Consider the following 72089-nt stretch of genomic DNA (forward strand, 5'->3'; position numbering starts at 1 on the left):
ACAGATGTTGCCCCAAAGACGATTTTCCTCTACCTAACATCGACATGTTAGTAGATCCAACCAGTGGACACGACATGTTCTCCTTCATGGATGGATATAGCAGCTACAATCAGATAAGGATGTATGAACATGACACGAGTAAGACAGCTCTTCGAACTCCTCTCGGAAATTTTTATTATATTGTAAAGCCATTTGGTTAATGCTGGTGCAACGTATAAACGTGCTATGACGACAATCTTCCACGACATGGTTGAAGACTACGTGGATGATATAGTAGTCAAATCAAAAGCTCGGGTGGCCCATACAGGAGTCTTAAGATAAGTGTTCGAAAGGTGACTGCTGAGGGAATAAAAGTGGACCCATCCAAGACCCAAGTTATCCTCACGATGCTGCCTCCGCGAACTGTGAAGGAACTCGAAAGCTTCATGGGCAAGGTGAACTACAATTTTATACCTGGTTTAGCCCAGCTTGTTGCTTCATTCACCCCTTGCTGAAGAAATGAGCAAGTTTCGCCTGGATCGCACTACAATAGGAAGTGTTTCGGAAGATTCAACGAATATTTTCATCTCCAAATCATCATAAAGGGTTCACCTATTATGTCACCCCGGACGAGAGCGAGCCGAGACATCTTCAGATTACTGGATCCGACACCTCAAGGGAGCAGCCTCAAGAAGATAGCGATGTCCACATCATCATGTCGAGAAAGAATCCGCAGCTTGGGCATATCACTCTGTCAGACTTAAGAGGAATGCTTCAGCGAAACAGCGAACATCCAAATGATTATTGCAAGAGGTCCCGAATTCAGGCACTGGAGGGTCACGATCCAAATGTGACTGAAAAACAAGTGGTGTAATTGTGCATCAATAGGATGGTACCTGTCTATCGTGATTTGTCGAAGAACCTGCACTTTTAGACATCCTCTGAACTCCGTGAAGCTTCTAAACGCTCAGTTGCGACAGCACCTTCCCTGCTAGAAAGAACAAGCCTTCCAGTAATGAAGAGCCTCATGATGTTCGTGGAAGCATACATCTCACCAACAGGCGATACAACCTTCATCCTTCTGTAAGCAGTTTCGCTGAAGCAGCAAGAGGAAAACCACCGAGATACAACATCCTGCGCGTCCAAAATCGCCAAACTCCAACTCCAGTACCACATGCACGACTGCCACAATGATGAAACAACGTCCAAGATATTCCATCAACAGCAGAAACATCAATGAGAGACGCTTTCAGAATTTCGTCTCCCGTAAAAGAAGTAGTTGCGTTACCAAAGGAGATTGCACCTGTGACTTAAGAGGTACATACAGATTCTCCATGAAAATAGCTTCATCATATTTGCAGAACCTATTATTTAATTCATTCCATGAAGGAACTTCCCTACTCCTCAAAGACACGATCCAAAGATGATAATGGCAAAGGAGTGTGACTGGGACTACTTAGCACTGCCCATATCAAAGATGGTGAATTTAGAGAGATGCAAGCACGCTATCATTATGATTCAAAGATGTCCAAAGACGAGGATATACTTAAGAGAGCAGACGTATTTTCAAAGACCAGTGATGTTCCTGGACGTCTATGAAACGCAATGCAGATGTAAATACGGCCTCATGAACCCAGCGTGACAACGTCTATCAAGTCGAAGGCTCAGTAGATACTCGTGGGCAGGGGACTGTCTCCTTATTTTTTTCATTCCATGAGGCAACATCAAGGAAGCTATCGGTTTCATCATTATCTTTTCCCTCTAATAACGAGACAAGCTCTATCACTATATGAAGACTGCCAATCCCGAGCTTCACCACAGCAACAACCACTACGGACAGAGGTAATCTGAACTTCTGCATATTTTATTTTCCCATGGAGAAGTAATAGAGTCACGGAGGAGAGATGGCGATATCTTTATTATGGTAAACCCACCGACCATACAAGATAGAACCATATAAATCACTCTTGGGGACTGAGGCTCATCATGAAATTCCTGCGCTGTCAGTCAAGGACTTCTTCAACACAAAAGAGGTGGTCAATCAAGAAGCATGTAATTTGCAAGGGGAAGTCAAACTGAAGAAGAAGCCGCTTCAACACTCTCTCCAGAAGAAGCCGCTTCAATGGTCTCTCATGAAGAAGCCACTTCAACGCTCTCTCAGGAAGAAGGCGCTTCAACACTCTCTCCAGGAGCCTCGAAGTTCGATCCAGAAGATACATCAACGTTCTCTTTGGGAGCTTCTTCAACATCTTTTTCAGAAATCGCTTCAGCAACCTTTTAAGGATATTACTCATGATAGGGCTCTTCCTCATCAGAGTCGAGGATTACGACCTCGTCATGAATAGTTTGAGAATTCGACCAACCATATGCCTAATCTACCTGGGAACAACCGACATCATGCTAGGGTAACGCTCACCTGGACGCCTCTTGAACGTGACATGCTCCAAGGACAGGACGACCCATCTCTCCTGGTAACATCTAACTTTGTCTCATAAGTTTTATCTTTATTTGTCACCATCTAATGCCTACCCCACAATAGTGCAACTATTGCGTGCTAGGAAGGGGACTTAATATTGATGGTGGATTTTAGTTCAGGGATAAAATTGTAAAACCAAATTTAATGCGCTGACATCCTGCAAAGGGTAAAGCCATTTGATAAGTGATGAGTGCAACAAACCTCTTCACTTTGTTTATTCGAAGCAATTCAATAAATATACAAAATTCACCCAGAATGGTGCGTGCAACAGCAATCCCAAATATTCTGTGAATTTTATTAGCATTATTAATTAATGCATAATTTGCCTAGTATTTCCCGTGCTATGTTCTCAGCCAAACTCTCTTTATTGACATGACATGACGATTGAGTGTTTACTCTCAGAAGAGTAGCATGAATCTTCGTGCCAATATTGAGACATGCATGAAATACCCACACAGGCTGCGTCACTCTCTGACAAAGAGAATTTCAAATCGACGCGTTTTTGATTAAAGACAGCTCGATCGAACGTATTTAATTTTCTTAAGGAAAATCTGGACTTTCCATATCAGTCTCAGAAACGATCGTGGCAACGCAAGCAGGCCGCGCAATTTAACAAGCCTAGCCAAACCCTGGTAAAAATAGGAAATTTTTTTGATGACCACCGATGGGCCCACTTATGCCCTAGCCGGTCGAAAACACCATACCATATTCCCCAGCGCCGTCAAACGCCAACCGAAAGAAGGGTGTCCGCGCTGTTTTGGGAGAGGCTCGAACGAGCAAGACTGTTCAGGGCAGTCTTAAAGCCATCGCAATTGTCCAACTTAGCCAGCATGGTTAAACGGATTAGATCATCCCATGAATGATCAGGGAAGCGCTAACGCACACGTTGGTGGTCCCACTTCTCCTTCACCCGATCGGTTTTCTCACGGCGTGGCCATGGAGCAATGAAACGATTTCTCAAACCATTGCAAAGTGTGATGCTTCTAAGGGTTGCGGAATTCCACTGGTGTCTTAAATCGATCACAACCATTCAACTTAGCCAGCCTATTTGGGTGGCTTAGATCGCATTTAGGACCATCAGGAAGGTGCACATGTGTTCACCGTCAGTCCAAAATGAGCCCCACGTGATCGATCTCCCCAAAGTAGGTCACGGCTTTCCAAACCGTTTGGCCAAAGTCACGTGTGCGTGACTGATTCAAAACCCTAATAAGGGTTTGCGGCAATGCACATCTGTCGTAGTTCGATCATGACCATCCATCTTCGCCAGTCTAAACGGAGGGTGCAGATATAGACTCAAGAGGTCCCAAGGATGTCAACGTGATCACTGTAGGCCCACCTTTGCGTGTGACCGTCCGGCCTATGCAGACTAGGGCCCGGCGCCTCTTAGCGCACGCCCAAAAGGTGGCATGCCACACGGCTTTTAAACCTTTGCGGCAATGTATTTCTATCGAAAATCGATCACGACCAATCATCTTTGCCGGTCAAATTGAGTGGCCTATATCGAATTTTTGTGGGACCGAGAGATATATGCATGCACGCGGGCGGACCGTCTCCACGCATGCTTGGTCGGTCCCACCAAAATTAGCGCCCATGCTTAGATTCGGTCAAGCCAGAGAGGGGATGTTGTGCACCTCTAAATCCATCAACGGCAGCAAATATGTTCCGTAAATCATCTCGTCCGTACAACTTTGCCAGCTTGGTCGGACGGCTTGGATTAAAAATTAGGCGATCAATGAAGCGCCTCAATGATCACCGTCAGCCACTCTATCACAGTGAGCGATCAGACCAGATGTGGCCAGCCCATGCGGCTTCCAGACGATCACTCGAAGATGGTTGGACGTGCTGCCATTTTAAGACGCTTAATCCGCGACTTATTCAATCAAGCATTAAAACAGCGATGCTTTACGCATATCGATTGTTTTGAGCTGCTTGCTTTAAAATGATGCATTACATGCATCGAATATACACGATATTTCATGAATATCAATTCCATAAATAACTCAGTTATTTAACTTAATCGCACCGTATGTTATTTCCTGCGGCGGATCCCACGAACTGACCCACTCATTCGAGACATCAAACATGTCACAAACTGGGGGATACATACTGGGGTATTGGTATGGCGGTTTACAGCGTGCGGCGTGCAAGGCGTCCATTACGAGAACGTGTCAGGAGGCATGGACGGTTAACGATGATGAGAGAAGTGGGAAAAGGCGTGATTATGTGACAATCACCTACACGACCCCACTACTCCATTACTCAACTTCCTCCACTTCCTACGAGATGAGGGTTGCGCTCAAATGACTTGTATAAATAGGTTCTTCAACCTATTTTCAAACGACACAGAAAAACCAAGTGTTGTCACAGTATCCAGAAAACACCTACAACTGATAGGTTTCATTGTGCAAGTCAGTTCATCATTATGATACAAGTCATAAGCAACCAACACCTTCACAATCTCAACACCTTATTCGCTTCCCTCCCTAAGATCAATCCCATCTCCTTCACTTTGTGACCGAAGCAAGTCTGGAACGACCATTTCTTGGTTTAGGCTAGAATTGTATAGATTGATCTCTCGAATCAAAAGCACTCTCGTGTAGTGCATTTGTTTAGGGTTTAGATTCTTTTCTCATCTATACACCCAAATTTACCAAAAATAGTAGAAACAGTTTTCACCCATAAACATCTTCCAAACAAATTTAAAATTACACCAATAAATCTAAAAACATGAAGATGAAAACGTTGGACATAGCTATGTGTAGTCACAATAACAGCTATTCCAAACTCTAGTTATTCTTCTAACAAAAAGAAAATAGAAGATTTACTAGGCAATAAGATCATATTTTACTCATTGTCTTCCTCATCGGAAATACTCCAAGATGCTTGAATTTTTCTCAACTCTTCCTTGAGAGCGGGAAACTTAGTTGCAACCAATGACAATTTTCTTGCACACACTTCACCCTTGAATCGACCTTACACACGCCCTTGTGGATTTTTTGAAGAAGGCTCAAGGTGGTAGGGTCACAATCATTAAGTGAAGCATCTCTTTGTCTTTTGCACACATTCTCCCTTATGCGTCTGAAGGTACAGGGACGAACCGGTTTAGGAACCCCCAGAGAGTTGTCAATTGGATAAAAACCACGATCACGACAAATTTGACCAATCAAGCAAGGGTAACCTAACATCTTGATAGGCGAAGTCATCGAAATCATTTGAAAGATGATAAAACCACAAATATCGAGACTTTCAACACCTGATTCAAGGAAATAGACCAATTCCGCAAACTCATGACTCCACCAAGAATTCTCAATTGTGGAGGGACAAAGATTTGAGATACCAAGTTTTCCAAATGCCATCAACGCAATACTAAGATCATTGGTAGGAAACTCTCCTTGATTCCAAGCTACCTTCTTGCCACAAAGCCCAAGAGAGATTTCATCACATGATGGTCGTTCATCACTTGGTCTAGGAAGACGCACGTTTCCCAACGGAATGTTGGTAATCTTTAATTCTCTATCAACAAGAAATATTTTTCTATTTATCATGGATTTGAATTCCATCTTATTAAGATCAACATCATGAATGTTGGCATAGAAAATTCTTGTGAGAGAATCAAATCCTTGACCATGACCATCAAAGATATTTCCAAGCTTGAATTTTGTGAAGCAAGCTAAATCCTCTTCATGCCCACTAGAGAGATCCAGTTTCTTTTCTAGGATAAAACTTTTAGATGAAATCTTTTCAAAAATTCTAGCACAAGAATCATCCACAAACCTAATCCTAAGAGAGTTTTGGTCACAAGGAGAATCCATGCTAGAGGTATTTGAGTTTTTGGAGCTTCTTTTTGAGCCCTTAGAATTCATCATGAGATATAAGAAATTGAAAGGAACAAGAGGAATTTACTTACTTGGAGTGAATCTTGAACACCCTTTCTTTCAATTTCTTCAAGAAGGCTTCAATGGAGGAAGCACACAAAACCCTAGAGGTTCACGTACGCGGACGTGTGATGAAGAAGAGGGTGCGCGAACTTCTTCTTTATAAGACCAAAAATGGGCTTGGACCCGTTTGTGAACCACGACCCACACAAGGAAGATGTGATTTTCTCAGCCGTTTGCACATCAAAGGTTATGCATCCAGTGACAACACACTTTTGTGAGAGACGATGGATGTTGTAGAAAGCTTTATTTGGTATTCTAAGAGAGAATAACAAAATTGTACACAACTCAAACATTTCTTGCCCCATTCCAAGATATATACAAATGGGGTAGTGCCAGGCTTGTTACCAAGAGGCATAATGTGCATAGGAATTCTCATGCAACATTTCTGGTTGATATGTGTGAACAATCCCCGTGATATAATCAATGTAATGATGATAATCAGTGCAGTCAGAGCTTCTTATCCTTCGTTTGATCTGGGTAGAAGGAAAATTCTTCCGATTCCCAGGCTGTACAATATTATTCGAAGGTTTAACATGTACAAAACCTTTTTTGGAAGGATTCTTAGACTTAACGGAATTAAGTTTTTCTAAGAGATTAAAAACACCTTCGAACGCTCTAAATAGATCTTTATCAATTGATCCATTAAGATAGTATTCCTCAAAGAGATCAAGAGTTAACTTGTTGAGGGTCCATACCCTTGAGCGTGACAAACGTTTCCTCAATTTTTCCTTCTTTTTATTTTTTTCTTTAGATTGGTTCTCATCATCTAAATTTTCCCTTTTAGATGAGATGGGATTATCATGTGAACCCGGAGGTTTTAACCATAATAATTCTTGAGCAATCTTTAAGGATTTCTGGCGTGCGTTACAAATGCCAAGAGCAAGTTTTCCAAAGAAATTTCCCATGGGACAATTTTTAAGGAACGAACAAACACAAACTTATCAGGTTTGGAGTGTTTGCCTGCTCTAATACCAATTGAAAAAGCGGGGGTATAACAACCGCACCCAATATTTCTCTTAGCAATATGTGTGTACAAACTCCAATATACTTTCTAGAGAATCAACTAGACAGTCAGACTCAATCTAGATAAAAAGCATATTAAAGAGTTTATATCTCAATCTCTCGATTTGATATATACTCAAGCAAATAGAAATCTGTGAGTCTTTATCAAATACTAGAGAGATAACTTGGATGGTCAATATCCAAGTGTCAATCAATTTAAATTAACAACCAAAAGGTCGGATATTCTAATTAATTTAAAAACACACAACCTGTGATATTTAAATTATATAACAACATATAATGCGGAAAAGAAATAACACAGACACCAGAATTTTGTTAACGAGGAAACCGCAAATGCAGAAAAACCCCGGGACCTAGTCCAGATTGAACACACACTGTATTAAGTCGCTACAGACACTAGCCTACTCCAAATTAACTTCGGTCTGGACTGTAGTTGAACCCCAATCAATCTCACATTGATCCAAGGTACAGTTATGCTCTTACGTCCCTGATCCCTGTTGGATGCTACGTACTTGATTCCCTTAGATGATCTCACCCACAACTAAGAGTTGCTACGACCCAAAGTCGAAGAATTTAATAAACAAATTTGGATCACGCAGAAAAGTCTACGGTAATAGATAAATCCGTCTCCCACGAATATACCTACGAGTTTTGTTCCGTCTTTTGATAAATCAAGGTGAACCGGAATAGAGGTGTATAACATGCCGGCCCGGCGCAGCCTGGCAAACGAAATCGCGTGCTTCACGTGCCATGTGCCGTGTTGGGATGTGCCAACGATTTAAACGTGTTGTGTCGCGTTGTGCTTTACTAGCCAAAAGCTAGGCACATCACAGCCCACGGGCACAGCACGTAATGTGTTGTGCCGTGCTGTGTCGTGCTGGCACACGTGTTATAAACAATTTGAGATCACTTAATGGTATACATTAAGTCGGACATTATCACGATATCTAAATAGACAACATATAATTTGAAATTATGTCATGTGAATTAATGTCTAGTCAAGTATATAGGTAATGACATTATAACAACGATACTGAAATATATTTTCCAAATATTTAGGTATTATATGTGTTGTTATAAAATAAGCCAGCATAAAATGTCAAGAACTAGCTAAAATTTGTAAAATATACACGAAATGTGATGTATTATACCTTGTTATATTATGTATTTGTGCATGCTATGACGTGCTTTCATAACGTGTTGTGCTGGGCTGGGCCAAGTGCTTATCCGTGCCGCGCGCTGTGCTGTGCTACTGTGCCGATTAGGATAACCCAGCACAGCCCACGAAACTAACTGTTGGGTCGTGCTGGGCTAAATCACGTGCTGGGCTGGGCTGGGCTCCGATTTTAGCGCGTTGGGCTAGGCTGTGCTCGTGCTGGCACAACTCAATTTACACCTCTAAACAGGAACCAATTGATAAACCAGACTTATATTCCCGAAGAAATAACCTAGTATTATCAATCACCTCACAATAATCCTAATCGACACAGCGAAAAAAGATATTGTGGAATCACAAACGATGAGACGAAGTGTTTGTGATTTCTTTTATATCTTGCCTATCGTAGATATCAATCTCAAGCCAATTATTACAATTGTACTCGTACGATAGAAACAGCAAGATCAGATCACACAACTACGAGAAAGTAGTATCGGTCTGGCTTCACAATCCCAATGAAGTCTTTAAGTCGTTAACCTGGTTTAGAAGAAGAAACCAAAGGTTAAAGGAGAATCGACTCTAGCTTAGCACAACTAGTATCACACAGAAGGTGTGGGGATTAGGTTTCCCAGTTGATAGAGCTCTCCCTTAGTCTTTCAAATCAGGGTTTGCAATCAATGTTAGCTTGGTAACAAAGCATTCAATATTCACCGTTAGATGAAAACCTGATTTAGATTCAAGCTAATATCGTTCAACCGTTAGATCGAAAACTAGCTTGTTACACAAAAATGAAATGCACGTTTCTAGGCTTGTGTAACCGTACCCAAACTTGTACATTTGTTGGTTCAACAATAGTCAACCAAATGGTTAGCCATATAATCACTTTCATATCAACCATATTCTTCTTCACCATAACTAGTCCAAATGACTCAAATGAAATAGTTAGAGAGTTGTTCAATTGCTTAGATCTTATGTAACTACACAAGACACAATCGAAGCAAAAACAGTTTGATTCACTCGAATCGGTTCATGAACTTTATAGCCACAGTTTTCCTTAGTTTATATAAACATGAGTTCAAGAACAACCGATTTTAGATATAACCTACTCAAGTTCTCGGACTTAAGCTCACGGAAGGAGTTCACAAACTCCTGCAGAAATTATCGGGTCGAGAACTTCCGCCAGTTCGCGGACTTGGCTCACGCCACATTCAGTTTCTCTTGATCAACAAAGTTCGCAAACTTTGGTTCAAGGAATAAGGACTTATACATATATGTGTTTCCACGACAATGCTTATATCCTACCAATGGTTATGTAATCTAAACTCTCATTTCAATCATTGAAACATTCTTAGAGGACGTTATATAGCCGTTATTCACAGACCATTTTTCGTCAGAGAAATTTCCAAAGTGATTGAAACATAACATGACATTCGCCACTAGGTAAAGATGAATTTGGATAAAGCGAAAGCTTACCAACACATTTATTTCGAGAAATAGATAGGCGAGATAAACTCGGCTCGAAATAGAAAATGTGTATAATCTAAGTCTATATAGCAAAACGACTTTTGTCTCAAGATAGGAGATAAATATACTTTTGAGTGATAGATAAGTTCAAGTCTCCACATACCTTTTAGTCGATGAAGATCCACCGGTTCCTTGAGTAGTCCTTCGTCTTGTATGATGATTGCCATGGAGTTCTTGAGCTCAACTACACTTTCTATCCTAGTCCGAGACCTTAGCTATAGTAGACTAGAAATCAAGACTTATAGTTTTGATCACTAACATTGACAAACATGCTTGAGATAGCAACGCATGCGAGTTCGACCGAGTAATGCTCTAACAATGCCGACGATAACTTGGATATCCAACTTCTTCCAAAAACATATGATTATGTACCTTTGGTTAACTTTTAGTATACTTTTCTTTGCTTTAATAGGGAGTTTTTTTTTCTGGAATCCCTACACGGTACATTTTTTAATGTTTAAAAAAGAACTGGGTAAGTTTTTTCATCTAAGGGTTTAACACAAATAAATTTGTGAATCTGTTCCTCTTTTCTTGAATTATGTCATCTCCTTGGTATTTGATCATTGCAACAAAATAGTATACTACTATAAATCCAAACCCACGGGCTAATTAGCGGGCAATCACAAACTGTAAGAAAAAGGTTTTTCAACAACTTCTGGAACTTATGTTTGAAATAAGTTTTATGTAGACTAAAATGTAATGCCCACTATGGTGTCCATAAAAACACGAAAAATAGTCCAAGAAAAATGGTCTTTACTGAAAATATTATTTTGTAAGTCATATTGTTTGATAATCAGAAAATATGTGTTTGAATTGGTTTTAAATTTAGGCTCAGTATTCGAAGACAGACATATAACAACTGGTCCATTTAGAATACAACAAAAAATCTATGTTCCCTGTCATTGAAAAGGTGAACAAGACCGTGGTTGTTACATTTAACGAAATTAAATTGCAAATCTGGAGATATGATTTCTCAAAAGTGATATTAGATCATTGACTTGCAGTTCACAGTGTCTTCTTAATCTCTTACATGCACACATACCTCTGTGATCCATATGTGGCCTACGGCCGGGGCTCAACCTTTTTCGATTTTTTTTTGTTTTTTGGTCGGCTGGTCAGTATGCTCCCATAAAGTTTTAGTCATTAACAAAACTATTATATTAGAACGGTCAAACATCGATCATATAAGTTAGTCGGGGCCTGCGACCCTAGTGTATTATTGGTCTGGTAAAATTAGTCGGGCCCTACAACCCCTGCCGTGGCCCCCGTAAAGATGTCCTAGTGTTTTATTGGTCAGGTCAAATTAGCCGAGGCCTACAGCCTACGGTCCGGGAGTTGAGCCTGTAGATAGTCGGGCATGCGACCCCGGTGTTTTGTTGGTTGGATCAATTTAGTTAGGAAGGTGGATTGGAAATCTAGGGGCTTAGCCCATAAATGTTTTGATGGTTAAGTCAGTCGGGGCTTACGGCCCCGGCCATTGATTTGTCTGAGGTCAATCGTAGTCTCCACATTAAAATTATTCATGAGTCCATAAGTTAGCTGAGACCTATACCCAGTGTTTTGTTATCCGAGTTAGCCGTGGATTACAAAATCTATGATCAAACGTAATCCCCACATTAAAATTAGTCGTAATTAGGTTGAAATTCAAAGGGTTGAGCCTATAAGTTTGTCGGGGCCTATGGCCCGTTATTTTTGTTGATCATGTCAAATTAGTCGGGGCCTACAGCCCCCGTCATGGCTCCTTAAGCAAGTCCTGGTATTTTGTTGACCGTGTCCCTATCATTGCCCCTTAAATTTCTTTGGAAATTAATATTTGGCTTAAAAGTTAACCAGTTTTTAATTAAGAAATTAAATTAGATTAGAATAAGTAATCTAATTATATTAGGGTACTTAATCACAACAAACATAAGATTAACGGTGCTTAGGATTAATGTACTTTTACAAAAAAAAAAAAAAAATATGCGCACCAAATATGAGCTTTCGCCTTTATGGCTTAATTACCTTACAATTTATCCAAGAAAAGCCCAATAGTATCCTATTTAACCGGCGGAGAACACACCAAATGAACTAATTGGGATGTTTGCTGGGCGCGAAAAAAATATCTCTCCATACGTTTCTTGATTTTCTCCATTCGCTTGAAGCTGGAAAAACGAACTTTAATTTGTCTTCCCCTGCTAGATGTTCTCAATTATTGCGGTTGCATACATTGATTAACGTAGTTGAGGGGGCCTAAGTGTTTGACGTAGATGCTTTGAAACATCGGGTTCAACCTCAGGAATATTAGTGTCTTCATAAATCTCATTATCACAATCACTAACCAGATCATTAAGATTGGCATCGACACTATTCCTCAACATTGTTTCTCTGAAGATATCTACAAACGTTCTGTAGCAAACTTTTCATATTATTTGTTTGAGAGAATACCCCCTTGCTCCATGTTCAAACATAGAATTCATAGAAAAGTACGACATCGTTATATTTCTACTTTGCCTCTTAAGGCATAAAGTAAAAACCCTGAAATAAATCAACAGAGAATTAGAACAGAGGAGCAAGGAAGAACACCGGAAGAAAAACAAAGAAGAAAAAAAAAACAGGAAAGCAAAATTCTAGGTTGTTGCGTGAGAGAGGAGTACTCGTTGGAGGGAAGGAATTTATCAATAATCTCCACTTATAACAGAGAAGTAAGGAATAAGATCTAAAAAAAACCATACGTAATTGAGGGAAATCTAGACTTTGTTCCATAAATACATCTTTTTAGGGTTAGCGTTAGGAAACAAATATATAGAGGGAAACACAACTACATCAGGAAACCAACGGACCAATCGACGGAAGGATCTATCTAAAGACAAACACCACGTCTTTTAAATTCAGTTAACTAAATGCTTATGCTTCTGATATAAGGTTTTTTTTAAGAATCATGTTAACTAACTTTATTTAATTAGGAAACCAGTAATAAAGAAGAGAATTCAAGTAAGGAAAACCTTTGTCGGGAGCTTGACCAAATCAAGAAATCCATGGCATCCGACGCACGAAAATATCCCTCGTCCAACTCTCGATCCGAGCCGTGGGATGACGAAATCGATGGTCGGATATATCCGGATAGATAGACAACACTTCTTTTTATAATATAGATGTACATACATACATACATACATAACAAAATCTCAACTAACCATATTACATGATCTCTAACTCTAAATGGTAGTCATGGCTAATAACATCCTGCACACACGACTTGGTGTAATAACTCTCTTCATCAGACCCTCTAAAAGCCTAATTGTGTGATGTTGATCGAAAATTCAAGGCGAGTATTTCTTTATTACCTAATTTTGTTTGTCGAGTGAAATGCGTAAATGTAATAATAAAAAAAAAGTGAAATTAATATAGCTCATGATGGGGTGAAAATAAACATAAACTAGGTATGTAATTGACTCCTTGGTTGTTAGGTTTCTTCTCTAATGGACCAAAAAACGAGTTGTAATGTAAAATTAACAATTCTAGATGTATCCAGGTTGCCAATTATGATGTTCCAAATAGAGTAATTAAGCAAAAATCTATGATGTTTTTGGCCAAGTACAAAAACAAATAAATATATAATATAATTTTCGAAGTATATTGACTAGCTATGGCTAAATAATATTTGTTGAAATGTAAAAATGCGCTCAAATCTTATTCAAAGCAATATATAAAAAGCAAAGTTAAAAGGTTGAGTCAAGCCTCGGTGATACCTAGTCAATAGTCTAAGAAAAGGTGGTGTATATGTATTGACCCGAATTATGAACAGCAGAAATCAATAGTCTAAGGAAAGACGGTGTATATGTATGTGGGTCAAAGAGTGGTTGAGATTGACCCGAACTATGGACGACCGAAATTATACGTCGCCCTCCCCTATAAGACTTCGCACAATGAATAGTCTAAGACGGAAAGGTGGTATACGTGTATGTGGACCAAAGAGAGGCCGAAATTGCCCAAAATTTCAAGCGGTAGAGATTATGCCTTGGCCCTCTAGTTATATTTCTGCACAGTTAAACTTAATCTAATTAACTGCTCCTGACTCTAGCTAGCGTGTAGCCTAAATACATTCCTAACTTAACGGGATATTCAAATCTGACATTTATAATGCCTAAACCTGGCTTTGGCTCGGCCATAGACTAATGGCATCATCCTTTTATTTCGTGATGCCTATCTATAGTAAGTTCTAAACTTTATTAGGATTTTGTTAAGTATTTGATGTTATCGAATGTTAAGGTCTGTTTGAGTTATTGGGGAACCTAGACTAAGAAGTCAAGGAGACAACTAAAGCTAGAAATGTACATGCAAGGTTATGTTAGCTAGAAATATACATGCAAGGTTATGTTCACAAATGGAAATAATCAAGGTTCTTAAATGAAGTATACGAGGTCACATAGGTAGTGCAAATTAAACTAAGATTAAAACTGATACTGGGTAGTAAAGATTAAGATACTGGAATTTACTAATCTCTGTCTTTTGTCCCTCTTTCTGCTATTATGAATATATTTCTCTCACGGCTTAATTAAACCCACTTATTTTTACTAAACTTTATAAGCATCAAATCACCACCCCTTGATCATCTTTATCCTACCTGATCCCCCAAACTAATAAAATCCCTCTTATTTCACATCATCTGATCGAATACTCGGTTTTGTCGAAACCTAAAGGTGATCAATAAACATGAAAGGCACCACTATGAAGAATAAACTGTGGAGCATGATTCCTTTTACTATCTGGTGGGTGGTTTGGAATGAGAGGAATGGCAGGATTTTTCAAAGAAAGTATAAAAACTTTAATCAGATTTTGTGTGAAGTTAAGTGCTTGCTTTGCAACTGGTCTTTGGAAACAATAATTTTTGAAAACATCTCTTCAAACAGCTTACTTTTCAATTGGAAGGGAATGATGGGATTAGCTTAATTTGGCTAGTTTTTGTTCTTGATTTTTAGCTTAAGACTACTTTTTGATATTCTCTGAATTCGCAGTTACTTTGTAATTTTCTGCATCTCTTTCATGGATGCCACTTCCTTGTGGTTACCATGTTTTTAAATATATTTTTTGCTCTTTCTGGGTAAAAAAAAAGGTCAATAAACATGAAAAATTAATTAAAATCGTGAAACGATTATTTGGGGGTATGTATCAACAGTTGCCTTCCCATCTTCACTTAACATAACAGATTTGAAACTGTTAATGTTCTCAGAATTAACTTCAATCCATAAAAAAAATGTTTCAAATTCGAACTTACGTAATGAATTACTTAGATTGTTATGTGTTCCCTTGCTTCTCTTAATTGAGTTATGTGTGTATTTTATTGATTTCGTTAAAACAATTTCATAATAACCAGGACAAATTATATTCGAAGTAGTTATTAAGTGAAGCTATTGATAGGTGTCTAAAACACCTTAATATGTATCTATTTTTTATGCTTTCTTTGCTTAGTTTTCTTGTAAATTATGTATCTTATGTTTGATTTTGAGTTTTAGGAATTTTGGAGTCATTTGGAACAAAAAAAAAAGAAACGTCGCTTAAAAGGGAAAAAGTGTTGGAGGCGGATTATTTCTCATTATTTGATTTTATTTCTTCATCTCTGTCCGAAAAGCATGTCAGCTTTAGTGATGCAAATTCATTGTCTGAAAAGCATGACAACTTTAGTGATGAATAAAAATTGAAGAAAAGAAGTGGATCTGAGAAGTAAGAAACAGCTGTTGTTGGTGGAAGAATGCGAAGAAGAGCAAAAGCATCATTTCTCACATGCAGGTGCTATTGGAAGAACAATGGAGGAAAATGAGCTATCATTCTCGGGTGGCTCGCGTCAACTCTTAGGGTGCCTAGAGTCATCTGGGTACCTCTTATCTACTCTCGCTGGGTGGCTATATCCATTCCCACTCCTACTCAAAACCTAAATTTCAGTGAAGAAGAATTATTATTCTCCTCTGCCTGTAAATGAGTGATGGCGTCTCCAGTAGAGAGGGGAAGAGAGACTCAGAAATTGAGAGAAGGAATTGTCTGAAAATCAGAGAGATGGGTTCATGAGAAATGAAGGGTTGCTGATGGTGATGATGAGTCGCAGTTGATGAAGGATGAAGCTGAATCTGTAAAGGAGATCTCATGAGTCTGGTGGTGATGATTGTTAGAAGAAATGAAGAAAGGACTGATTTCTGAAGCTAGGGTTTGATGGAGATGATTAAGAGATTAGGGGTCGAATCTGGGACGAATTATAAGATGGGTTTGCTACGGATGATTGTCAAGGGTTAATGAAGCTGTTTTTGCAGCTGATTCATGAAATTTGAGAAGATAATGAGGAATCTGGGGTTTCAGTTGAGAGCTTAAATGGGAGACAGAGATGAATCTAGTGGTTGCTGTTGATAATGGAGATAGGTTTGAGGTTGAAGCTACAAGAACTGATGTTTACAGGCTATGGGTTGTGTTGCTGGAGCAGTAAGAACATTTGGGTACTGAGATTGAAGCTTGATATGATTCAGATAGGTGTGGAGAATATGTGGAGTCTTGCAGCTGAAATAGATAGAAGAAATGGAAGGAGGTTTGAATGAATGTTGTATAGATGTATGCTAAGACAGGTACCCATTACAGGTGCAATTCTGGTAGAATGATACTGTGTTGGTGATGCGGACTATGATGGAACTGGTGATGGTTTGTAGATGAGAAGAGTATGAAGTTGAAGGTGCAGCTGCTTCAATGAATTGTGTGAGAAATGGAGATTATTTTGAAGTTTAAATTGCAGGAAAGAGTTATGGGTCACTATAGTGAAATTGCAGCTCAACTGAAGCCAGGGATGGAGGAACAGGCTGTGGTGAATGAACACAAGCAGGGAATGACTCAGTTTAAAGCTACGGTCTATGGAGAAACTGAATTGGTTGCTGCTCAAATGGACAAGAACAAATTGATAGGGTTTTCAGTTCTATGAAGACGAGTTTTCGTTGTTGGTTACGTATGAAACAGCAGATGTGCAATGGAGCAGCTGAGAATGGAGACAGTGCAGGCATGTATGGAAGATGGTAGTAGTACTAGTGGATGTGCTCGAAATGAGTTGCAGGTGGTGATGCTACAAGGCAGATAATGGGAGATCAACACACTGGGATTAGAAGTTGATACTGGTACTAAGATTATTGTTGTCCTGGTGGTACTGTTTCCCTGAGCTGAAATGCGAAGAAGGTTGAGCCTGTGTTGCTGCCAATGGAAATGGAGATGTGCAGGAAATGACATTGCAGGTGGAGTAGGTACTGGTGGTAATGCTCTGAGTTGGTACTGATAACATGATGCAGCTGCGACGATTGAGATACACTTTGCTGTGCAGTGGAGGATTTGAAGCTGCAAATGGTTGAAGTTGAGGTTTAGCTCGAGGATGAAAGAGCTGAGAAGAAGAGTCAATTACAGAGAAGTGTTGATGGGAATTGAGCAAGCTGATGGCATTGAAGATACGCTGCAGAGTAGTTGAGGCTGGTGTTGTTGATGGTTATTGGTATCGCAGGTCTGAGATTGTGGGTGTGTGTTGGAATGCATGAAATACAGGGAAGAATATAGCAGGCAGTGATGGTGAATGAAGTGCAGTTACTGTTGTTGCGATTGGTTACAGTGGCTACTAACCTGTGGTGCTAAGTATATGATGAATGCCAGGAGTTATGCAGTGCCATATTGGCTGGAATGAAGTTGTGATGCGCTATTGTTGAGCAGTAAAGCTATAGCCGTGCAATGGATTTGGCCTAGGACATTATCAGCTGAGTTAGGTATCTTGACTAGGTTCTGACTCGTGATTTTGACCTAGTTGAATCACCTGATTCGGTCTGACTTCCCAGTTGACGCGGGTTGAGTTGTTTGACTGGTGACCGAGTGGACTTTACCGGTCACCTAAGATACTTTCCCGGCCAACTTCCGACCGGCGATACCAGTTTTCCGGCTACGTTTTTTTGGCAGTTTTTCTACATGAGTATTCTCTCATATGGGCTTGTTGAACTACTTGGACTTTGGGCTTTGGAGACCTAGTTTTGGAAAGCAAAGGATTATAAAAGGAGAGTTTTCTACAACTGTTGATATCATGTATTCTACTTGGAGCTAAGGAGGAGAGCCGCTTTTACTTACGCTACTAGGGTTTGATTTACTTTCATGTTCTTCATTTGATTATTGATTATGATGAACTCCATAGCTATGAGTAGCTAAATCTTATATTATTGGTTAAGGATGTAGTCCTATATCCAAAACTTGTGCTTGATTAATGCATTAGTTTTCTCTCTTGATTATCGCTCAAATCTCTACTGTTTTTAATAATCACATGATTGATGTATTGTGATAGGATTAGATGTTTGTTTGGTTAAGTTGTGTTGATGGTGGTTTTTCGAATAGGGCTAAAATTGTAAAACCTGTATTTAATGCGTTGACGCCCTGCAAGGGTATAAAGCCATTTAAGAAGTGATGAGTGCAAAAAACCTCTTCACTCATTGAGCAATTCAATATGTATGGAATTCATTCAGAATGGTTCAACAATCCCGAATATTCTATGAATTTTCCTAGTAGGATTATCTATTTAATTCATTGTGTGCCTTGTATTTTCCTATGCTATGTTCCGCAAGAGAACCCTCAATGTTGGCATGACATGACGATTAATGATCACTCTCAGCAGAGTAGCATGAATCTCCCGAAGTGTCAGTATTGAAGTTTGCATGAAAGTACTCACACAGGCTGCATCGTTCTCTGACAAAGAGATCTTCGTATCGACGCGCTTTTAAGAAGCTAGCTCGATCGAACTCGTTTAAATTCCTCAAAGGAAACTCCAGACTGTCTATATCAGTCTCAAAAAACGATCACGACCACACAATTTGGCCGCATGATCCAACAAGCACAACCTACTCGTAGAAGAACTAGGAAATCACCGTAGTGACCACCGGCGGGCCCACTAATGCCCTATTCGGTCGAGTCATGTTTAATTAACTTCCAAACACTCCAAACGTTAACCCTAAAATAGGTGTTCGTGTTATTTGAAAGAAAGCTCAAACGAGCTAAGACCGACAAAAACGATCTCAAATTAATCACATCCGCCCAACTTAGATAGCCTAGTTGGACGGTTTAGATCTTCCTTCGAACGATCAAAGAAGTGCTGGTGTATTCACCGCCAATCCAACTACATCCCTAGTTGATCGACCTGACCATGACAGGTCGAGAGCGCGTCAAACTGATTGATCAAAGAAGGATGAACGCGATGTTGTTACATAAGCTCAAACGAGCATAGACTGTCCAGGGCAGTCTTAAAACCATTGCAACCATCCAACTTCGCCAGCCTGGTTGGACGGATTAGATCATAACATGGGTGATTAGGGAAGCGCTAACGCACATGTTGGTGGGCCTACGTTTCCCTCACCCGATCGGTTTTCTCACGATGAGGCCATTGAGCAATGAACGTTTGCTCAAACCATGGCGGGCGTGATGCTTCTAATCGCGGAATTCCACTAATGTCTTAAATTGATCACAACCATCCAACTTAGCCAGCCTATTTGGATGGCTTAGATCGCATTTAGGACCATCAAGAAGGTACACATGCGTTCACCGTTAGCCCAACGTTGGCCCCACATGATCGATCTCCCCATACGAGGCCCACAACGTGCCAAACCGCTTGGTCAAAGTCGTGTGGGCGTGGCTGTTTCAAAACCCTAATTAGGGTTTGCGGCAATGCACATCTGTCGTAAATTGATCGTGACCATCCATCTTCACCAGCCTAAACGGACGGTGTAGTTATAGACTCAAGAGGTCCCAAAGATGCCAACGTGATCACCGTGGGCCCACCTTTGCATGTGAACGGCTGGCCTATGCAGACTATGGCCCAACATCTCGAAACGCGAGCCCCAAAGATGGCATGCCATACGGCTTTTAAACTCTTTGCGGCAATGTATTTCTGTCGCAAATCGATCACAACCACTCATATTTGCCGGTCAAGTTGACTGGCCTAGATCGAATCTTTATGGGACCGAGAGGTGTAGGCATGCACGCCAGTGAGCCGTCTCCACGCATGCCCGATCGGCCCACTCAAAAATAGCGTCAATGCTTGGATTCGATCAAGCCAAAGAGGGATGTTAGCGCACCTCTAAAAACCCTAAATTCTTTCAACGGCAGCAAACATGTGCGGTAAATCATCTCGTCCGTCCAACTTTGCCAGCTTGGTCGGACGGCTTGGATTAAAAATTAGGCAATCAATGAAGTTCCTCAATGATCGCCGTCTGCCACTCTGTCACATGGAGTGATCGACCAGATGATGGCCCACCCATGTGGCCTTCAAACGATCACTCGAAGATGGTTGGACATGCGTATCGATTGTTTTGAGTTGCTAGCTAAAAAGCGATGCATTACATGCATCGAGCATGCACGATGTTTCATGAATATCAATTCCATAAATAACTTGGTTATTTAACCTAATAGCACCACATGCTATTTCTTGCGGCGGGTCCCACGAATTGACTCGCTCATTCGAGACATCAAACATGTCACAAACTGGGGGATACTTACTGGGGTATTGTCTGGCGGTTTACAGCGTGCGGCGTGCAACACTCCCATTACGAGAACGTGTCAGAATGCATGGACGGTTAACGATGATGAGGGAAGTGGGAAAAGGCGTGATCATGTGACAATCACCCACACGACCCCACTACTCCATCACTCCACTTCCTCCACTTCCTACGAGATGAGAGTTGCGCTCAATGACTTGTATAAATAGGTCCTTCACCAATTTTCAAACAACACAGAAAAACCAAGTGTTGTCATCAGTATCCGGAAAACACCAAGAACTGATAGCTTACATTGTGCAAGCCAGTTCAACATTCTGATACAAGTAATAAACAGCCAACACCTTCATAATCTCGACACCTTCTTCGCTTCCCTCCCTAAGATCAACCCCATCTCCTTCACTTTGTGACCGAAGCAAGTCTGGAACGGCCATTTCTTGGTTTAGGCCAGAATTGTACAGATTGATATCTCGAATCTAAAGTACTCCCGTGCAGTGCATTTGTTTAGGGTTTAGATTCGTTTCTCATCCACACACACCCAAATTTACCAAAACCAGCAGAAACAGTTTTCACCCATAAACAAGTGGCCAATTAATTGAACTTGCATCCTTGTACATAGCTAGTTTAGGGTTTTTCATCGAGCGATAACCCCGAATACAAGTAGCATGATATGATCACGGTTTGTAGTGATACACTCTTGTGATCATATGTAGAGTTTGACCATTGTCCGGATTATCATGTGCAATGTATGAATTTCCAAAACTTAATGCTCATAGGAATTGAACTTAATTAGCGGAAGGCCCTAGGTTATTCTTTAGGTAGAATTCACATACGCAGCTCTAATGTGTGTGTTGATGAACTTAGGAAATTAATGGAATATCTTGCTCTCTTGATACTCTAGGCTTTTGATGATGAAGAGATTAAATTGTTTAATTCTAATCATGAATGCAAGCACTTGTTTAAGATAGAAGATGAACTCCTTGACCAATATCTCTCTCTATTGATTATTTTCAACTGTTTTCATTACTTTATTGCTTTGTTTATTTTGATAAAACATAAATCCCCCCATTGGTTACTAAGAAACTAGAATTTTTATAACAACAATTGCCCTATGTGGAAACGAACTCTTTCTTGTACTTCATTTATATTTTGTTGAGTAAGAAAGTGAATTATTTTTGACGCATACGAATGCGATCAAATTTTGACGCGGCTGCCGGGGAGGCATATGGCTTGTTATATAGTTTTTAGTTTCTTTTTATTATTTCTGTTTTTATCTTTGCTTCTTATTTCTTGTTTCGTTTTTCTGACTTAGTTTGTGAGAATTGTTTTTCAGGTACTAATCCCTGGCTCCCAAGAGTTGGAATTATCAAAGGTGCGGGATAACTACTCGTGAAGGAACAATACTCCAAGAAAGATTTGACGAGGCGGAAGAGCTAGAGTTGGAAGTAGAGGAAGAAGTTGTATAACAAGAGGTTTCGGTTGAACAAGAACCACCTTTTGAAGAAGAAGAAGAAGAAGAAGCAATGAGTGATGCAAATCGTACACTCAAGGACTTGGCTTCTCACAAGCTGGATACACAACAGTGGTGTATTCAAACAAACTCTACTTTCGAGAACAAGCCGGGGTTGCTTAGAGAATTACCAAAGTTCCATGGCATGGTGAATGAAGACCCAAACAAGCATCTTATGGACTTCCACACCATTGTCATGGCTATGCTTCCAGCGGAGACTGATGCAGAGGGTGCAATGTTGAAAGTTTTTCAATTCTTTTTGGCGGATAGTGTTAAGGATTGGTTGTATCATTTGCCTTCCGGAAGTGTCACAACATGGAATGGGTTGAAAAAACTCTTTTTAGAGAGATATTTTCCTGCATCAAAGGCTACTCAAATTCGCAAGGAGATTTGTGGGTTGAAGCAAAATGTGGGAGAATCTTTATATGAATGTTGGGAGCGATACAAGAGATTAGTGGAAAGCTGCCCTCATCACCAATTCAGTGACGCACTGATTATACAATACTTCTACGAAGGTCTCCAAGCAAGTGATAGGAATCTTCTTGACTCTGCGGGTAGTGGTGCACTAGTGAACAAAACGGTGGCACAAGCTAGAGAGTTGATTGAGACATGGCAGCGAACTCGCAACAATTTTCAAGTCGTGGTTCGGATGTGCTTCTTAGGAGAGTAAATGAAGTGAGCGAGGTCGAGGAACTTCGTCAACAAATGGGTAACATGACAGCAATGATGCAACAAGTTGCATCCGCGGTGATACCAAGTTCTCTTCAAGGGTATGAAGACGCCAATGAACAAGCTAAAATGATCTTTCCAAATCAGCAAAGACGGTATGATCCCTATTCCAACACTTACAATCCAGGATGGAGAGATCACCCAAATTTCAGTTATGCCAACAAGTAAGGAGCGGTGCAACAACCTACTTTCAACCGCCCAAATGGATTTCAACCACAATAACAAAAATTTCAGCAACAATAATTTCCACAACAACAACCTCAAAATCAGGGGTCAAGTATGGAAGAGTTGCTGAAATCTTTTATGCAAAGAACGGAGAGTACGGTTAAGGAGTTAGAAACCCAAGTTCGTTCTATGGCTATTGAGTTGAACCAGTTGAAGGCACAAAATTGTGGGAAACTCCCTTCTCAACCTATCAACCCAAAAGAGGGTGTCAATGCAATTACGTTGAGAAGTGGTACACAACTTGTGCAGCCTGAAGCTACTGATTCGGGCAAAGAGGAAGCTCCAAAGGAACCTGTTTTGGAGGAGAAAAATGAGGATTCTCCCCAAACTTCTGAAGTACCTATTTCTAACTCTAAAACTCTGATTTCTACTTATGTTCCTCCTTTAACTTTTTCTCGCAGATTTGCAAATTCCAAGAAGGCGGAATTAGAAAAGGAGATTTTAGACATTCTTAAGAAGATCCATGTGAATATACCACTCATAGATGCAATCAAGCAAGTTACAAAGTATGCAAAGGTGTTGAAGGACTTGTGTACCAACAATTAAAGGCTCAAAGGTAATGAAGTGCTAAGTGTGGGGGAGAATGCTTCGGAAATCTTACAACACAAACTCCCACTTAAGTGCTAGGATCCCTGTAGCTTTGGCATTCCCGTCAAAATTGGTAACACTACATTTAATAAAGCTATGTTGGACTTAAGTGCATCCGTAAATGTTATGCCAGCATCCATGTATAATTCACTTGACTTGGGTCCTCTTAAAAAGTCTGGAATTGTGTTGCAATTAGCCGATCGCTTTAATGTCTACCCAATGGGTATTGTTGAGGATGTGCTTGTGCAAGTTAATCAACTAGTATTTCCAGCTGACTTTTGCGTGTTAGAGATGGATGAAGGTTCACCAGACTCATCTCTTGCATTGATACTTGGGCGTCCCTTCATGAAAACGGCGAAAACCATTATTGATGTGGACAAGGGAACGCTAACTATGGAGCTTGATGTTGAAATAATACGTTTCAACATTTTCGAGATGATGAGATATCCTAGTGATGTCCATTCTTGTTTCTCCATTGATGTGATGGACACATTGGCGCAACAAATGTTTGGATTGAATGGTGTTGATACTTTGGAAACCGTACTCACTACACCCATTGATGATGGTTTGGAGTATGGTGATGAGATTAAAGAAACTATTGGTTCTCTTGACTCATTACCGTAAAAATCAGCAATTAAGAATATTTCTCATGCTTCTTTACCTTGCAATGATGAAAAACTTGTACCATCAATTGTTAAATCTCCAAAGTTAGAATTGAAACCTCTTCCAAGTCACTTAAAGTACTTGTATTTGGGTGACAATGAAGACTTACCTGTGCTTTTTTTGAGCTTAGTGAATTACAAGAGCAAAAACTTTTAAGGGTGCTAAGGAAGTACAAGACGCCCATAGGGCGGACAATCGCCGATATCAAGGGTATAAGCCATGTCGTTTGTATGCACAAGATCCGTTTGGAGGATGATGCAAAGACTACTAGGGAAGCACGACGTCGTTTGAACCCTCCCATGATGGAAGTTGGGAAAAAGGAGATACTCAAGCTTTTGGACGTGGGTGTTATCTACCCCATATCCGATAGCAAGTGGGTAAGCCCAGTACAAGTAGTGCCAAAGAAATCAGGTGTGACGGTGCTGGAAAATGATAAGAACGAACTTGTCCCAACTCGTGTACAAACCGGTTGGAGGGTTTGTATTGATTACATGAAATTGAATGCCACCACTAGGAAGGATCACTTTCCATTACCTTTTATTGATCAAATGCTTGAACGTTTAGATGGACATTTTTACTATTGTTTCCTTGATGGATATTCAGGTTACAATCAGATTGTGATAGCATCAGAGGATCAAGAGAAAACTACTTTCACTTATCCTTTCGGTACTTTTGCTTATAAAAGGATGCCTTTGGGCTTATGCAATGCTCCAGCTACCTTCCAAAGGTGTATGGTAAGTATTTTTCAGAATATGTTGAAAAAATAATCGAAGTGTGTATGGATGACTTTAATGTCTTTGGTGATTCATTTGACCTTTGCTTGAAAAACTTGTCACTAATCCTTGAACGATGTGTTGAAACAAACCTTGTGCTGAATTGGGAGAAGTGCCATTTCATGGTAACTCATGGCATAGTTTTAGGCTGTATAATATCTTCTAAAGGCTTGGAAGTAGATAAATCTAAGATAGACCTTATTCGTGCTCTAAACCCTCCCACTACGGTGAGGGAGATACGCTATTTTCTTGGACATGCAGGTTTTTATCGTAGATTCATCAAGGAATTTTCCAAGATAACATCACCACTTTGCAATTTATTGCAAAAGATGTGGTTTTTAACTTTGATGAAAAGTGTGTGGCGGCATTCAATCGTTTTAAAGAACTTTTGATTTCAGCCCCTATTATTAAATCACAGGATTGGAGCAAGCCTTTTGATCTCATGTGTGATGCAAGTGATTATGCAGTTGGTGCGGTGCTTGGGAAGCGTGTGGGGAAGATACCTCATGCCATTTATTATGCTTCTAGGACACTCAATGAAGCCCAAGAAAACTACACAACCACTGAAAAAGAGTTGTCAGCTATTGTTTTTGCTTTGGAAATTTTTTGCTCTTATCTAATTGGTACAAAAGTTGTTGTCTTTTCTGATTATGCAGCACTTAGGTACTTGCTTACAAAGAAAGAGGCGAAACCGAGGCTCATACGTTGGATTTTACTCTTGCAAGAATTTGATATAGAGATCAAAGACAAGAAAGGAATTGAGAACACCGTTGCGGATCACTTGAGCCGTATTGTTGTGGACAAGGAAACTATCCCATTGCGTGAAAGTTTCCCGGATGAGCAACTATTCTCAATTGTCTTTGGAGAACCATGGTACGCTGATATTGTTAATTACTTAGTTTATAAACAAATCCCAAAGAACTTGTCTCGTGTTGAGAGGGACAAACTTAAGAAGTTAGGAAACCAATACTGTTAGATCATAGCTCGGTCAACCTCGCATGCGTTTCTATCTCAAGCATGTTTATCAATGTTAGTGATCAAAACTATAAGTCTTGATTTCTAGCCTACATAGCTAAGTCTCAGACTAGGATAGAAAAGTGTAGTTGAGCTCAAGGACTTCATGATGATTCATCATACAACGACGAAGATCTATACAAGGAACCGTGGAACTTCATCAACAAAAAGGTATGTGGAGACTTGAATTTATCTATCACTCAAAAGTCTATCTCTTCTATCTCCTACTTCTTATGAGACAAAAGTCGTATGCTATATAGACTAGATTATACACATTTGACATTTCGAGCTGAGCATTCATTGCTTATCTTTTATCTCGAAATCGTGTGTTGGTAAAGCGTTTCGCTTTGATCAAGTTTATCTTCACCTAGTGACGAAAGTCATAAAAAGTTTCAATCACTTTGAGAATTGCTCTGACGTGAATCGCTCTGTGAATAACGGCTACATAACGTCCTCTGAGAATGTCTCAATGATTGAAATGAGACTTTAGATTACATAACCACGTATTCCTTGAACCGAAGTTTTCGAACTTTGTTGATCAAGAGAAATCCGGAGGATTGTGGAATTGGCTTGCCAAGTCCGCGAACCCAGTCCGCAGACTCAGTCCGCGAACTGTCGGAAGTTCTCGACCGATAATTTCTGCTGGGATTTTTCGAAACTCGTTTGTATGCTAAGTTCGCGAACCCATTCCGCGAACTGGCGGAAGTTCTCTTTCCGAGAATTTCTGCTGAGTTTGGAAAACTCAACCGATTAACTTAAGTCCGCGAACTTGTTTGTGAACTTAAGAGGTTATGATCTAAAGATATGCTTTGAACATGAAACATTAAATTACTAAGGAATGCTTTATGCAAACCGTGGCTATAATGTTCATGAGTCGATTCAATCGAAACGAAACATCTTTGTTTCAATTGTGTCTTGTGTAGTTACATAAGATCTCATAGCAATTGAACAACTCTTAAACTAGTTCATTTGAGTCAATTGAACTAGTTATGGTGAAGAAGAACAAGGTTAATATGAAATGCTCATATGGTTAATCTTTTTGGGTTACTATGTTGAACCAACATACACGTACACGTTTGGGCATGGTTTTCACGAACCCAGTAAACGTCTACCCAAGTGTGTGTGACAAGCTAAGTTTTCGATCTAACGGTTGAGAAATATTAGCTTGAATCTAAATAAGGTTTTTATCTAACGGTGAATAAGGATTGGTTTGTAACTAAGGCAAAACCCTGATTTGAAGGCTATATAAAGGAGACATCTAGAATTGTGCAAAACTAATCCCCACACGTCTGTGTGCTACTAGTGCGCCCGCTAGAGTCGATCTCCATTAACCTTTGATTTTCTTCTCTAAAATCAGGTTAACGACTTAAAGACTTTATTGGGATTGTGAATCCAGACCGATACTATTTTATCGTAGTTGTGTGATATGATCTTGCATCTTATATCGTACGAGTACAATCGATTGATTGGCTTGAGATCGTGAGAGTTCTCCGATATGCAAGATAAAGAAGTCACAAACATCTTCGTCTCACTGTTTGTGATTCCTCTACAATCCGCTTGTGTAGTCAGGAAGGATTGTAGAGATGTGATTGATTAATCTAGGTTGTTCTTCGGGAATATAAGACCGGATTATCAATTGGTTCCTGTTCACCTTGATTTCATATCAAAAGACGGAATAAAACCTAGGGTTTATCTGTGGGAGACAGATTTATCCTCTTATAGACTTTTTTGTGTGAGACAGATCTGTTTATTATCAAGTCTGTGATTTTGGGTTACAACAACTCTTGGTTGTGAGTGAGATCATCTAAGGGAATCAAGTGCGCAGTATTCTGTTGGGATCACAGGCGTAGGAGTACAACTGTACCTTGGATCGGTGGGAGACTGATTGGGGTTCAACTATAGTCCAGTCCGAAGTTAGTTTGCAGTAGGCTAGTGTTTTTAGCGGCTTAATACAGTGTGTATTCAATCTGGACTAGGTCCCGGGGTTTTTATGCATTTGCGGTTTCCTCGTTAACAAAAATTTTGGTGTCTGTGTTATTTCTTTTCCGCATTATATTTTATATAATTGAAATAATACAGGTTGTGTGTTCGTGATCATCAATTGGAAATCCAAACTTTGGTTGTTGATTGATATTGATTGATCCTTGGACATTGGTCTTTGGTACCGTCCAAGTATTCCTTGTATTTGATAAATACTCGCTATTGTTTTTAGCTTGAGTAAAAATCAAATCGAGAGAGAGATATTAACTTCTTGAGATACCTTTATCTAGATTGAATCTGACTGTCTAGTTGATTCTCTAGCAAAGTATTTCGGAATTAGTCCATACAGATTGCTAAGCGAAATATTGGGTGGTGTTGTTAGACCCCCCGCTTTTTCAATTGGTATTAGAGCAGGAAAACACGTTAAACCTAATAAGTTTGTGTTTGTTCGTTCTATATAAATTTCCCTATGAGAAATTTCTTTGGAAAACTTGCTCCTGGCATCTGTAATGCACGCCAGAATTTCTTAAAGATTGCTCAGAGATTGTTATAGTTAAAACCTCTGGGTTCTCGTGACAATCTTACTTCATCTAAAAGGGGAGATTTAGATGTTAAGATGCAATCTGAAAGAAAAATTAAAAAGAAGGAAAAATTGGGAAAACGCTCAATACGCTCAAGGATATGGAACCTCTCTAGATTAACTCTTGATCTCTATGAGGAATACTATCGTGATGGATCAATTGATAAAGATTTGTTTAAAGTGTTCGAAGGCGTTTTTAAATTCTTAGAAAAACTTAATTCTGTTAAGTCTAAGAATCTTTTCGGAAAGGGTATTGGTCGTGTTAAAACTGTTAATACTGAACAACCCAGATATCGGAAATATCCTTCTTCTAGTCCGAACCAACGAAGGATAGAAAGCTCCAGTTGCCCTGACTATCATCATTATTTTGATTATACTACAGGGACTGTTCACACTTTTCTACCAGACGTGTCGCATGAGAACTCCTCTGCGCATTATGCCTCTTGGTAACAAGACTGGATTTTCCCCATTTGTACATATCTTGAAGTGGGGCAAGAAATGGATTGAGTTGTGCACAGTTGTGCTGTTGATTGGTTAACTTTCTATTGCTTCTGTTTTCTTCCACTTTTATGTTGGTTGTTTACCTTTAATGAGGAATGGGCTAAGATCTTTCCTTAAGTCTTGTGGATCACGGTTCGTGTAAAGCCCAAGCCCATGAATGAGGGATATATATATGTTGGTGGTCCGCGAACCTTTTTCTGTCTCATCTTCCGTCCGCGTACGTGAACTAGGGTTTGTGTTTTCTCCACCATTAATGCTTCTTTGAAGAAATCAAAAGGAAGGGTGTTTTGAGGTTCTCGCCAAGTAAGTAATTTCCTCTTGTATATCTCTTTATGATGATTTATAGAAGCATGAAAAAGAGTTCTAAAAACTCAAAATCCTCTAGCGTGAATCCTCCTTGTGATCAAAATTCTCTTAGAATTAGGTTTGTGAATGATTCTTATGCTAGAACTTATGATAAGATTGCATCCAAAGGTTTTATCATAGAAAAGAAATTAGAAACCTTTAGTGGGCATGAAGAGGATTTAGTTTGTTTCAAAGGATTCAATCTTGGGAATATCTTTAGTGGCCTTGGTGAAGGTTTTGATTCTCTAACAAGGATTTTCTATACCAACATTCATGATGTTGATTTTAAGAAGATGGAATTCAAATCCATGATAAATAGAGAAAGGTTTCTTGTTAATAGAGAGTTGATTTCAAGGGTCACCTAAATACCGTTGGGCAACGTACGGTTACCTAGACCAAGTGATGAACGTCCTTCATGTGATGATATCTCTATTGGACTTTGTGGAAAGAAGGTTGTTTGGAGTCAAGGAAAGTTTCCTACTAATGATCTTAGTATTGCTTTAATGGTGTTTGGAAAACTTGGTATCTCTAACCTTTGTCCCTCCACAATTGAGAATTCTTGGTGGAGTTACGAGTTTGCGGAATTGGTCTTCTTCTTTGCATCCGAAAATACAAATCTTGATATTTGTGGTTTTATCATCTTTCAAATGATGACGATGACTTCTCGCATCAAGATGTTGGGATATCCTTGTTTGATTAGCCAAATTTGTCGTGATCGTGGACCTGATTTTATTGGAAATTCTCTTGGGGTTCCCAAACTTGTTCGTCCATGTACCTTTCGGCGTATAAGGGAAAATGTTCGCAAGCGACAAAGAGGTACTCCTATTGATGTTGAAGACCCTACCACCTTGAGACTTATTCAAAAAGTTTACAAGGGTGTATGCAAGGTAAATGCAAGAGTAAAGTGCTTAAAAGATCAAGCGTCGTTAACTAGAACCAAGTGTCCCGAGCTCAAGGAAGAGTTGGATACAATTCAAGCTACTTGGAAATTGTCCGATGATGAAGGTGATGAGTAATACATCTTCTTATTTGCCTAGTATGTCTTATTTTTGGATTAGTTGGAAGAATAACTAGTGCTTTGAATAGCGATGATTGTGACTACACATAGCTATTTTTGTTTTTCATCTTCTTGTGTTATTTTTTAGGTTTATTGGTTATTAAATTCTAAAAATATTTGGAGGATGATGTTTATTGCAGTATTTTAATGGTTTGTGATATTTCAATATTTTTATGGGATATGTATTGTTTACGTCCGTGAACTTGAAGGTCTCATATTGCAGTCAAAAGTAAAGTCGTTCATGAATCGGTATTCATATTAATGAAAGGACGAATGGAATTTTGACATGTACAAAAGTTATGCCTATGCAATCATGTATTTGATGAAAAATAGGATAAAATCTTTTGTTGAACAAGGATAAAGTCTATTATGTCGTTATGATGGAAAATAAAATAGATCCTTGTATGTTATCCACGGTATTGATCTTCATTGATCCATTTTATTATGTTTTACCGTGAAGGCTCCATTGCGTGTCTTATGTTGAGCACCTTACAACTAAGTCGATTTACCTTGACTTTGTTGGTTGTTCCATAAGATGCTATATGTCGAGCATTAGAAACTAAATTAATCAACTAGTTTGGTTATTTAGTTAGTACTCCATAAGTCTTCTTTCTTATGTTGAGTATATGTACGGTTAAGGTTGTCATATTCTATGATGAACTTAGTCGGGGTTCCATAAGTTCTCTTATGTTGATCCCAAAATAATTAAATTGATTACTTCGGTGATTAGTTTGGTTGTTTGTATTCCAATTAGATTAATTATAGGTTCTCTTGTAATTAATCTAGTTGAGTTTTCATATATTCCACAAGTTCTTGTGTTGAGTTTATGAACGGCTACACTATCATGTTCTTTGGTTAATGTAGTCATATATTCCTTAAGGTTTTCCTTATGTTGAGTATTTGAACGGTTAAGTTAGTCATCTCCGTATGATTAACTTAGTCGTATCTCCGTGAGTTTACTTATGTTGAGCACTTTCAATTAAATTGATCACTTTTGTGGTTTGATTTAGTTGCGTATTCCAATTGAATTAATCATGGGTTTAGTTGTGGTTAATTTGGTTGAGCTTTGGATATAGAAAATCATTCCTATGGTTTTTGGTGTCCAATAAAAAATCCTTCTTTTCTTTCGAAATTAAGTCGTTCTTGTTGTTCTCTCGGGAATGACATCAAAATGGGGGAGAGTTCTTTTGAACTTGTGCTTAATGGTAATATCTTGCGGGAGTGCGGCTGTGGAATTTTATAGGGGTTATCTTGTATCTTAAAACTCCTTGATGAATGATGTTAGATTCGGCTATTAGATTGCATCTAAATTAATTTGGTATGTATTTTTCTTTTGGTCATGAAATGTCTCTTGTGGAAATTTCATTATGATCCCATTCTTGTACCTTTGCCAATTTTATTGACAAAAAGGGGGAGACATATTATAGTTCACACTACAAATATATATGGTTTTCGGATCATTGTGTAAGGGGGAGTGGTTTCCATGATCGAGATGGAGTATTGACTAAGGGGGAGTAATACATATCACCATCGTATTATTGTTAAAGTCGTGATGCAATTGGACTTTGATGTTAGATAATAGTACTATGACACTATAGAATAATGATCGAGAATCCCGATTTCTCTCATTGTTATAGCTACGGATATTCAACAACGATGCTGCTAAACTTACAACCTTTGGGATCATTGGAGTACTTGGAAGGACGAAGATTTCAAGGAACGTTGAAGATTAGACTATGGAATAGGAGTCACTAAAGTTTATCTTTTTTGTATTCCATATGTATTAATAGTTTTGTCACAAAAATTGACAAAGGGGGAGATTGTTAGAGCATAGCTCGGTCAACCTTGCATGCGTTTCTATTTCAAGCATGTTTGTCAATGTTAGTGATCAAAACTATAAGTCTTGATTTCTAGCCTACATAGCTAAGTCTCGGACTAGGATAGAAAAGTGTAGTTGAGATCAAGGACTTCATGGCGATTCATCATACAACGACGAATATCTATACAAGGAACCGTGGAACTTCATCAACAAAAAGGTATGTGGAGACTTGAACTTATCTATCACTCAAAAGTCTATCTCTTCTATCTCCTACTTCTTATGAGACAAAAGTCGTATGCTATATAGACTAGATCATACACATTTGACATTTCGAGTTGAGCATTCATTGCTTATCTTTTATCTCGAAATCGTGTGTTGGTAAAGCGTTTCGCTTTGATCAAGTTTATCTTCACCTAGTGACGAAAGTTATGAAAAGTTTCAATCACTTTGAGAATTGCTCTGACGTGAATCGGTCTGTGAATATCGGCTACATAGCGTCCTCTGAGAATGTCTCAATGATTGAAATGAGAGTTTAGATTACATAACCATGTAATCCTTGAACCGAAGTTTTCGAACTTTGTTAATCAAGAGAAATCAGGAGGATTGTGGAATTGGCTTGCCAAGTCCGCGAACCCTGTACGCAGACTCATTCCGCGAACTGTCGGAAGTTCTCGACCGAGAATTTCTGCTGGGATTTTCCGAAACTCGTTTGTGTGCTAAGTCCTCGAACTGGAGGAAGTTCTCTTTCCGAGAATTTCTGCTGAGTTTGGAAAACTCAACCGATTAACTTAAGTCTGCGAACTTGTCTGTGAACTTAAGAGGTTATGATCTAAAGATGTGCTCTGAACATGAAACATTAAATTACTAAGGAATGCTTTATGCAAACCGTGGCTATAATTTTCATGAGTCGCTTCAATCGAATCGAATCATCTTTGTTTCTATTGTGTCTTGTGTAGTTATATAAGATCTCATAGCAATTGAACAACTCTTTAACTAGTTCATTTGAGTCAATTGAACTAGTTATGGTGAAGAACAACAAGGTTAATATGAAATGCTCATATGGTTAATATTTTTGGGTTACTATGTTCAACCAACATACACGTACACGTTTGGGCATGGTTTTCACGAACCCAGTAAACGTCTACCCAAGTGTGTGTGACAAGCTAAGTTTTCGATCTAACGGTTGAGAAATATTAGTTTGAATCTAAATCAGGTTTTCATCTAACGGTGAATAAGGATTGCTTTGTAACTAAGGCAAAACCCTGATTTGAAGGCTATATAAAGGAGACATCTAGCATTGTGCAAAACTAATCCCCACACGTCTGTGTGCTACTAGTTCACCCGCTAGAGTCGATATCCATTAACCTTTGATTTTCTTCTCTAAAATCATGTTAACGACTTAAAGACTTCATTGGGATTGTGAAGCCAGACCGATACTACTTTATCGTAGTTGTGTGATCTGATCTTGCATCTTCTATCGTACGAGTACAATCGATTGATTGGATTGAGATCGTGAGAGTTCTCCGATAGGCAAGATAAAGAAGTCACAAACATCTTCGTCTCATTGTTTGTGATTCCTCGACAATCCACTTGTGTAGTCAGGAAGGATTGTAGAGAGGTGATTGATTAATCTAGGCTGTTCTTCGGGAATATAAGACCGGATTATCAATTGGTTCCTGTTCACCTTGATTTCATATCAAAAGACGAAACAAAACCTAGGGTTTATCTGTGGGAGACAAATTTATCCTCTTATAGACTTTTTTGTGTGAGACAGATCTGTTTATTATCAAGTCTGTGATTTTGGGTTACATTAACTCTTGGTTGTGGGTGAGATCATCTAAGGGAATCAAGTGCGCAGTATCCTACTGGGATCATAGGCGTAAGAGGACAATAGTACCTTGGATCGGTGGGAGACTGATTGGGGTTCAACTATAGTCCAGTCCGAAGTTAGTTTGCAGTAGGATAGTGTCTGTAGCGGCTTAATATAGTGTGTATTCAATCTGGACTAGGTCCCAGGGTTTTTCTGCATTTGTGGTTTCCTCGTTAACAAAATTTATGGTGTCTGTGTTATTTCTTTTCCGCATTATATTTTATATAATTGAAATAATACAGGTTGTGTGTTCGTGATCATCAATTGGAAATCCAACCTTTGGTTGTTGATTGATATTGATTGATCCTTGGACATTGGTCTTTGGTACCTTCCAAGTATTCCTTGTATTTTATAAAGACTCGATATTGTTTTTATCTTGAGTAAAAATCAAATCAAAAGAGAGATATTAACTCCTTGAGATACTTTTATCTAGATTGAGTCTGAATGTCTAGTTGATTCTCTAGCAAAGTATTTCGGAGTTAGTCCATACAGATTGCTAAGTGAAATATTGGGTGGTGTTGTTAGACCCCCACTTTTTCAAATACATATGGGATGATCCATACTTATGGAAACATTATAGTGACCAAGTAATAAGAAGGTGCGCTCCCGAATCAGAATTTAATTATATCTTGTCTTTTTGTCACTCATATGCTTGTGGAGGACACTTTGGGAGCAAGAGAACCGCTCTCAAAGTACTAGAATGTGGATCTATTGGCCAACTTTGTTTAAGGATGCACATGCATTTTGTACTACATGTGATAGGTGCCAAAGAACAGGCAATCTAGGTGCTCGAAAGCAAATGCCACAAACTATTATTCAATTTGTTGAGGTTTTTGATGTATGGGGAATTGATTTTATGGGCCCTTTTGTCAATTCTAGTGAAAATTATTATATCTTGCTTGTTGTTGATTATGTCTCGAAATGGGTGGAAGCTAAGGCCACCCCAACTAATGATTCTAAAGTTGTTTCAGATTTTGTGCAAGCAAACATTTTTGCAAGGTTTGGAATTCCAAGATCCATAATTAGCGATGGCGGTTCACACTTCAAAAACAGGTTCTTACAAAGCTTGTTAAGGAAGTACAGTGTGTCGCATAGGATTGCAACACCTTATCATCCCCAAACAAATGGACAAGCCTAGGTTTCTAACCGGGAGGTGAAATCCATACTAGAGAAGATGGTGAATCCAACAAGGAAAGATTGGAGTATGCGACTCAATGATGCTTTGTGGGCTTATAGAACCGCATACAAGACACCTATTGGGATGTCTCCCTTTAGGCTTGTGTATGGTAAACCTTGTCACTTACCCGTAGAAATTGAGCATAAGGCGTTTTGGGCTATTAAACAATGCAATATGGAGTTGGATGGTGCTGGAAGGCAAAGGAAGTTGCAACTCCAAGAGCTAGAAGAGATTCGCAATGATGCATTTGAAAGTTCACGTATTTACAAGGACAAGACGAAGGAATTTCATGATAGTATGATCACAAAGAAACAATTTTCTATTGGGCAGAAAGTGCTTTTGTTTAATTCCTGTTTGCAATTATTTCCGGGTAAATTAAGGTCACGTTGGATTGGATCTTTTATTATGACTAATGTGTGTTCTCATGGTGCAGTGGAAATTTCTAGTTTAGCTACAGGAAATGAACTTAAAGTAAATGGACACCGGTTGAAACCATATTATGAGAACTTCTCTTCGGAAGTAGTGGAAGGAGTTAACCTTGTGGAAGTACTCCCTCTAGAGGAGCCTTAGCATGTGAGGAAATAATCGGGCTAACGACTTTAAACCAAGCGCTAAGTGGGAAGCAACCCATCGGTTTTGTCTCTTTCTCTTTCTCTTTTTATTTTTAAGCATTTTATCTTTGTTTTTACATCAACTGGCTAAATTGGTTTGGTCCTAAAGTCTCCTAAAATTTTTCCCTCTCTGGCTAAAAATTTAGGGGTTTCAAACTTTTTTGACTTTTTCTTTCACTTTTCTCAATCATCTTTGGGTGATTTGTGATGGGGGGATGATATTGATCCTCCTCAAACGAGGGTTCTTACGTATGCTGAAAAAGTTTTAGGAAAAAAATAGCTACCTACAACAACGTTGGACCTGAGAACTTTGCCAAACCCTACTTTGAAAGAAGGGAAACCGGCAGTTGTACTGCCTGTCTCTTTTTATGAAGAAGGATGTGATATTTGGAGATTCAGCCTCATTGGGCGTTTAGATTTTAAGGGTATTAAGTTTCAAGATGTGAAGAATAACTTGGAACAACAATGGAAGCTTGGAAATGGCCGAGTTCAATTCATTCCTATGAATAGAGGTTTCTTTATTATCAAACTTCAATCTCTGGAGGATAGAGATAAGATTTTGAATGTTGAAGCTTGGATGTTTGAACAACAAAAACTTAATCTAATGGAATAGTTTCCAGGTTTTGATGCTGATAAACACAATACTTCTAATGCAACAGTTTGGGTTAAGTTCCCAGGCTTGGCAGTTGAATTCTGGATAGAGAAAACAATATTGGCGTTAGGAAAAACCCTAGGTACACCAGTTGTTGTTGATAAACGCACTTTGGCTCATGAGTATGGGTATTTTGCGTCAGTTTTAATTGATATCAATTTTGCTGAACTGAATACGGATGGCATCCATGTTACAGTGGGGGGTCGTGAATTTTGGCAACCTATAGAGATTCTCAAAAGACCTAATTTTTTCACCAAGTGTAAGATCATAAGTCATGTTGATTCTGAGTGTAGAAAAAAACATAAGAATGGTGGTAGTGATTTGCAACAAACTGGTAATATGCAGCTTCAGAATAACTCGGGGCAGCTACAAATTGAAGCTAATGTTCAACAGGATAATCAGATAACCAACAAGGGGAATAATGGTGGCTCTATTACTAATGTTGTGAATGTCGGGCATGAAGCGAAACGAAAGAAAGGGAAGACATCTCCAACCATTCCTGTCATCTGTAGATGGGGAAAAACGATTTGCTGGTTTTTGAGGAATTGAGGAGACGACCGTACGGAGGAGACTCCTCGAACCGAGCGAAATGTTAAACCTCACACAGATGCGCCGCTGCAAAGGGGGTGCTTTAGATTCGAGATATCAATCTGTAGTACTCCAGCCTAAATCAAGACAATGATCGTTCCAGAGTAAATTCGGTCACAAGAGAGGATGGGTTGATCTGTAGGAGGGAAGCTGGGAAATGTGTGGAATCAATGGTAATCAAAGATTGTGGGTGTGTGAATTCTGAATATGATAAGCTCTGAATGATTTAAATTGCTCAATTGAGAGTAGTTTCTCAATTGATGAGTTGATGATCTTGTGTTGTCGATGAGACGTGAGATTGATGATATTGTTGATGCTCATCCCTCAATCATGATTCAGAGACTTATTTATATTGCTGGAATTTTAGACACCATGACCCCATGAAGTTTGACAGTTGATGGAATCAAGGAGTGGGGAAGTGGAGATCGTGTTTGAAACCAGTTTCTCAACGTGTGGAGACTTGGTCGATTTTCCACCCACTACCTCGTGAATTCCTTCAAATGATTGCACGACTTGCTCACATTCCATCGTGTGTTTGAACACATGTGCCGTAGACCGCCAGACCAAAACCCTAAGTGATATCCCCCCCAAAGTGACACGATTGACGTCTCGTGGTATGTTAGTCAATTGATGACTTCGTGGTTTGATGGGACGATGATTCCATGTAGTTGCTGAGTTGAACATGATGTTATGAAACTCATGAATTGAACATGTCATGAGACAGAGGTATAGTATCGTTGAATATTGATTGTTGAACCAATATTCCTTGGTTTGAGCAAATATTTATCATCTGAGCAAGTGTTGCTCATGTGATGAATTGTTGAATATTTGATGGTCTGAGCATGTGTTGCTCATCTGATGGATTATTGGCAGCGTACCAAAAATATTAATTAGAATAATGGTTGTTGAACCGAGCATAATTAATAAAATTAATGACCATGAGGTCGTCGTAAAATTATTAAGGTTGGAATCTGGAATGATGATCCTTGGATTCAGAAACCCTAATTTGATCAATTGATGATCAATTCATGGTTCGTCAGAAGTTTAACCATGGGACGAAGGAGGGAGCGACTACATGGGACCGTGGATCAACCATGTAGTGTCCATATGCTCATGTGAGCAAATACAAATAACTTCTGAAGAGTTTACGATTTGTTGGTGAAAGAATGATTAAATGCTGGTTTAATCATTTATTCGAAAATGCTCGTCTGAGCCTTAGGTGAGAAAACCTAATTAATTGTGACGGAGTGAGGGACCGACCATGGGGTCATGAAACCGTCCCTGGGTAGTCACGTGACTGCCTGATGATCACTTCATGAAAATCCAAAGTGTTTGGAAGAGTCTTGGACCTAATACGTGCAATTGTGCAAATTAGGTCAAAACTGTGAAACTTGATGGGACCGGCTTCTGTAAGCCAAAGATCCAATCTTGGTCGGTCAAGATAGCGTGCTCTTGTCCCCAAGGCGTCCACAACTCAGTCCTGAGAATTTTGATATTTTCTGGCGTGCAATTGAGCATCCATTCGAGAAAATATGCCAAAATTAGGGTTTCGACGAAACTGAGGAAAACACCATGAGATGATGGAAAATAATTATAAAATAAGGAATAAGGAGGCGTGGGACCACCGAGGCCAAGGCATGGTCGGCCGGTCTTGACCACGGTCCCGTGGTGCCATTTTTCTTAATTTTATAATATTTTTGATGATTTTATGAAGAATTCATGAATTTTAAGAAATTTGATGAATTTAGGGAGTTTCCATGAATTGATGGAGTTTTCATGAGTTCAAGGAAGAAAAAAATATTAAAATAATAAAAACACGGGCGTGTGGGGGCGTGGCCGGCCGGCTAGGGGCCCGGTCCCACGAGTTTTTATAATTTTTTATATTTTTTAAGTATTTTCATGATTTGAGAGAATTTTTCCTAATTTGAGAGAAATACCATGAAATCAAGGAATTTGATGAATTCAAGGAAAATAAAATAAAATAATAAAACAAGGGGCGTGTGGGACCGGCTAAGGCATGGCCGGCCGGCTAGTTTCCCGGCCCCACAAGTTTTCATAATTTTATTTATTATTTGATGATTTGTGCAAAATACCATGAAATCAAGGAGTTTTTTCATGAAATTAGAGAAATAATAATAATAATAAAATAATGAGGAACCGTGAGGTGTGGGGCCGGCTGGGACCAAGGCATGGCTGGTTGGCCAACGGTCACACCCCACACTTCTTTCCTTAATTTTATATTATTTTTTACGAATTTATGAAAATACCATGAAACTGAGGAGTTTCCTCGAGACGAAGGAGATTTGATAAAATGAGAGAATTTTCATCAAATCATGGAAAATAATAAATATGCATTAAAAATATAAAACTGGCGTGGGATGGACCACGACACGGTCAGTCGGTCGTGTGTCCGTGCTCCCACCACCCTGATCAATATTTTTAATTATTTATTATTTTCTTCCCTATTTTGCATAGGTTCATCGTTTCGTTGTATTTTGAAATACTCGTTCGTGCGGTGACTGTTAGTTTATCGTCGTTGAATACACCTTCACCATTTGAATCGGGGCTTACTTAGATGCCCAGTTGTTGATTATTTATTACTAATTGTGAAATTCGGTGGAGAATAATTCACAAAACTGAGTAATAAGATGTTTATTATTAATTCATAAGATCAGTTGAGGATTCGACTACGAATTCAGAATAATAAAGTGAGCATTACCATTCGATGGGATCGTAGATTCCACCATAGAATCATAGTAATTAAGATATATCTATTACTATTTATGAGACCCGTTGTGGATTCGATCATGAAATCGGAGTAATGAGATAATATAGTTATTGCTATTCTATGAGATCAAGTCGTGGATTCGATCATAGAATCAGAACAATTGTTTATTGCCATTCCATGGGACCAGTCGTGGATTCGACCATGGAATAGGAGCAATTGTTATTGCCATTCCATGGGACCAGTCGTGGATTCGACCATGGAATAAGAGCAATAATAGATTATTCTGGGAATTCAGTAGTGAATGTCACGGCAGAATTAATCTTAATTAGGAATAATTAACTTTGTGGCTCTATACTAGTAGAGCAAGCTGTCTAGGAGAATTAATTATCCCGATATGAGCTTGTCGGTAAGTCATATCCTTTATATAGTCAGGGTAAACTCGTTGTTCGTTCCTGAAGACGTTATCACTTTATACTAGCAGAGCAAGCTGTCTAGGAGCCGTCCATCTCGTGATACTATATAGAAATAATCACTGAAAGTGTTCAGTATTCATGAGATATGCCGTTGTCCAGTCGTGAGACTACATATCTACATGTACTCTGAGAGAAAGTACTCTCCGTTGAGAATTCGATGAGAGACCCCTGTCTCAATACTCACGTCTGATTGCTGGATCGGAGCTTCGTATAATTATGAGTTTACGATTTTATCCCTTGTCGAAAATCCACCATCTACAGTCATTCCAGAGCCTGATCGTAGTTTATCAAGCAGTTCGCTGAATTCTATGCATGGTCTGCACGCGGTTGTGCATGGCCGGAATATTAATGAGGTTCCGGTGAGTTCTGTTCAAGAGGAGGGATAGATTACATCAGGGGGTGTTCAAGGGTCTGTTGAGGAACAGATTCAGGATGAAGTTTCAAAGTCTGAAGCTGTTTTCCGCTCTACCTATGTTGAATTGGCAAGAACTAAACATAAGGCAGCAGCGTATGCAGCATTAGTTTCTGGTGCTACAGGATGTATGCCCAATTTCTAAGTCAGTCATGAATTCAGAAGCGAGGGTGAGTACGTTTTCATTGGCTGATAAGACTGTTGATATTTCATATGACACTCCTTTAACTGATGCTTTATATGCTCGTGAAAGTATTGTGTCACCAAACCAGTTTGACGTGCTTAATGCAAAAATTGGTATATTTGATGAAGCTAGTGTGGGGGATGGTGCCATTCCTTTTTTTGACACAATATCTGGCAAGTGGACTTCGAAAACTCCAGTTCTTCTTTCACGTAATTCTACTACTCCAGGACTTCCAAATCCACGGAATACTGGGAGTTCTAATGTGGTTTCTAAGGATGATCAAAATATGGAGAAAATTGGTAAGGTTGCGAATGCTAAAACCAAGCATGAAGATGGTTTACTTAAAAAGATGTTGGAAGATCTGCACAGAGAGTTAAGCTACCTAACTCAAATCCTGCAGTTTCCCAATGAAAGTTCTTTTTTGGAATATCAATGGGATTGTGCGAGATGAGGCACAATTCAAACTTAGGGAGTTAGTTAAAGTTCATAAAACTGATATCATTGGCATTGTTGATCCAAGGGTGTCAATTAATTCAAGATCAATTAGACGTTTTCAGTTAGAAGGTTTCAATAATATAATTTTTCATAATTATACAGAGAATACTAATGGAAATTTGTGGGTGTTGTGGTCTAGAGATATTCCTGAGCCGGCGGTGTTGAACACGTCGCGTCAGGCTATCACTATTGGGGTTGATGGGGTTATGATTTCTTTGGTTCATGCTAGTAGTGTGCAGATCACTAGAAGAGAGATTTGGAGGCAAGTCAACTTGGGGGATCAGCAGGTTCCTTGGTTGGTAATTGGCGATTTTATTTGTGTTCTTCGGAATGAGGAAAAGAAGGGGGTGTGACTCATAATACTGTTGTGGTTAATGAGTTTAGCGACTGGATAGATGATAACAATTTATTTGAAGCTGAATTCTTAGGGAGCAAATTTACTTGGTCGAATAGACAATCGGGTGTTAGAAGAATCATTAGTAAATTAGACCGGGTTGTGATAAACTAGTATCCATTGAATCGCTTTGAGAAATGACGGTGTAAAGCTCTTCCTAGGGAAGTTTCCGATCATTCTCCTCTCGTTGGGTATACTTTTGTTAATACTAGGCCAAGAAGGTCTCCTTTGTGTGTTCAAAAGATGTGGTTTTCACATCCAGATTTTATGTGAATGGTGTAGGAAAGTTGGAATGCTCCTTTGGAGGGGAATCCAGCTTATGTTTTTGCTCAGAAATTAAAAAGGCTCAAGGATGATATGAAGGTTTGGAACCAGCAGGTTTTTGGTAATGTTTATGTCAGATTGAAGCAAGCTCAGCTGAGGCTTGAGAGTGCTTTAAGAATAGCTGATGAAGACCCTTTTGATTTGCACAAAAATAATGTGATGAAGGAGGTGTTACTGGAAGTTAATAACATTCGTATACAGTTGGCTACAATGTTGACGCAAAAGTCTAGAAACCAGTGGTTGGTAGAGGGTGCAAGCAACACAAGTTTCTTTCATAATAGTATTAGGATTCGTAGGAGTAATAATACTATTTCGGAGCTTGTGAATGATTAAGGGGTGACTATTACAGATTGTGATCAGATTAGAGATCTTACGGTGAACTATTTTACTAATAAGTTCAACGGAGATGTTTCTGTCCCTGTGAACTCTCTTTTTGATGTGGAGCATGAGAGTATTTCGATTGGGGAGAGTGGTCGTATGGACCAAAATCCTTCCTTTTAAGAAATCTATGAAGCGGTGTTTTCTTTAGGTGCGGATAGTGCTCCAGGACCTGACGGGTTTGCTGGTTTCTTCTACAGACATTGTTGGGAAGTTATAAATCAAGATTTGGTGAGAGCTAGTTTATATTGTTGGGTGCATAAGACTGCTGCTCCCTAAGGAAAGAGGAATGAATACTCTTAATAATTTTAGGCCAATTGGTCTTAGTAATTTTTTCTTTAAAATGTTTACTAAGATTTTGGCTACTCGGCTTGGTAGTGTGTTGGGTAATCTTGTTTCTGAGCAGCAGGTTGTTTTATGAAGGGAAGAAATATTCATGAAATTCGGAGATGGTAAATAAAATTCAAATAAATCGGAAAAATGATAATGTTGGTTTGAAGCTTGATATTACTCAGGCTTTTGATACAGTTAGTTGGAGTTTTATTTTTGAAGTGTTTAAAAGGTATGGCTTCTCGGATTGGTGGTGTGACTGGATTCTCAATATTTTAAAATCTGCTATGATTTCGGTGCTTGTTAATGGTAATCCAGAAAGTTATTTCAGTATAGATAGAGGGCTTCGTCAGGGGGATCCTTTATCTCCACTGATTTTCGTCTTGATTGAGGATGTTCTTAGTAGAAATATCACGAAGCTTTTTCGTGAAGGTGTTATGACTACCATGGTCTCTAGAAAAGGTATCTCTCCCACACATTTGTTTTTTTTTGATGACATTATGATTTATTGCAAAGGAAATATGAATAGTTTGAGGAATCTTGTAACTCTTTTGGGTTCTTATCAGCGTGCTTCTGGCCAAACTGTTAGTAGGGCTAAGAGTAAGATATATTATGGAGGAGGTTCTTTGAGGAGGAGAGCTACGATTTCTGAGTTTTGGGGGATGCCTATTGCGACTTTCCCGGATAGGTATTTAGGAGTCAAAGTGATGCCAGGGGCTGTGAAATATCACCATATATCTAATGTGGTGGAGAAGATTAAAGAGCAATTAGCGGGTTGGAAAGGAAGGATGTTATCGTTTCAAGACAGAATGGTGTTGGTGAAATCTGTTATTGCGAGATTTTCTATTCATAATATGGTTGTTTACAAATGGCCTAGGAAGTTTGTTCATCAATGTGAAGTAGCTATTCGTAATTTTTGATGGTCTGGAGATTCAAAGGTGAGTAAATCTTTTGTAGTTGCTTACGACAAGATTTGTGCTCCTTATGATGAAGTAGGGTTGGGTTTAACCCAGATGAGTGTTATGAACAAGGCTTTACTTAGGGGTCTTTGGTGGAAAATCCGCAAATCTAATAAAATTTCGGCTCGATTTCTTCGAGCAAATTTTTTTAAGAGGAATGGAGAGTTGGTCCAATATGCAAAATCTCTCCCTGGTATCAAATGGGTTTACTCTTTGGTGGAGGAGAATGCTAAGGTCCTGGTTGGGGATGGTCGCAATACTTCTTTATACTTTGATGTTTGGGTTGGGGAGGAGTCCATAGCCAAAATTCTTGAAGATTACTCTTTGGATCGTTCAGTTTTGGTAGGTGATATGCTTACTAATGGCGCTTGGAACTTGAATGACGATTGTCATAATATTTTGTTAGCTGCTGGAATTGTTGTGAAAGATTTGCCTAGGCCGTTAAATGGAGAGGATAGTATGATTTGGAAACCCAGCTATGATGGTGTTTTTACTGTCAGATCTGCCAAAGCTATAATTCGCAAGAAGTTTCCAAAACTGGAAGGTGCAAACTTGTTATGGAGGAAGGAAATTCATCCTGCTCTTGCTGCGAGAAACTGGAAGATCTTAAGGGGCGCCTGCGCTACCTTGGATAAAGTTCAAAGCCGTTTTAAAATTCAAATTGCTAACAAGTGTTGTTTGTGTAATTCTGAAGAGGAGATGTTAGATCATATTATGTGGCATTGTTCGTTTGTGGACAAAGCTTGGAAATGAATTGCGGACACTTTTGGTGTTCATTCGCATCTGCAGCTGACAACTGCGTACAAAGCAGCAAGGGGGATAAGTGGAATGTTCAAGGAGATGTGGTTGTTGACAAATTTGGTAGTGCGATCAGAGTTGTGGCAGACTAGGAACAGATTTGTTTATGAGAACAAAAAAGTTTGCTGGACTTTCTTTCAAAAAACTGTATTTAACCAATTACAGGATTACTCAAGAAGGCTTGAGGGATTCATGCACAATTCTGTGGAGGATCTCAAAGTGTTGGATTTCTTTAAAGTGGCACATAGGCGAGTGAAATTTCATGAACCAGTTGAATGTAGCTGGACTGTACCGGAGATGGATGAGTTGTTGTTGTGCTGCGACGGTGCTGCTCATGGGAATCCGGGGGTGGCTGGAGCTGGTGTGGTGGCGCAAGACAATGAAGCTAATGTTGTTGGAGCAATGAGTATAGGCTTGGGTATTACTACAAATTACCTGGATGAAATTTATGGCATTATTATTGGGCTGGAATGGGCGTTACAGTGGGGTTTTTTGAGAGTTTGCATTCTTCAGACTCAAAGAATGCAATTATGGCTTTTTCTTCTTCTTCTTCTTCTCTTCCGTGGTTTGCACGTCAGCATTGGAGTGAAATTTCTTCAAATTTTGAAAATATTCGTTTTGAGCATTCTTTTAGAGAACCTAATTTTGCAGAGGATAACATGGCAAAGAGAGGTTGTGACCTTCCTAATGAGGAAGGTAGACACTATACTGGAAGACCGGATTTTCTAAATTCTGTTGAGTACCCAAATGTAACTTATTTTCGTTTCAAATAGGCTTCAAGTTTTTGGGGTATCTCTGGCCTCTTTTCTTGTAGCTTATTTTGTTGTACATCTTTGCTATTTTTAATACAATTTGGATTTACCAAAAAAAAATGCATATCATTTGCGGAATTTCCCACCTTTAACTTTTGAATGACTAAATTTTACATTGAGGACAATGTAAGGTTTAAGTGTGGGGGAACATTTATATGTTTGTATAGTTAGTTGATTTGATGCCTTTAGTGAAAAAAAAATAGAAAAATAGGAAAAAGAAAAAAAATGCTTTATAAACTCCGAAATCTAGCAACTTGTGCCTTATACTAATGAAAACATAGGAGTTGAGGAACCCATTAGTAGATTCTATTCATATGAAAACGTACAAAATATAAAAATAAATAACATGTTAGTTGTCACCATATCTCGGAGTCGTCACCATATCACGTTCTATTTTTATTTTTCATATTTATCTATTGTTTCTCTAAGTGATTTGGTGGGGCACCAACATCGAATTGTTATCACTGCTAGGATGAAATAGAGTGATTGAGTTACTACCAAAAAAAAAACAGACGAGACCAATTTGACCAAACGGTGTACATATAAAAAAATAAAAAAAAAAATTGACACTTGGATAGTAATATGTGTGTGTTCACCCTGTCTCCTTCGCCTAAACAAGCGTGGAATGCAGGATCCATGGGAATTACCATGTAATCTGCTGACAAGAATCATGCGCTTAGATTCAAAAAGATCCAATCATGTTGTCGATTTAAAAAAAAAAAAAGAGAAAAAAAAAATTGGAAAAAAAGAAAAAGAAGGAAAAATAATTATTATTGTGTTGAATAAAATCGATCATTGGTTCCCTTGTATATGCCAGTGAATTGATCTAGAATTAAGTTTGTCGACCGCTGGTTCCCTTGTATATGTCAGCTGTGTTGATATTAGAATTCAGACTAGTAGCTCAATCCAATAGGATTTTTAGGTTTGTTTTGGCAGTGACCTTCAGACAGATATGGGAAGCACCGTTCACCTTAGTCAACAGTCCGCCACCATCTACTTTTTATATCCATCTTCTTAATATTTTCATGTGATTGTGGTTGATTCAATTCCGAGTATTGTGGTTATGTTCAACTTTCTAATAAAGCTATATTACTAATTTATGAATTGGATTTGAAAGTGGGTACTTCCTCCTGTAATCATTGATAGTATGCCAATTACAAAATGTTTAGTGTCATTTTTAGACTTTTCACGGGTAGCTGGATTTTGGAAGTAAAGGTTTTGTAGGTACACCTCTTGTAAACCTTCACGAGACTAAAACTCGTCCACTAGGGGGGACACCTAGAGGTTTAAAGGCTTGTTATTTATGCTAAGAGTAACCGTATCCTCGAAGAGACATAGTTGTATGTATATTTTATAATTATTTTGTTTGATTTGTTCGAGGACTAGCAAAGTCTAAGTGTGGGGGAATTTGATAGGTGTCTAAAACACCTTAATATTTATCTATTGTTTATGCCTTATTTGCTTAGTTTTCTTGTAAATTATGTATCTTATGTTTGATTTTGAGTTTAGGTATTTTGGAGTCATTTGGAACAAAAGAAGAAGAAATGTCGCTTAAAAGGGCAAAAGTGTTGGAGGCGGATTATTTCTCATTATTTGCTTTTATTTCTTTATCTCTGTCTGAAAAGCATGTCGGCTTTAGTGGTGCAAATTCATTGTCTGAAAAGCATGACAGCTTTAGTGATGAATAGAAATTGAAGAGAAGAAGTGGATCTGAGAAGTAAGAGACAACTGATGTTGGTGGAAGAATACGAAGAAAAGAAAAAGCGTCATTTCTCACATGCAGGTGTTATTGGAAGAACAATGGAGGAAAAGGAGTTATCATTCTCGGGTGGCTCGCGTCAACTCTTAGGGTGCCTAGAGTCATCTGCGTACCTCTTATCTACTCTCCCTGGGTGGCTATATCCATTCCCCATCCTACACAAAACCTAAATTTCAGTGAAGAAGAATTATTATTCTCCTCTGCCTGTAAATGAGTGATGGCGGCTCCAATAGAGAGGGGAAGAGAGACTCAGAAATTGAGAGAAGGAATTGTCTGAAAATCAGAGAGACGGGTTCATGAGAAATGAAGGGTTGCTGATGGTGATGATGAGTCGCAGTTGATGAAGGATGAAGCTGAATCTGTAAAGGAGACCTCATGAGTCTGGTGGTGATGATTGTTAGAACAAATGAAGAAATAACTAATTTCTGAAGCTAGGGTTTGATGGAGATAGTGATTCAGAGATTAGGGGTCGAATCTGGGACGAATTATAAGATGGGTTTGCTACGGATGATTGTCAAGGGTTAATGAAGCTGTGTTTGTAGCTGATTCAAGAAATTTGAGAAGATAATGAGGAATCTGGGGTTTCGGTTGAGAGATTAAATGGGAGACAGATGAATCTAGTGGTTGTTGTTGATAACGGAGATAGGTTTGAGGCTGAAGCTACAAGAAATGATGTTTACAGGCTATGGGTTTTGTGTTGCTGGAGCAGTAAGAACATTTGGGTACTGAGATTGAAGCTTGAGATGATTCAGATGGGTATGGAGAGTATGTGGAGTCTTGCAGCTGAAATGGATAGAAGAAATGGAAGGAGGTTTGAATGGATGTTGTATAGATGTATGCTAGGACAGGTACCCATTACAGGTGCAATTCTGGTAGAATGATACTGTGTTGGTGGTGCAGACTATGATGGAACTAGTGATAGTCTGTAGATGAGAAGAGTATGAAGTTGAAGGTGCAGCTGCTTCAATGAATTGTGTGAGATGATGATTACAGGAAAGTGATGCTGGTGAATGAGGATGAGCACCTGATTTTGGTGGTATGTTGAGATAAAGGGTACTGTAAAAGAAATGAAGATTATTTTGAAGTTGAAATTGCAGGAAAGAGTTATGGGTCACTATAGTGGAATTGCAGCTCAATTGAAGCCAGGGATGGAGAAACAGGATGTGGTGAATGAACACAAGCAGGGAATAACTCAGCTTAAAGCTACGGTTTATGGAGAAACTGAATTGGTTGTTGCTAAAATGGCCAAGAAAAAATTGATAGGGGTTTTAGTGCTGTGAAGACGAGTTTCTGTTGTTGGCTGTGTATGAAACAGTAGATGTGCAATGGAGCAGCTGAGAATGGAGACAGTTCAGGCATGTATGGAAGATGGTAGTAGTATTGGTGGATGTGCTCGAAATGAGTTGCAGGTGGTGATGCTACAAGGCAGAGAATGGGAGAGCAACATACTAGGATTAGAAGTTGATGCTGGTACTAAGATTATTGTTGGCCTGGTGGTACTGTTGCCCTGAGCTGAAATGCGAAGAAGGTTGAGTCTGTGTTCCTGCCAATGGAAATGGAGATCTGCAGGAAATGGCATTGCAGGTGGAGTAGGTACTGGTGGTAATACTCTGAGTTGGTACTGATAACTTGATGCAGCTGCGACGATTGAGATACACTTTGCTGTGCAGTGGAGGATTTGAAGCTGCAAATGGTTGAAGTTGAGGTTTAGCTCGAGGATGAAAGAGCTGAGAAGAAGAGTCAATTACAGAGAAGTGTTGATGGGAATTGAGCAAGCTGGTGGCATTGAAGAGAAGCTGTAGAGTAGTTGAGGATGGTGCTGTTGATGGTTATTGGTATTGCAGGTCTGAGATTGTGGGTGTGTGTTGGAATGCATGAAATACAGGGAAGAATATAGCAGGCAGTGATGGTGAATGAAGTGCAGTTACTGTTGTTGCGATTGGTTACAGTGGCTACTAACCTGTGGTGCTAAGTATATGATGAATGCCAGGAGTTATGCAGTGCCATATTGGCTGGAATGAAGTTGTGATGCGCTATTATTGAGCAGTAAAGCTATAGCCGTGCAATGGCTTTGGCCTAGGCCATTATCAGCTGATTTAGGTATCTTGACTAGGTTCTGACTCGTGATTTTGACCTAGTTGAATCACCTGATTCGGTCTGACTTCCCAGTTGACCCGGGTTGAGTTGTTTGACTGGTGACCGGGTGGACTTTGCCGGTCACCTGAGATACTTTCACTGCCAACTTCCGATCGGCGATACCAGTTTTCCGGCGACGTTCTTTTGGCAGTTTTTCTACATGAGTATTCTCTCATATGAGCTTGTTGGACTTTGGGCTTTGAAGACCTAGTTTTGGAAAGCAAAGGATTATAAAAGGAGAGTTTTCTACAACTCTTGATATCACGTATTCTACTTGGAGCTAAGGAGGAGAGTCACATTTACTTACGCTACTAGGGTTTGTTTTGCTTTCATTTTCTTAATTTTGTTATTGATTATGATGAACTCCATAGCTATGAGTAGCTAAATCTTATATTATTGGTTAAGGATGTAGTCCTATATCCACAACTTGTGCTTGATTAATGCATTAGTTTTCTCTCTTGATTATCGTTCAAATCTTCTTCTTTTTTTAATAATCACATGATTGAAGTATTGTGATAGGATTAGATGTTTGTTTGGTTAAGTGGCCAATTAATTGAACTTACATCCTTGTCCATAGCTAGTTTAGGGTTTTTCATCGAGCGATAACCCCGAATAAAAGTAGCATGATATGATCACGGTTTATAGTGATACACTCTTGTGATCATATGTAGAGTTTGACCATCGTCTGAATTGTCATACGCAATGTATGACAATTGCATTGATTAGCCTATTTCCAAAACTTAATGCTCCTAGGAATTGAACTTAATTAGCGCAAGGCGTTAGGTTATTCTTTAGGTAGAATTCACATACGCAGCTCTAATGTGTGTGTTGGTGAACTTAGGAAGTTAATGGAATATCTTGCTCTCTTGATACTCTAGGCTTTTGATGATGAAAAGATTAAATTGTAATTCTAATCATGAATGCAAGCACTTGTTTAAGATAGAAGATGAACTCCTTGACCAATATCTCTCTCTATTGATTATTTTCAACTATTTTCATTACTTTATTGCTTTGTTTATTTTTATAAAACAAAAATCCCCCCATTGGTTACTAAGAAACTAGAATCTTTATAACAACAGTTGCCTCTCTGTGGAAACGAACTCTTCCTTACCTTGTACTTCATTTATATTTTGATGAGTAAGAAAGTGAATTATTTTTGACGCATACGACTGCGATCAACTATATATATTGTTTTGAAGCTACATATATTCGATTATTGACCCATAGCTTATGCCATGACTATTCTGGAGCAGATGATATGGATTTTTTTCTTAGGTAAGAAAAATCCGTTGCTCGTACGTTACACAGGATTTTGACATTTTTTGTTAGTTTATTTATTTTCCTTGAAGTTATCTTTGATGCAAGATGATGATATGTCAATATTGATGGTATTTTTAACCTCTTTGTTAATGTGTTTTGCGTACAGTAGAAATGTTTTGGAAGGCTGAGTTGAGGGATTTTAGTAGAATAGTAACAACCATGGTTATAATTTGAACGTGAATGCGGGAAGCCTTGTCCCTTTGGACGTACTTGGATGGTTTTTGAAGTTTGAGGCTTGGTTTCAACTCTTCGAATATTGTACAAGATCACAGATATTCGTACTTGACATTAGATTAAGATGACTGATAGTGGAAGATGATGTTCTATGATGTGGTGACTCACTGACTCGAGCTATTTGATATATGATTGTTTATTATCTTGAAGATAAATTATTTACTTGATCTTTTTCAGCAATGGTGTTTTTTTTCTATAGGTTCCATGGGAGAAAACTTTCTTTCGTAAAAATAAAAATTGTCTTTTATGTTATTCGCTTCTGATGACTATGTTTTTTATTTTGTTTAATTGGTTTTTTATGAGTTTCCTTATGTTTTGGAGTCCAATTTTGTGCACACACCTTTAAAGAGTGTGCATATAACAAAGCAATTCTACTGGTGGTTTAGAACAAACAGTTATCTATTTAATAAAAAAAGAATTTCTTTTTTTTTTTGTTTATTTTTATTGTAATCTTAAAAATAGGTGACGAGATATGATATCTACTCATTTCGTAAAATATTGTCTTTAAAATAGGAAATACGACTGTGATTAGCCTTCCTTTGGTCATCATCGATAATTCAATATGCTTTTTTCTTTCATAAATTCAATATGCACCAGAATTTTAGGTTTCTCCCATCCCTCAACATCATCGCTACTGACATCATCCAGTAGAGTTGGACATTTCTTGCCATTCAAACACTCGTTTGCAAACCAATGCATCTTGTTAGAGCATGATATTTGTTTCCAGCAATGTGCTCTAAGATATTTCTTAATATACTAAAGATATCAAACTCATCATATGCACGGATTCGTATTATTTGTTGGAAGTGTTGTTTTACCAGTTCATTATTCTAGACTAGTTGCGTTATGTGTGGTCTTTCCAACTCTTACGAAACCCACAATTGGTATGATGATGTGTGTGTCCCGCCAACAACCTAGAACATATCTATTATCATTCTTGTATCATCTTCCTTTCGAAGCAGCCAAAAAGTGCTAGTAACCCTTAACCTGTACTTAGATATGTCCTTTATAATTTTATTAATTATTTTGTCAACGATATTCAGTGTACGACAGTTTAAGACGGAATAGAAATTGATTGTTGGTTAAGAAAAAAAACTGTCATGTGCGTCGAAATAATTACTAGTAATCTCTATTTGATTCTGGATCATGATTTTATACAACAACTCATCTAACACTCATCACAAGTAGGAGTTTCGGTAAAACTAAATGACTATCAAATGAATCAAACTAATTAATTACTAGTATTTTTCTGTTTTTAAAACGTTATATTTTAGGCAATAAATAGGTATGATATATGCTCCTTACTTTGTTTTAACTAAAAAAAAAAAAAAAAATTAAATAATTATTTTATTTTCCCTTTAAAAATTTATCCCGCCCATTTTTTTAATTATTCGAATATAGAATCCAAAGACAAGGAGTTGGTCGTAAACAATTAATAAATAGATAACGGTTGTTTCAAATCAACCAATAAGAATATTTTGTTATGTGCACAGTTTTTTAAGGAGTATGCACAAAATCGGACTCTATGTTATGTCCTCTCAGTTCATCATGTACACGACTAAAATCAAAGACCCAGATCTTAGCGTAATGACAAGGTAACTTGAGTTCAAACACAATAAGAATCATATGGAATTAATAGTAAAACGATGTATAATATTGAGTTTTATGTTATGGCCATTATGTTAGAATCTCAATTTCAATGGACATCTGATAAGGAAACCTGCACTGTTCTTACGTCTTCAGTATCCCATGAACAGAAGATCCTAAGATCCTCATTATAGATCTAGAATGACAAAACAAAATCGCAGCAATAAAGATGTATATATAAGTGCACACCAATACGTTGGATCGAGTCTTTATAGTTCTCTTATACCCAAATTATAAGAAATCCCGAAGACCTTATTGTCTTAGAGGTGCCGAGAAGATGAAAAAATGACAATTATAAATTTTGCTTTCGTTTAACAACAATGTTGTTTGATCTGTGGTAATAGGGCCAAAATAAAGTTATATTAACTCCAGTTTCTCGATGTATTCTTATTTCAATAATTTGCAATGTAATCTGCATTTTCCTACTAACTTTACTTACTTATTTTCTATATTTCTTACAAATATAGTAGTACAAGGCCGCCAACGAGCTATAAAGATGGTTTGAATGTAGTCTTTCGCCCATTTTAATCCAACACAACGATATATATAAATGCACCTATACAATCAGGATATGATGCACATGTTAATAACTTCAATTCAGTTTAGCAGATAACATCAAAATATTTATGTTTATTAAAAATATAAACACCAAAATATTAACTAAAAAGGATCCACAAACCACAATACATGATCAAAACCTAATTCATGCAAGCGCGGCGGCATGAGTTTGAGACAACTAAATTAAAGCTTTCATTACAACTAATATGCCTAATAACACAAAGCGGGATGTCCATAAGTTTTTCCATAATCGGGCTAACCAATTTGTTAATAACCAGCCATCAAAGGTTGAGCCCCGCTCTTAGGTGGGGGTGATATGTATGTGGGTCAACGAGTGGTTGAGATTGTTCTGAATCATGGACAACAGAAATTATACCTCGGCCCCCATAAGACTTCGCACAACTATCCTTTAATTAAACATGTTGTTGCCCGATTCTTGCCAACCGTTCGGCCTTAGCTTACCATAACAGATATGATTAATAACTGATCAGGGGTCATATGTATATTTATTAGGAAAACAGAAAAGGATCGTAGGGTAAAATAATAGTATTCATTTTTAATAGCTAACTAACCTTGTAGCCCGAATAAAAACAAATTCTTATGTCCGGGCTAACCATTAAGGTCACTACTTGCTCGGGGATTGGTTATTACATGAAATATTGTCTTTCCCTCGCATCTTCTTCTTTCTTGAAACTAAATCTTGGGTTACAGAAGTTGCACCTAGGACCCTAAGAAGTTCTAATACTAAAAACTTTGAGGTAAAACTTTAAAGGCATCAATGGGTGATAGGTGTTGTGAACACCTTAACTATAATATATTGTTTATGCTTTCTTTGCAAGTTTTCTTGTAAATTATGTATCTTGTGTGTGTTTTTGAGATATTGGGTACCTTGGAGTCATTTGGAGCAAAAGAACAAGAAGAAACCATCTGAAGCATAGCAAAAAGAGCAAGCGCATGTAAAGAGGGTGACAAAGCTGTGGTTACCACTACTGGTGGCCTTATCATATTGCTGGGGCGCCTGGTTCCAGATACCTTCCTACAGAAGACCTAAAAATTAGAGAAATTTATTTTTCTTATCATTGGCTCTTATTTTTCCTTCTTGGTTTGAACAATGGCGGCTTAGAGATGTGAAAGTTGTTGTCTGGATTAAAATCAAGGAGGAGTTACAGATCTGCTGAGATTGAATAAGAAAACTCGTTCTTCACTCAGTGATGAAATAAATTGATGCAGAGAAGATGAATCAGATCGAGACTAGGGTTTGGAGGAGAATAAGTTAGGGTTTTGATGAATTATCTGATTCGTATTTTTACCGTCCCGAAATACTATTCGTACCCCGAATTGCGGCTCTAATAAAACCAAATCCAGAAATAACCAAGTGGGATGATAATATTAAATTAGAGTTAAAGTTAGCTAAATCAAATTCTTACTACTTCATGCCCAAAAAAATTCCAAGGCTGCTAATTGGGGGTGTCAGGTTAGGTGGGGGTGTACCAAGCAAGGCAAAACCTGTTTTGTCCTATATGAATTTTTTTTTCTTATCTTGGTTTTGGTACACCCCCACCTAATCTTCCTAGTTTAATTGGGGGCCCCAAAAAACAATTAGGGGCCTCACCCATTTTATTTGCACCCCAAATTTTTCAGGGGTGTGGTAAAATTTTGTGAAAATTTTTACCCTTCACTAAAAATAAATCTTAAAAGCCTATTAACCCTTAATCCTAAGCCTCGATTCATTTCTAGTTCTAAACAAAAAAATCACTCCCTCCCCAGTCACCCTCTCGACTCTTCTTTTCTCCTCCATTAACGACTCTAAGAAAGAAAAAAAATTCTTCACCTGAAAAATTTCAGTTACAGTAAAAGGGTCGTCAATTCGACAAGCCTAAACCCTAACGATTTTTCATATGCATGTAGAGACCATAAAAAATCGCTAGGGTATATGATGATCAAGATAACAACCATATTTCTGGTTTTCATATTCTAGATTAGAGTCGTTAACATAATATATAAACCTATGACGATCCTCTATGAACGACCCTTTTTTAAACGTCAACGACCCCATGTGAAAAACAAACAGCCTCTCTGTCCCAAAAAATTTCAGAGTCGTCTTGGTATAAACACACAAAATAACGACTCTTTCTGAGCCAAGTTAAGAGTCGTCAGGATATATCATATTACCCTGACGATTTTTCATAACCTGGAAAAGTTACAGGTTTGGGTCGTCATTTTTGGTGTCAATACATTGACGACTTTATAGAGTCGTTTGGGTATACATCCCTCGACATTGACGACTCTTTCTCTGTGTTGTGACATATATCCAATCCATGGAAAAATTTAAGATAATCTTACCATCAACACAATCATATTTGTTGCTCGAACCTTCCAAACATCATTTCTCCTACTTGAATTACTTATTTCTAAAAACCCCAAGTTTTCCTCTAAAATCTCCTCTTCTTCTTCTCAACTCACAAAAAATAAATAAATAAGTAAATTGATTCTAAAATCTGATTTGAATCTAACATAATCTAACCACACTAATTAACTTAATTAAATTTTAATACTAATCATTCTGGGGAAGTTTAGCCATTTAAAAATATTTTAGTTAAAGGGCGACTCAAATTAGGTTTTAATGACCTTTTTTTTCTTCTAGTGTGAGGCCCCTAATTGTTTTTTGGGCCCCCAATTAAACTAGGATAATCTGGTACCCCTGTTAAATTCAATCTCCCCAAATACATACCTCCAATACCCCCTTCGTGTTATCAGAGGAGAGAGACGCTATGTGAATCGGCGAAAAAGACGGAGTCAACTCAGTCACCATTTCCATCACTTTATCATTAAAATCATCTTCTTCTGTTATGGATCTTTTCTGTTCTCAATCCCTGATTCTCTTTTTTAGATAACTGCCATCACTTATCAACTCAGTCATTAACTGCTTTTCGGTTCTGGTTTAATTTTAACTTTCTGTTATTGGGATTTTAATTCTTCGTTTCTTTTTTAACCTAGTTACGATTTAGCCTGTCTCTGCAATCCCTTATTGGGTTTTGGAATTGCTGATTTTGCTTTCAGTTTTGTTATGTGATTTCTTATCTGTTTTTTCTCTATTAGAATATTTCCTTACTTTGTCAGTTGCATTATGAATAAAATTATCACTATACTCATTATCAGTTGTTTATTCTTCTCTCTGGTTTTCAGGGAAAGATTGGTAGGAGTTGATGCTCGGTTGAGGCCATGTCAGATCAGTATCTCAATTGAGAGTGATAAGGAAAAGCTACAGTGCTACTGGTCAGTTTCTTCCTTAGGCGGTGGAGTTTCCCCAAACACAAGTAAGAGTAAATTTTTTAATACACAATTATCTTTGGCAGAAGACAAGAATACTCATTACTCTGAACCCAGTATCTCTACACGATATTGTGTATAGGAAAGTAGAAGATTATGACAGGAATTGTTCTCATGTCAGCATTCTTACAAAATTGCATCTTTGGAATTATCGTTGCTTTGCAACAAATGGCAACAAAGTTCAGAAGCACTATCTCACTATTCACATGCAAAAGCTCTTATTTATACATATAAGAGAGCTACACTACAATATTAAGGTTTTTAAAGAAAGACAGCACAAGCTTTCTTACAACTTCTGCCTTTCTGAACAACAAACAACTTCCATTACTGGTTTTATCAACATCAAAGAAATATGTATGATATTCCCACAAATAACTACATAGCCCATCTTACTAGATTCATAGAGGATCAGGAGATTCCTTTATCTAACTCTTTCAAATTGTATCTTGAATTTCTTCGTTATGCAACTAGGCAAATACAACACAGAAAATTTCCAAGAGTTGTTGTCAAACTGTTTAAGGAAATAAAAAAAGGAGATGACCAAAGATGCTTAATAGTAGGGGAAATGGCTTATGCTTTGAACATGGCTTGGTCTCCAACTGGGAAGATCATCATCAAGAAGACTGCTGATCCTAGAGTCTTTATCATAAGATTCTCAAATGTTGTTGATTATGCTGCTGCAATTTACTCTATTCTAAACAGGGTGCATGGGAAATTACTTACTATGAGGCACTGGGATGGGGATACAAGACTGGAAGATATTGATTTTAATGCTCAAGACTACTGGATTAAATTCACTCTGAGGGGTGATCTAGTGGCAAAAGGATTTGTTGCAGAGTTAGTGGCTGAAAAAGATGGCAGAGTTCTAAACCTTAGAGGGCCAAGTGAAGAAGGAGAATACCAAGCACATGTTTTAGTTGACATAACTAAAGTGCTAGTTCACCAAATCAAGATCATTATCGTTGAGGGCACCGATAGAGAAACAATCAAGATGAAAATCTTCTTTATTAAGATACCTCATGGAACCTGCAGAGACTGTTGGCATGTTGATGTTGAACATTCAGAGGAGAAGTGTAGAGCTAGATATTTGGATTACCAAAAGAACTTCCTAAAGATTTTCATCTATCAAGAAGGAGAAGGTGAATATTTTCCAGCCTTATTTGAAAACAACCCAGGAAATGATCAAGGTAATGAAAGAGTTAATCTCATCACTGATGTTGCAGCATGTCTAAGGATTTATGAGAGTGAAATAGATAAGGTGGATTATCTTAACAGAGGAAGCAAAAGAAGAAGAATGGATGTTGAGGATTTTACTGGTGAAAGCAGTGGGGGTGCAGAGAAGATGTGCATACAGACAGATGGCAAGGCTAAGGAAGTTGGTGTTATAGGAGACAAAAGAACATCAATTACTGCTAAAGATCTGAAGGCAGCCCTAAAAGGGAAGGCAGTTATTGATCCAGTTACAGTTGAGAGAGTTGCAAAAAACATCTTCAAGGATGATAGGCAGAAGAAAAAGCAATCTGATTGGTTCGGACTTCTAAATAACTACTTTATAATGGGAAGACAGACTGGTATTGTAATAAATGAAGAAGGTGACAAAAAAGAAGAGGAATTGAATGCTACTTGGGTGGAAATTGAAGGGTACAAAATTTTTATTCCAATAGCAGTGGAAGAGAAAGTTCTACAAGAAGAGGAAGGATAAAATACTCAATTAATGGGTGAAGTCCTGGTCAACATTTCTGATGTCACTGATGGCAAAGGGGTTGAGGGGCCTGCTTGTACTGAGGAAGCACAAGACATTAATTGGATTTTTTTTCTCCCAGAAAGTAAAGAAAAAGTTGCTGACACTGACATGGACATTGTAAAGACCCTCAAGTTCGTCAACGCTATTAGACCAGTCAAGTGACCAATTAGCCGATAATAAATCGATTAGTGTAATACAAACGTTAATTGTAGGAACTAATTTAACAACGACGTAGATAAGAAATTATTATCACTGGATAGGTCTGGAAAAGTTATGCATAATGGACTACTCGCACGCGTCATTCAGACACTGGGTGAAAAAGATATCATTGGATTAATATAAAAGGTAAAATCGTCTTTTTCTCGGGGTATTGTGTGGCTTCCTTTAGCCTGTGCTGGGTGTCCCAGTAAAATTCTCTTTGGTATTATCTAACCAAAATCGAGAAGAGAAATTCACCTTCTCTTATTCTTCTTCTTCTTCTCCTTCTTCTTTTTCTTTCTTCTTCTTTCTTATTCTTCTTCTTCTGTTCTGGCGATTTTGAGAAACTTGACAGATGAAATTAAGTTAAGAGATCGTGAGGGTTAGGTAGAGATCAAGGCGAAACTGTTGGTAGTAGTATTGGTGTTTGTTGTTGACTCAGACTCGAATGAAGAAGTGAATTGGAAGTTAGGGTTTCCGAGTTTTGATAGTTGATTGAAGATTTATGAGAAACCGAGGATGGAATCGAGTAATTAAGAGGGGTTTCTGTTTAATTGATGTGGTGTAGTTGTTTTGATGAAGAATCAATGAATTAGGATTTACAAGAGATTCAGAATAAGAGTTTGAGGATGAAATTGGAAGTTTATAGGGAAGATTAGAGATGGGTTTTAGTCAAATCGAAGTTGAGATGTTTCTGTGAGTTTAATTTTGAGTTTCAGAAATTAGGGTTCATAATTGTGATTGAAATATTCTCATAAATTAAAAAGGGGGTTTTGACTTAAGAAGATGTAAGTTGAAATTAGAAGTGGGTATTAAGTTAATTAAACGGTTTGGGTTGAGATTACATGTGAAATCATGTCTCAGACAGTGGGTTGATATCTCAGGTGGTATTAGGGTTTGTTCTTGAGGAGTTTGGATGAGTAGAAGTAGAGGAGTTGATTCTAGTGGTTATGTTGATTGAGACAAAATAGATGTTTAGCGTTGGATTGATCTTGAAGTGGATTACTTTGAGGTAATTGTTGATTGAGTTTATTTAATAAGTACTTAATCTTATTGACTGAGTTTATAAGTTTTGAATAAACTGTGAATGAACTATAAAATCTGCTTGTGTTTGGAATGAATGTTGGTTCTGGTAAGTGGTTGAAATGGAGTTCTCAAGTGGAGTTTGGTAAGAGTTGGTGTGTTTGTGAAAGTGGTGTTATGTTGAGTTAAATGAGAAGGATTACTTGAATTGAGATTGAATGTGTTCATATGAGTTGCAGTTGTAGCTAATGGAACTAGTGGAGATGTGATTAGGGATGGGAGCGTAGTTGTAGGTGTTGGAATTGATTTGGTTTTGAAATCAATATGGTTTGTAGGTGGAATGAGATGGAGAGAAATGGTTGTGGTTGGGTGATAGTGTTTGAATGAAATAAGTGAATTGATGTTGATGTTGTAGCTGTTGGGGTGTTGTAATGCAGAAAGGTAGTCTGGAATGTGTATGTGTGAATTGCATATGAATTTTTCAAGTATTCTGTGGTTGTAATGATGAAGATGGAATGAGTATTACACTGTTAGTGGTTAGAGTATGAAGTTTGAAATTGAACTGTGGAGTTCAGGTTTAAATGGTGGTGATTCAGGCTTGAGATGTGTAGTAAGTATTGATGATTGTAGGGAATAGCTAATAGCTCAAGTGGAGGCTTGCTACTGCAATTGCAGGTAGGATTTAATTATAGTTGTATTTGTAATTAGAATTTGAAGTTTATTTGAATGATTGAATTTATGTAATGAATAGATTGAAAGTGAATTAGAGTTAGAATCACAGTTGTGTAAGAAGTTTTGGCCTGTGTTATGGCCTAGTTTTACCATTAGTCATCCTAGTCAGCTGACTCAGTTAATTTGACTGAGTCACATGTGTACCTGAATCAGTCTTATTGACTGAATTGACCGGACCTATTCTTGTTTGACACATTGACCGAGTTAGACTTTAACCCTGGACTTTGACCCGGCCTTGGACGTTGACTATTAGTTGATCCTTGACCGTTAGTTCGACCATTAGTGACTGTTAGTTGACCAGATTGACCAGGCCTTAGATTATTGGGCCAGTTTGGTAGACATGGGTTTGGGATTAAGGCCATTTTTCCTATTATGATGAACTGGACCCTTGGTCTGATTTAGACCTTGGTTCCTTCTACAAAAGTAGGGGATATTTGTAAGACTTGGCTAATAGACGATAGAGCCAAACAGATTGAATTAGTAAACCTTAGATTTACTAAAGATAGATAAATAAAAGGTGTAAAACCTTAAATGGGCCTAGAGTCATTAGAAAGACTTGTATGATTCTTGTGTGAGCCTTTTGGCTAGATTTTAGACTTCTTGTGTGATTAACAGTTAGTTCATATTAACAACGATCGATTCAAAGGATGAACCGGTGGATCGTGGATCTTGAGGTAGGCGTGGCTTGTCATCAAAAGAGGTGGGAATACATTTGACTCTTTTGTAGCCATTATTGTTTCTTTTTACAAAAGTTTACGTTTAACAATCATGCATTGTTTGTTTATGCATTTCATGCTTTATTTAAATTGCATTGTGATAATTCTGTTGATTTGTTAATCTTTCTATTGTTTGGAAAGGATTTGTATTGATTGTTTGTCATATGAATTGTTAAGGGAAATGAGAATTTCCACGTGTGGTATATAGGATACGCTCCTTCATAATTATATCTACATGAATTCAGCTTTTATGCACTATATAGGTCATCAGTTTGCGAGTTCGGAATTGGTGATATCAATAGCTATATAGGTGTGATTTGCGAGTTCGGAATTACAACCATATTATACATTGTTTGAAGAAGGAGTTCGTCCATCTCCATGTTTGTTTATTTGAGTGACTTGGTCACTTTTTTTTAATGCTTGGGAAAACATTATTGTTTTCCAAATCTTGCCTATGATTACTTAGAAGTTAAATGTTAATTATTCCTACTTTCTGTTTCAGAGACAGACCAGAGTTGCGCGGCGAAAGCTCCGAGAAGTTGACTTCTTTAGTTGGTTATAATCTGATATGTTTATTATGTTGTATATTCTATTTGCAAACCAAATGACTACTGTATATGTATCATTTGAGATAAGATCTTGTATATATATTTATGAGCGGGGTTAGTTTTGGGTTAAGTTTTATAGCAGATTCCTTAATCAAATGCTTAAGTATATGATTCAGATTCTTAGTGTCTCTTTATTTAGTTAATCTCTTGGATTAGTCAGTTGTTAGCTTAGGAGGTGCGACAATGTTGGTATCAGAGTTCACTATTAGATCTTATATGGGAAAAGATAGAAATAGCTAGTGCTAGTTAGTGAACTAGATTAGTTTAGAACTGGGTTGGGTTGTGAGATAAATCTTAATCACTAAAAGCTATTACTAACTAAAAGATTTATTTGATTGATTGATTTGTTTGTTTGATTGATTGTCTATGTAATGAAGTTAAAATTGTAGGGTACACCAGTAACTTTAGCTAGTAAAGGTTAAGGATTAATCAGACTATGAAGTGTGAACACGTACAAAATCCAGTACAAAAAAAATAGTGAGATTAACACAATTGATAAATCTTGAAAGCCACATAGAAACTTACTGAATATATTGACATATACATAGGGTCAACAGTTTATAATCACATAAATATTAATAATATTGGTAGGACTTAATAATATTCGTAAGAGTAGTTAGAATAATACTTCGATCATTAGTGTTAATAATAAAAATTTTAATAGTAATTATAAATGATAGTAGAATAATAATAATAATAATTTTTATAAAGTAATGTTCGCATTTCTCGATTAGTTACATATTGAACTTAAGTTAACTAAAATTTCAATAAAGATATCTAACGGATAAAAAATAATTATGATTAAATAGTTATAGAAAATTAATAGCGCTTATCTACAGTTAAGCTTTGTAAATTAAACTAATGGCAAAGTAGAAATATATGTTTTGCGTTTAAACTAAATAGTTAATATAATGCTTATTAGACGTTAGACTTAAGGAAGCAAGGATGTAATATATAAAATAAAAAGACTCAACTTGTTAGTAACCTTGTACCGAAATTATCTTTAATTTAACAAATTACTCGATGAATCTTTAAAATGAAAAAAATATATGTGAAGTAGTAATAATAGCATTCAGATACTTAGTGTGATATTAGAACTAAAAGAAAATAAATTTGTACACTAATAGAATACTTCACATTAGTGGTATAACCTAAAGACTGTTAGAATTTAAATTAGCATTATATTGAGCATATTTTAAATTAAAATCTCATTAACAAATATATAGCGATTAAATAAATGATTAGGATTAAATAGCTAAGTGATTATATGCGGTTAGGTTTTGCAAAGTTAATTAATAAAAAAAATTTAGAATCATATGTTTTACATTTCAATCGTTTAAGTCAGATAGATAATATAAGACTTATAGAGTAGGATTAAAGACCTAAGGTCATATAAGGCATAAAATAATGACTAAACTTGTTAACGATCTTATATCTAGTTCATCTTTAATCCAATAAATGATTTATTAAATCACTGAATTTCACATGAGATGATATTTATAGTACATTAATGCTTAGAACAAAAATTAGATTCAAAGGAGAATAAATTTTCCTATGAATAGGATACTTAATAAAACATGTTAAGATTTTTATGCAGACTCAAATTCATATCATATTAAGGTACCAACGCCAAAATTTAACAATATATAGTATATGGATTCAATCTGAATGAATAAAATCCGTTACATCAATCTTTACGTAAAAGTAGAATTATATTTACAAGATTAAGGCACTATCAACTTAAGAATAATGAGAATAATAACAAAGTTGATAATAGTATTTTGAGTAATTAAGTTAATAACAATCTAGAGTACATAATATTTGGAAAAAATTTATATATGATATTACACTAAAGTTAAAATTATCAAATATTATAAATTGGCGTAAAATCGAATTGGAATTACTTGTAATGATGAAAGAAAAGAAATAAATAATTCAGATAACTAAATTGCTTAATATGATGTGAACTGCACATATATTTTACGAAGTAAATTTATCATAACTACACAAGTTAAAGATTAATTAATCTTGATATACTTAGTTAATCCAGCACTGGGGAATAGTGAGGATGGTAATTCTGATGTTTTCGGGTGATACTTGTTACGTAGGTAGGCATTGTCAGGCGTCGCGAACCTAGACGGGGCAACTGCATTCTTGTATCACTAGGCATAGAAGGGAGACTTGCTTCTATTAGTGAACTGATAGATCCCAAAATTTACCTAGAAACTCTATTATAGAATATCTACTCTCGTGATTAGAACCATTGACTTATTGAAATAAATACTAGTCTTTTGAACCTAGAGCCACAAATTTTAGTTGTAAAAAAAAATTTAGGTTTCTGCTTTGTTTTATGTTGTTTGCGCTTAGACAAGAGATGAGATTTTCTATAAGGTGGGGAGTTTTTGAAGACCAGAAGGATGGTTTGATTTTCGAGGACGAAAATGCATAAGGTGGGGAGAATGTAAAGACCCTCAAGCTCGTCAACGCTATTAGACCAGTCAAGTGACCAATTAGCCAATAATAACTCGATTAGTTTAATACAAACGTTAATTGATAGGAACTAATTTAACAACGACGTTGATACGAAATTAGTATCACTGGATAGGTCTCGAAAAGTTATGCATAATGGACGACTCGCACGCGTCATTCAGACACTGGGTGAAGAAGATATCATTGAATTAATATAAAGGGTAAAATCGTCTTTTTCTCGGGTATTGTGTGGCTTCCTTTAGCCTGTGCTGGGTGTCCCAGTAAAATTCTCTTTGGTATTATCTAACCAAAATCGAGAAGAGAAATTCACCTTCTCTTATTCTTCTTCTTCTTCTCCTTCTTTTTCTTTCTTCTTCTTTCTTATTCTTCTTCTTCTGTTCTGGCGATTCTGAAAAACTTGAGAGATGAAATTAAGTTAAGAGATCGTGAGGGTTAGGTAGAGATCAAGGCGAAACTGTTGGTAGTAGTATTGTTGTTTGTTGTTGACTCAGACTCGAATGAAGAAGTGAATTGGAAGTTAGGGTTTCCGAGTTTTGATAATTTATTGAAGATTTATGAGAAACCGAGGATGGAATCGAGTAATTAAGAGGGGTTTCTGTTTAATTGATGTGGTTTAGTTGTTTTGATGAAGAATCAATGAATTAGGATTTACAAGAGATTCAGAATAAGAGTTTGAGGATGAAATTGGAAGTTTATAGGGAAGATTAGACATGGGTTTCAGAAATTAGGGTTCATAATTGTGATTGAAGTATTCTCATAAATTAAAAAGGGGGTTTTGATTTAAGAAGATGTAAGTTGAAATTAGAAGTGGGTATTAAGTTAATTAAACGGTTTGGGTTGAGATTACATGTGAAATCATGTCTCAGACAGTGGGTTGATATCTCAGGTGGTATTAGGGTTTGTTCTTGAGGAGTTTGGATGAGTAGAAGTAGAGGAGTTGATTCTAGTAGTTAAGTTGATTGAGACAAAATAGATGTTTAGCGTTGGATTGATCTTGAAGTGGATTACTTTGAGGTAATTGTTGGTTGAGTTGATTTAATAAGTACTTAATCTTATTGACTGAGTTTATAAGTTTTGAATAAACTGTGAATGAACTATAAAATCTGCTTGTGTTGGAATGAATGTTGGTTCTGGTAAGTGGTTGAAATGGAGTTCTCAAGTGGAGTTTGGTAAGAGTTGGTGTATTTGTGAAAGTGGTGTTACGTTGAGTTAAATGGGAAGGATTACTTGAATTGAGATTGAATGTGTTCATATGAGTTGCAGTTATAGCTAATGGAACTGGTGGAGATGTGATTAGGGATGAGAGTGTAGTTGTAGGTGTTGGAATTGATTTGGTGTTGAAATCAATATGGTTTGTAGGTGGAATGAGATGGAGAGAAATGGTTGTGGTTGGGTGATAGTGTTTGAATGAAATAAGTGAATTGATGTTGATGTTGTAGTTGTTGGGGTGTTGTAATGCAGAGAGGTAGTCTGGAATGTGTATGTGTGAATTGCATATGAAGTTTTCAAGTATTCTGTGGTTGTGATGATGAAGATGGAATGAGTATTACACTGTTAGTGGTTAGAGTATGAAGTTTGAAATTGAACTGTGGAGTTCAGGTTTAAATGGTGGTGATTCAGGCTTGAGATGTGTAGTAAGTATTGATGATTGTAGGGAATAGCTAATAGCTCAAGTGGAGGCTTGCTACTGCAATTGCAGGTAGGATTTAATTATAGTTGTATTTGTAATTAGAATTTGAAGTTTATTTGAATGATTGAATTTATGTAATGAATAGATTGAAAGTGAATTAGAGTTAGAATCACAGTTGTGAGAAGTTTTGGCATGTGTTATGGCCTAGTTTTACCATTAGTCATCCTAATCAGCTGACTCAGTTAATTTGACTGAGTCACATGTGTTCCTGAATTAGTCTTATTGACAGAATTGACCGGACCTATTCTTGTTTGACTCATTGACCGAGTTAGACTTTAATTCTGGACTTTGACTCTGCCTTGGACGTTGACTGTTAGTTGATCCTTGACCGTTAGTTCGACTGTTAGTGACTGTTTGTTGACCAGATTGACCAGGCCTTAGATTTTTGGTCCAGTTTGGTATACATGGGCTTGGGCTTAAGGCCCTTTTTCCTATTATGATGAACTTGACCCTTATGGTCTGATTTAGACCTTGGTTCCTTCTACAAAAGTAGGGGATATTCGTAAGACTTGGATAATAGACGATAGAGCCAAACAAATTGAATTAGTAAACCTTAGATTTGCTAAAGATAGATAAATAAAAGGTGTAGAACCTTAAATGGGCCTAGAATCATTAGAAAGACTTGTATGATTCTTGTGTGAGCCTTTTGGCTAGATTCTTAGACTTCTTGTGTGATTAATAGTTAGTCTATATTAACAACGAGATTCAAAGGATGAACCGGTGGATCGTGGATCTCGAGGTAGGCGTGGCTTGTCATCAAAAGAGGTGGGAATACATTTGACTCTTTTATAGCCATTATTGTCTCTTTTTACAAAAGTTTACGTTTAACAATCATGCATTGTTTGTTTATGCATTTCATGCTTTATTTAAATTGCATTGTGATAGTTATGTTGATTTGTTAATCTTTCCATTGTTTGGAAAGGACTTGTATTGATTGTTTGTCATATGAATTGTTAATGAAAATGAGAATTTCCACGTGTGGTATATAGGATACGCTCCTTCATAATTATATCTACATGAATTAAGATTTTATGCACTATATAGGTCATCAGTTTGCGAGTTCGGAATCGGTGATATCAATAGCTTTATAAGTGTGATTTGAGAGTTCGGAATTACAACCATATTATACATTGTTTGAAGAAGGAGTTTGTCCATATACATGTTTGTTTATTTGAGTGACTTGGTCACTTTTTTTTAATGCTTGGGAAAACATTATTGTTTTCCGAATATTGCCTATGATTACTTAGAAGTTAAATGTTAATTATTCCCACTTTCAGTTTCAGAGACAGACCAGAGTTGCGCAGCGAAAGCTCCGAGAAGTTGACTTCTTTAGTTGGTTATAATCTTATATGTTTATTATGTTGTATATTCTATTTGCAAACCAAATGACTATTGTATATGTATCATTTGAGAGAAGTTCTTGTATGTATATTTCTGAGCTGGGTTAGTTTTGGGTTAAGTTTTATAGCAGATTCCTTAATTAAATGCTTAAGTATATGATTCAGATTCTTAGTGCCTCTTTATTTAGTTAGTCTCTTAGATTAGTCAGTTGTTAGCTTAAGGGGTGCTACTGACATGGCCAAGGCTGAACATGGCTCTGAATATCTTTCCCCGCCAAAAACTATCAAGCTATATTTAAAACTGATTTCATTAAAGTTTTGCATGATAATCCTTATCTACTATAGGTTTGATGCCTATTTTTTTAGCATATCTAATTGGAGTATATCTAACACATAATACTTTGCATGCTCACTAAATATTATCAATCTTATATTTAAGTTCAAAATAGGAAAACATGTAGCTCTCATTCTTTCCTTTTCTGAAAATACTTTAACTATGCATAACATCTTTAAAATTCCTAAGGTGATGGCTTATAGTTATGATTGGGTCTCATTTGTTGATATGATCTCTCTTTTTCTCGACATGGTAGATACCTTACTTGAAAGATTGTCTTCTCTGTAGCATGTTATGTGTGTCTCTATATATTATGTTTATGGAAAAATGAAGTGTCTTAATCTCTCAGACTGTTTAGAAACTAAATTAAAAATAGAAAAACTCCAGAATGATCTTAGCTCTTGGTATGAAATAGAAAAAATTTACTGGAGTCAGCATGTTAAAGATAAATGGGTCAAGGAAAATGACAATAATACTAGATTTTTTCACCAGAATGCTTCTGAAAAGAAGAGGATTAACAGTATTTATACTCTTAGAGATAATACTGACATATGGATAGAAGGGAAGAGTCAGTTAAGTTATATGTTAACTAAACACTTTCAAAGATTATTGCTAATAGACTGAAACCTTTACTGGGAAATTTAATTTCTCAGAATCAGTCTGCGTTTATACCAGGGAGACAAATAACAGATAATATTGTTGTTGCTCACGAAATTCTTCACACTATGAAGACTAGTAAAACGAAAAATGGGCACATGGCCATTAAGTTAGACTTGTCAAAAGTATTTGATAGGCTGGAATGGAACTTCATTCTTTTAGTTTTCAAGCAGTTAGGTTTTTCTGAAGATTTCTGTGATCTTGTTTATGCCTGTATTTCCTCCGTTACTTACCCAGTTCTGGTGAATGGGTCTCCAGGTGATACTTTTTCTCCTACTAGAGGTATTAGGCAGGGGGATCCTATGTCCCCCTACATTATTATCATTTGCATGGAAGCACTGTCAAGATTGTTGAATTTTGCTGAAGAGTTAAGTAAAATCACAGGAATAAAAGTTACGAAAGATTGTCCTTCGATTACTCACCTATTCTTCGCTGATGACTCTTTTCTTTTCACTACATCTAGCATAGCCCAAGCTAGAAACTTATTGGAAGTGCTTAAGATTTTTAGTGATTCTTCAGGACAAGTTATAAATTATTAAAAATCTGGCATCTATTTTAGCAAAAAAGTTGAAAATAAGCATTGCAAGTTACTGGCTAGGATTCTTAAGGTAGGCAGAATAACAAAGAACGATACTTATCTAGGCACCCCTTTATTCTTTAATAGATCTAAGAGTTTTAACTACCAAAATCTTTTAGATAAAGTTTACAGTAGGGTCCAAGGCTGGAAGGCAAAGTTTCTATCACAAGCTGGTAGAACTACCCTAATTTCGTCGGTTTCTAGTGTCATGCCTGTGTACCAAATGATGTGCTTTCTGATCCCTAAAAAAACTCTAGACAAAATTGATGCTCTTCAAAGGGATTTCTGGTGGCATAAAAAAATGTAACAAAGGGATATACCTTAAAGCTTGGGAATCTATGTGCATTAGCAAAGCTGATGGTGGCTTAGGCATTAAAAATCCTTATAAGTTCAATCTAGCTTTGCTAACTAGATTGGCCTGGAGGCTTTTAGAAAATCCAGATCAATTGTGGTGTGTGACTCTAAGGCATAAGTATTTCCCAAAAAATAACCCATTGTACTATAAAAAGAAAAAAGTAAAATCTTGGGTCTGGACTAGCATTTGTAAGGGTTTAGACATTATTAGAGAAAATCATATTTGAGAGATAGGTAATCGAAAGGATATACAAATTTGGTCTGAAAAATGGCTTCCAAGTGGGAAGATTCCAAAACCAAAAAACTTTTCCTTAGCTAATGCAGTTAGTAAGGTTGCTGATATAATTGACAGTAGGGGAAACTGGAATTTCAATATAGTAAGTTAGACAAGAAAATGAGAGAAGATGGCTGGGAACCAAAGATGGTACAGTCTCTGTTAAATCTGCTTATAACTATTTGTGTAATAAGAAGCACTTAAATTGTAAAGTTGATTGGGTAGGAATTTGGAAGCTTAATGTGCCTAGAGTTAAGACTTTTATGTGGAAAGCTCTAAGTGACTGTCTTCCAGTCAGAGAAAGTTTAGGTACACTCCTATTGACATCACCTGTCCCTTATGTAGTAGTAATGCTAAAGAAAATATAAAACACCTTTTTATTGAGCGTGTGTTCTCTGAAGCTATATGGAGAGGCCTATCTTCTTCGAAGGTTTTCTATGATGTTGTTGGTTTAAATTTTAAAGATTAGTGTGTCTCTTGGTTGAAAGATGGCAGTAATCGAGACTTTGTTGCGTATGTTCTCTGGTATATTTGGAAATATCGGTGTAGGGGTTGTCTTTGATAATGTCAGTGTTAATCCTATTGATTTGGTTGAGTTCATCACGAAAGATTTGCCAAATTACACTAAAAACGAGAATTACTCTGAGGCTGTCAATGTTGGTGCCAGTTTTTGTGACAAATTTCATCCAAATTGTTACCTTGAGAGCCATGAGTTGGAGCATGACATATCTTATGTTTACTTTGATGCTGCTTTCCAGATTGCTACAAAATTTTTTGCTTATGGTATTGTTAAAACTGATAATTCAGGTTGTATTCTTGACTTTTCAGGAGGCACAGGGAGGTGTTCAACCTCTGAAGAAGCAGAGTAAAGAGCCTGTAGAGAAGCTATCAAGTGGATGCATGGTTTCAGAGATGAAAGAATAGTCTTCCTCAATGACAACAAGATTGTTATTAACAGTATGAGAAAGAAGAACAATTTTCTGGTTGATTGGAGGTCCAAAGCAGTTCTGCAGCAAGCCTTAGATTATAACCAATTTCTTGCTAGTTCTTCTTTCGTTTTCATTAAAAGAAAATGTAATTTTATTACGGATAAGTTAGCTAGAATCCTTAATAGACACAAGGATCTGTATATTAATTTTAGGCACTGGGATAAATCTAAAAAAGATGCGTGGATCATTAAGCTTTGTAAGAAAAACAATGTAATTTCTGCTTCTTAGTTTTATGCAATGTTCTTTTATAAAAAAAAAAAGAAAAAAAAAACTTCGTGCACAGTTACATAGGACCACAAGCACAAAATGGAGTCAATAAACAGGTACAAAGATCATCTGTACCTGACACCGACGCGGCTCTACTTTACTTTACCAAACATTAACTGTTTCTTGTAACCCATAGACTTATTATAATCACTTGATTACCCACTATTGTTCAATCAGAGCTGTATTATATATATAATCTGTCTAGAATCATGTGAAAACTCTTGATCAACATCATGAGGAAAAAGATCATTCTATTTATCTGTTGAGATTTGTTCCATTTCTGTTTTCTTCTGAATCACACGGTCTTATTAAAGTATGAAGGGTTGTATAATGTCAAGTGGATATTTTAGTATGCAAGAAAATGTGGAGGTGAGATTAAAAATTAGATATACTTTTCTTCCCTGGAGGAATCACTAAATTTGGTGTGGGAATTAGAGACATAAATAAACCACGGTACAAGTAATATTCTTTAAACTATGGACTTAATGCCAGATTAAAAAAGAAAAAGTAATGTTGGTGTTTGGGAACTGTAAAGGTTAAGGCTAGAAGAAGAAAGCGAACAATATTAGAACCCCTGCTATATGGGTTCATTATATGGAAGCCCCACTAAATGGATCCTTTATTATCTACTCCATACTTTCACTTTTTAATATTTTTAAGTTCAGAATTTTAATTTTTGGGGCCAGGTTTTAAATTCTTCCAGATTACTGACGTCATCAGAAAATAAGAAATACCAAGACTGCCCTTTAGTATTTATACCTAATAAAACTAGTTATAATTTCATTTTCATTTTCTGTTTCACTCTCTCTCTCTCATATGCTTTTGCATTCTCTCCCGGCTAAAGAAACAGGGAGGAGAATACACAGTTTCTAATCGATTTTGCAGGGAAAACATATTTCAAAACCTAAATCTAAGGTTTACAAACAAAGATCCTGATTATCTAAACCTAAATTCAACATCAACATCATTTGTTTTATGGAGATTCAGTGAAAATCAATGCAAAAGAAGTGATAATCATCATCAACAAATAAATCTAAAGATTCATCTACAAAAACTTGATCATATAAGTTTATTCATTCAATCGGTAGATTTAATTTACTGGTTTCGAATTTTTATATTCAGAAAAATTACTTGGAAAACCCTAATAGTTTAATTTCATCTTAGGTCTGTTACTGAAATCATAATCTAAGTTAGATCTGTTATCATCTCACCTGAATTGTACTTTTGAGAGAAAATCTTCAAAGAAATTTCAGAGAAAAGTTTCAATCGAAACAGATTAACAATCGAGATAAGTGTGAAATCTACAAAAATCGAATAAATTAATCAGTAGGTTTTGATTTGTAGGTTGCAGAAGAAGAATAAACAGGGATTAAATCGTAGGATCTACCATCAAATCGAAGGAAATAGGTAATTTCTGCTACTTTTATTTTGATTCATAACTGAGATTTGATCGATATCTTGATGCACTTTCTTGTTCAGCTCAGAAAGGAAAGATATGACAGTTAACATAGTACCTGTCTTGAAGACTTGTGG

The 72089-nt window shown here is 37.4% G+C and overlaps 1 non-coding gene across 1 annotated transcript; it reads right to left on the minus strand.

Annotated features, from left to right (window-relative positions):
- Positions 1-22495: 22495 nt before the first annotated feature.
- Positions 22496-22600, minus strand: LOC113344067. Its single transcript, XR_003357643.1, has one exon. It is a non-coding gene; the product is annotated as a small nucleolar RNA R71 (small nucleolar RNA).
- Positions 22601-72089: the final 49489 nt, after the last annotated feature.

Source organism: Papaver somniferum, unplaced genomic scaffold, assembly GCF_003573695.1.
Source record: "Papaver somniferum cultivar HN1 unplaced genomic scaffold, ASM357369v1 unplaced-scaffold_70, whole genome shotgun sequence".
NCBI classification, from domain to species: domain Eukaryota; kingdom Viridiplantae; phylum Streptophyta; class Magnoliopsida; order Ranunculales; family Papaveraceae; genus Papaver; species Papaver somniferum.